The following is a 72,089-nucleotide window of genomic DNA, read 5'->3' on the forward strand; positions in this document are numbered from 1 at the left end:
TTAATTTCTGAGTCAAAATCTGCTCTTAACTCTCTACCAAAAGATAAAGCGCCTAGTCCGGATGGCTTTTCTGTTGAATTCTACTCTTCTTTTTCACACCTTCTACTCCCACATTTTACTCTATACAAATATTTTCTCTCACAAAATGAAGCCCGGGGCACCTTTTTGGAGGCAATGATTTGCTTAATCCCCCAAAAAGATGAAGATCCTTCCTCGTGTGCCAATTATATACCCATTTCCCTTTTTAATTTAGATTACAAACTCTTTGCTAAGATCTTTTATATTAGGATTACTCCTCTTATTCCTGATATGGTTAGGTTTGAACAAACTGGATTTATTAGAGGAAGGCACATGACTGATAACTTTATACTATTTCTGGATATTTTACACGTGGCCGCCACTAGTAACACACCTACAGCTGCTGTAATTTTGGACGCCGAAAAGGCATTTGACCGAGTCAATTGAAAATGTATGATGTGGGCTCTCAAATGGCATGGGTTTAGTTCAACTTTCCTTAAATGCATTGCCATATTATACTCTTCTCCAATGACTTCTGTTTTGCTAAATGGTATCCAATCTTCATATATTCCTCTTTTACGGGGTACATGACAGGGATTTCCTTTATCTCCTTTGCTCTTTGTTTTATCTTTAGAACCTTTTTTACATACATTACGGAATTCCTCTGCTTATTCGAGATTAAATTCACCACGTACGCTGATGCTGTGGTCCTTTATGTTTCTGATCCAGAATCATCAGTACCAATCTTTGCTAGTGTCTTATCCTATTCGAAACTATCTGGATATAAATTGAATTTTTCCAAATCCGAGGTACTTACCCTTAATAAATATTATTTGAAAGATATGTTTAATGACAATGGACTTAAATGTTCTCCACAATTTATTAAATGTTTGGGAATTAAATATTCTATTTCCTTGGCCAAGACTATTCAGATTAATTTAGATGATGTTGAAAATACAATTCGACAAATGACAGAGAAATGGTCACCTTTATATCGGTCTTGGGGGACAGGTTAGCCACAATAAAAATGATTTTTCGCCTGTCATCAATTTTTATTTGTCTATGTTACCTATTAAACTTCCACAAAATGTTTTTAAAGTGCTAAATAAATTGATTTCTGGGTTTTTATGGAATGGGAAAAAATCTTGCATCTCCTTATGCATCTCTTTGTAAACCTAAAGAGTTGGGTGGTGTGAGTTTTCCACATTTTGAGCAATATCATACCGCCTTTGTTCTAAAGCAAGTTTTACCTTGCATCAGAGATGTAGATTCTTCACCTAACAATATTTGACATAAATTGGAGGACTCACTTATGTCACCCTTCCTCTCTCATGCTTTAATATATTTTCCAAACCCTCCTCGGGCATTTTCTGCTCCAACTATTAAGCATACTAGCATGATATCTTCCCGTATTCTTAAGAGTTCTATATCTCCGGTACAAGATATTTTGGAATCTTCTATTTGGCATAATAAACTTATCAAAATCTCGAACAGTATGTTTTTTGGGAAACAATGGGTAATTAAGGGTATAATTCAAGGTAAACAATGTGTGCTATGACTCATCTTTCTTTTCTGGAAGTTCAATCTAAATTTGATCTTTCCTCCACTGATGCTGTTAGATACAAGTCCCTCAAAGATGCTCTCTTAGGGCCCGATTCACAGAACTAACTTAAGAAAAATTCCTAAACTTACTACCATTTTGGTATTCACACTCGGCACTTACTCATTTCGGTATTCACAGAAGTTAGTAGTCCTAACTTTAGGACTTCTAAATGCCTTCTGTGAATACCGAAAGTATTAAAGTTAGGATTTTTCTCAGTTTAGGAATAGTAAAGTTAGGACTCCTAACTTTAGGACTCCTAAATGCCTTCTGTGAATACCGAAAGTATTAAAGTTAGGATTTTTCTCAGTCCTAAAGTTAGGACTCCTAACTTTAGGACTCCTAAATGCCTTCTGTGAATACCGAAAGTCTTAAAGTTAGTATTTTTCTCAGTTTTGGAGTAGTAAATTTAGGACTCCTAACTTTAGGATTCCTAAATGCCTTTTGTGAAAATCGAAAGTCTCAAAGTTAGGATTTTTCTCAGTTTAGGAGTCCCGCTTTGCCAGAGTCGCTTTGTCCTCTTCTTGCAAGGACGAGAAAGAATTTGGTCATTCTGTCAAGTTACTTGTTGAATTCGTTAGTTGGCACCTGGATGTGTCATAGATATAGCTTGGTGCCTTGTAACAGCTGCAAAACGTCTTCTAGGAAGTGTCTGACTATTGAGTTCGAGTTCTGATTATTTATTTCAAGCCCGAGGCATGCAGCTAATGAGTTTTATTCGGCCGATCTGAATCTATGGCACACTTTGAGAAAATAACTTTTGGTCGCCCATGTTTGTTTTATCAACCCCACCTCCAGGCGCCGCTGTGCCTGCGATGTACAATTTCCGAAGCTTGTAAACCGACTTGCGTAGTAAAAACCACGATGTATTAGTACCACATTGAAATGGATACGTGGTAAACGATGTCTCCCATTTTTGGATGTATGACGATACAACGAGGGCCATTTCAACGCGGTGTGTTAGATCGCGGTTTTCACAACGCAAGTCGTTACATCGACTTGCGCTGGAGGGGCGATGGACTTAGGAATAGTGTGAATTACTATTCCAACTCCAGTCTACATACAGTAGGGAAGGTGTTGGAAACAGTAATTTACACTATTCCTTAGTCCACACCGCCCTCCAGTGCAAGTCGGTGTAACGACTTGCATAGTGAAAACCACGATGTAATAGTACCATGTTGAAATGGATGCGTGGTAATGGATGTCTCCCGTTTTTACAGACAGCAGATCTAACAGTCTTGTTACTTCTCGCCCTGTGATTTTGGAAACATACCTGCGGTCAGTTGTAACTTTGCTGCCCTATCCTTCTGTAGTAGCCCTAAAATAGGGTCTTGCAAAGATCTCGAAAGAGTGTAAAATCTTGAGGTCAGGGAAGTGCCTTTTGATTTCATTACATCTATGTGTGGTGCGAAGGTGCCTCTAGGCAGTGGTCTTCAAACTTTTTAATGTCTCAGGGGGAAGAAAAAAATCACCGGTGCCCCCTTCTAAATTTTTCAGAATTATTCTATTAGGTTTGGCAATGTTTAAATATATCTCAACTTATTTAAACATTACAGTTATGTTCTGTTACCATTTTGAACATGCAATCAAATCCATGATTACCAAACATACTATCCTGGTCAGGCAAGCCTTACCAACATATAAAAGTATCCACAGTGTGCTTATTAGAAATGGGGATTTGGGTTTGAAGAATATTTGGAGTACCTTCCCTTTTGATACCTTCTCCCAGCCAGGATATAAATGACAAAAGATGTTATGGATGGCCCATTGTAGAGCCGCTTACTGCCGCTCATGTTTTTTCTGCTGAAAACAAAGCACTTTTATTAGCATAATGCTTCTTTTGGCCAGAGCCTGGCGCCCCTATGGGATCATTTGAGGCCCCCCTAGGTGGTCCCACCCCCAGTTTGAAGACCCCTGCACTAGAGTCGAATACCATTCCAAGTTGTTTGTAAAGCTGGAATGTATCGATATTCTATGATCCGGGTGTACGCCTGCTCTTAGACAAGCACATATTCAATGTAAACAAGAACGTAAATGTAGAAGGTGCTATGATGCAGTAGAGAAACCAGCATATAAAATAAACTGAAAGCTTTACCACACAAAAAAACTAGCTAAAAAAGAATACTACTCAAACAAAATACAGGAGGCCAAACTAGACCCCAAACATTATTTTTTCGGTCGTAAAGTCCTTTACCAATACCAAAGCACTACACAAATAATTACCTCCCTCCCAGAGGCTTTGCGATCAAATATCAATCTTCTTTGTCAGAAAAGATTATGAACATTCAAAAGGACTTTATCACAGATCCGGTCCCTACTAAATATGCCACCTCAAAGCAGGAATGGGATACCACTAAACACTCCATTGGCTCAAGCAGTATTACGTCTCTAACATCCACGGAAACCAGTGAAGGGGAACAGGATCTGGGGGCAGAACGGGGACCACGGAATTTTTTAGGGGATATGAGGCTGGTCCTGCAGCAGAGGCAGTGGGAACAAAGCCGCAATCAACAATATACCCCAAAAGGAAGAGGTAGAGGACGCAAATGGGAACCAAGAAAACAATCAGGAGGGGAAAAAAGGAGAAAGTGGTTCGGAGGAAAGGATTGGAACAAAACGAGAAGTATGCGTCAAAAATTGCCCCAATAATGAAACAGAAAAATATGGATAAAATGGAAGAGAGCCATGAATTGGCAGTTGTCAACTTATCTAAACGCAATATGCTGGAAAATAAAATATCACTATTGAAGCATGGAATTAACTTTTGTCCAAAACAACACATGGAAGTCGCACAAACACGTATTGATATATACAAATACGTGAGGAAAATAAAATTAGCTCAAATCTTTCAAGACAATCCAGATAAGGCAAACTACACTAAAATGAAGTCAAAGAAAGTTGAAATAAAATGTACAGAGCAAACTTTAGCAACAGGTGATTTGACTGTATTGGAGAAATTAGTGAATTTGGATGTTCCATCAGACCAAGAGCCCATTCGGCAGGAAGAAATCTGTCCCCAGAAAGGAGCTGGGCTAAGTGGGAAAAAACATTTTCCCGTTTCTATCCACAACTCACACAAGGGAATAAAATTGACATATTTCAGGAGGCGGTCATACAAGATCTCTACAAAATAAAAAAGACCAATTTTCGAGACAACCTGACAAAGGAGGAAAGAAATTCCCTAAAAAATGTAACAGAAGGCAAAACGATAACCATAAAAATGGCAAATAAAGGTGGCAACATTGTCATTCTTAATACATCTGATTATGAGATTGAAGCACATTCACAATTGAAGAACCGTGAATATTACCGTAGACTGAATAAAAATCCCACCCAAATATACAAAGAACAGTTGGATAAAACAATTGGTGAGTGGCTATCAAAAAACCTGATAGATGATGAAGAAAAAAAGTTCCTAACTACGGATTACCCGATTACAGCCACCATCTATTTTCTGCCAAAACTGCATACAAACCCACTAAAACCACCAGGGCGACCAATAGTGTCGGCAACAGGATCACTGCTGGAACCCATAGCGTGTTATATTGATTTTTTCTTGATGCTATTTGTAATGAACCTCAACTCGTATATTAAGGACACCACCGATCTCCTAAGACATCTTCAGGAGTTAACATGTCAGGACTCCTACATGCTGGTATTAATGGATGTCATCTCTTTGTACACCAATATTGAGAATAACATTGGCCTTCTTGCTTGCAGTTTCTTTCTGAGGGAACGTAACACACAATAAACTCAGCATAATCAGATGCTAGTGGATATGATTGAGACATGTTTAACTCAGAATGTTTTCTTATTTGGTGAAGAAATCTACCTACAAACAAAAGGGTGTGCAATGGGTTTTTCCTTCAGCCCTGCGTATGCATGCATTTTAATGGGGTGGTGGGAACAACAGGTGCCTTGGCACCCCAACAATGACAAGCATGTGAATAAAATCACAAAATGGCTTAATTACATAGATGATCTTCTAATTGTGTGGGATGGTACAGCTGCGGAGTCTCAGGAATACTGTAATATATTAAACACCACGGATGCAAAGATCAAATTTACATATACCATCAGCAAAGAGAGGATAGTATATTTGGATACGGAAATCTATGTGCAGAACAATGTATTGCAGACTCCTTTACATCGTAAGGAAACATCCACAAGTTCAACCCTTCACGCCACGAGTTTTCATAAGACCTCAATCATTGAAAATATTCCATAAGGAGAGTTCCTAAGAATTCGTACAATATGTTCAGAAGACCTGGAGTGGCAAGAACATAGTATGAAAACTGCCTCCAGGTTCAAACTTCGTGGGTACAAAGAACATATTATCAAGAAAGGATGGATAAAAGCAAATCAAAAAATGCGGCAAGATACACTCAAGATAAAACAAAAACCACAAGATGTGGCATCATCAAACAAAGATCCGGTAAGGTTAATCATGGATTATTGCTGTGAATCAAAACAAATTATGCAGGTTCTGCGAAAAAACTGGAAATTGCTACAACTTGACCCCACAGTAGGGAAGATAATGGAAAATCATCCCAATATAACTTATCGGAGAGCGCAGAACCTGAAAGAAAAATTGGTACACAGTCACCATCAAACAATAAAGAAATCAAATGGAATGGTTAAAAACAAAGGGATTCAGAGAATGTCATAACTGCAAGGTGTGCCAGATTGCTAAAAATATGAATCAAGTAGCATACCCAACAACAAGATATGGCAAATCAGGGATCTGATAACTTGCAAGAGTCAATTTTTGGTCTACATGATTGAGTGTCCATGTTCCCTCAAATACATAGGAAGCACCATATGTGAATTGAAAAAGAGAATTTTGGACCATATACGGGCAACTGTCAACAAGGATTGCAGTAATGCGATCACCAAACATATAGAGATGGAACATGAAGGGGACTGGAAACTATTGGCTTTCTGGGAACTTGAAATGGTTCCCCCGAGTGACAGAGGGAAAAACAGAGAGAAAAAATTGAGACAAAGAGAGTCAAGACAAATTCTCAATTTCAGGACATTTACTCCCTTTGGTCTAAACCAGAGTGAAGAACTGTACATTCATTTGTAAAATGGAATTTGCTTGTTTGGACATAAAAGAGTTTTTTAAAGTATCCCTAAGAAAATTATGAATTGGGGCAGAAGAAAGAAAAAATTATGTTCATAAACACTGTCTCATGTTTATACACACATACATACACGTAAAATAAAATAAGGAGTTAAGCCACGATTACCCAAAACCGCTAAATCAACCACAATTTGGTTAAATAGACATTAAAAAACAAAAAAAAATTAACTGTTATATTGGAGTGATACAGCGACTAAACAAAGGTCAAAAGAATAGTTACCGCCGGATTAACAATTATGGACACTAAAGCCCACCGGAGGGCCTTAATCACACCACTATATCACTGTGCACACAGCAAAAAGCAGTTAATATAGGAATCTCCACAAGGAAAACGGATTAAAAAAGGACTAAGTTCAGACTTGGGAATAAAATCAGTACACAGTGATTAGCGGCGGTCAAGACGGTATTGAACAACTGGAAAGACACAGCGAAAGCCACCTTCAAAGCCTGGTTCAACTGGGTCATATTCCTGCGGGGAGCTGACACTATAACAACCAACAGCCTACCGAACTCAGGGAAGAAAAGTGAAATGTGGCTCTCACTGGACAACTACCTGTCCTCACACAAGCCACCCTGAACGTTAGGGGGGCAACCGGGAAGGAAGCCCAGAGCCCAGATAAGGCATCACTAAATAGACTACTTAGATCACCTACTCTGTAACATACTGTGCCTCTTTACCCTCTTTACTCTCTATATCTCTACACCTCTCTCTCCTCACCACCAGGGGAGCGAAAAGACAATCGGACAGTCTGTAAGGGGGAATGGGAATGCCGAAAGAAACGGAAAGAAGAAGCAAGAATGGAAAATGGACAAATAGCTGCGAGTCACTGCTTAACCGCCCCCTCCTCCTGCCCCCCCCCCCCCGGGGCGCCTTTTCCTGGTCTTTTTCTCTTGTTTGTTATCTCCCATGTATATCCTCTGCACCATGTAAATATAATTTTCAATAAAAATTACTGAAATAAAAATAAAAAAATTATTCATAGCGCGTCCTCGCGCTGACAGTATGACATGGCAGGAAATATTCACTGCGGAAAATACAGCTTCTAAGATATTCCCAATACTCAGGTTTGTGAAGAAGGGGAACCAAGAATCCAACTCTGGGCATAGGCGTGGTCCAACAGGAAGCAAAGCCATGCACTCGGGTCTGGGCTCTCAACGCTAATAAGCAGTGAGGATCAGCTGACAGGATGCTATTGCAGTATGGGAAAGTACACAGCCCCTACACTCTTGGTGCATTATGGGTATGGTAGTTCTCCCTCTAGGATAGCCTAATAGTTAACAATCAGCAACCCGTTGGTGCCTGGTGCCTGGAGTCTTAATACTGGCTATTTGCAAAATTGCCACTCGTCTTTCTTCTAGTTGCAGGGGACCATCAAGCTCAGCTCCCTGTAGTGGGTTCATTCTGGCCTCTGATGGATCGGTGGAAGAAAAAGCACATGCACTCTGGCGTGGGAGGGGAGCAGGCGCAGCAATAACCCCGGGTAATACTCATGAAAGGTAGCACTTATGGCAGCTGTGAGGTGATTATTGTGCCATCATTCAGATGGAGCAGCCCAGTCGGGCGCATAAGTGGTCTGCCTTCATGAGCCATGCCAATAAGCTCCCCATCCCTCCACGTGTAATTGAGCCATGCACAGCTTGTAATCCTGTTTGCCTAGCGTTGCTTCAGCCTCGTCCCTCTGCTTGGGCAGTTGCTGGAGTTGCATCGATCTCCCATTGCGAGCGGCTACCCACACCTCTAAGGGATGCAGGTCCCGTTAAATGGACATCAGATCCTCCAACAGGCGACAGCATATCCCCAGGAGGCCGCCAAACAGTGGCCACATGTAAGAATGTTGTGTACCTTCTATTCTAAGGCTGTGGGTCAGACAGTGCCCTGATTAAGCTTGAAGTACTGTGGGATACACTGCGCCAACTCCTAGCATAACTGAGGGTCAGAGAGAGCATCCATTTGCAATCACCAGGTTGGTATAGTCGGACGTTGCATGGCCCAGCATAAGGTGACCAAGAGCGGGCAATGGTCCGAATGGGTGTGCGCCAGGTATTCCAACCAGTTCAGGAGAGGACCCAGTTGTTCCATTCACAGGAAATGATCAATCCTGGTGTGCAAATCTTGCACTGGGGAGTAAAAGGAGTATTTCGGGAGTGTTGGAAGTCCGCGACACCAGATGCTGTGCAATCAGTGGTGTGCCATCCAGGTGCAAAAGTGTTGTATGGTACAAACACAAGTGGCAGCATGCAAGGAGTAGACTGACCTAGGTTAATTTCAGCCACACAATTAAAGTCTCCTCCCCTGAACCTGGATGCAAAGGATTCTTAGAAAGTGCAGTGAATCCAGGAAACCCGGCAAGTTAGTGTTGGGAGCGTAAAGCGCCACAAGTGAGAGGGGGGCCCTGTCAAGTTGCCCTTCTAAGATCATGAAGCACCCTTCTGCATCCACCCTGTGATTGTCTACTATGAATGGGACACCCGGTGTGATCCAAATGAGTACCCCTTGGGCTAAGGCTGACATGAAAGTACAGTACATCTGTCATCGCCACTTCGTTCTGACCTTTTGTAGTTCAGTCGCTGTGAGGATTGTTTCTTGTAGCATGGCAATGTGTGTGTATCAGTGTTTGAGGTATGCATATATGCAATATCTTTTGGCATGGGTAACCATGCAGTGCACGTTCCATGTCAATATGTGGTATTGTGTGGTGTGTAAGTTGTGGACCCATCAAAAGGGCAGGTAGTGGTATGCACTATGAACAGTGTGCCACCCCCTCCTGGACCCCACAAATAGCAACACATCAGTAGCCGAAACATGTAACATTGTTAGAGGTAACCTCACTCTAGCCCACAGAAGAGAGACAAAACCTATTGCAGACTCCATTAACATAACTGTGTATACTGAATGAAATCTGAACTTAACAGCTACAACCCTCCCAGGACAGTGGGTACATAAACCCTGATCCAGAAATCCCCAACTCATGAACAAAAGCAAAAAAGCCAATTTAAACAGCCAAAGAAGTCCTCATTGGTATGCGGTTGGGGCATGATTTGGCAGCTGGGGTTGACCTATGTCTATCGGGCCCATTTCACGAGGTTGAGCATCCGACCCAGTGATTTCACTGAAGGGACCTATGGCACAGGTGGGCCGGCGTAGTCCTGAGGCCCCCTGGGCGGGAAGTCCAGCCATGAGTCAAATAAGATAAATAGCCGATCATGGCATGACTTTAGGATCTGGAGTGCGGCCCGTGGAAGTAGCGCCGGAGGCGATATTAGCGGAGCCAGAGTTCTTGGTCAGTTCATGGTGTAGGGCTGTAAAAGAATGTGCACCTTGGAGGTTGCCAGTTTCCACCTCATCGGCCCAGTTCGCGGCCGCCTGGTCCTGAAATGGTCACGTCCACATTGCCTTGCTTCTTCTGCATTTGGATTTCGGAATCAACAAGTCCCCATCTGTCGTTCTGATTGTTCATGACTGGGCTTGGAGGCCCTTCGTATGAAGCCATGGCCAGACACCTTCTGGAGTGTAGAAGATTGGGGATGTTTGGCCGTCCAGTACCTTGAGTTTTGCTGGGAACAACAATGCGTAGCGAAGTTGCAGCTCACGCAAATGCTGCTTCACCTTCATATAGGAGCCCCGAAGACGTTGGACCTCCGCTTTGAAATTCAGATATGCAGATATCTCCATGTTTTCATACCGTCCGGGACCCTTGGTGCAGAAGAGCTGCAATATGAGTGCATGGGGAGGGGATGTGCGGCCCAGGATGCAGTGTGCTCTTTCCGCGGAGAACAGCTTGGGACCTAATTCTCCAGCACGATGGCCATCAGCTAGTCCTCAAGGAAGAGCTCGGCCCTGGGATGTTCATTCGCTCCTGAAAGCCCAGAAAGGGAATGTTGTTGCACCGCCTGTGCCTCTCTGCGGCAATGCAAGAATTTCCCTCCTCCCTCATACTGTGCAGCTGGATATGAAGATCACTCATGGTAGGGCCCATGGAGGACAGAGACAATTCTGTTTCGTCCAGATGGTCCGCTAACTTATGGTGATCTGCTCTCAGCAAGTTCACATCCAGAGATACGGGTACATTTTGCCTTCAAGCAACGTTTTAGTGTCAAGGATGGCGTGCAACACTTCCTCAGATTGCTCCGAATGTTTAATCATGGTAGATTCTAGGTGCTGCAAGGTGCCCATCATGGTGTCAGCAGGTGTTGGGGGTGGCACTGCGGTGTGGAGCTCCAGGATCTTCAATTTGGCAGTCCAAGTTTTTTCCATCATAGTTCACTGAAAGCGAAAAGAAGGAGGCAGGTCATGCCATGCACACACTGTCTGTGGTAACATGGGTTTCTGAGTCCACCGGGCATGTGCCCTTAGAACTAAGGGAGTTGTGCCTGTGATATGACCCGCAGGGAGGCCCGCTCGAGAAGATAGGTGTCTCTGCGCGTGCAATCTGGTGCGGTGGGCGGCCCAACTGGGACCATGGGCCCTCCCATACAGCAGGTCACCTCCTGTCAGGCATAACAGAGGAGGGCATCGCTGCTGGGCTGAAAAAAGTGGTGGGGAACATACCTTTGAAGTTGTGTGCAGAAGAAAGGTGCACTGCGTTGCAGAGGAAAGTGCGATGTCTGGGACAGTGAGAGCCTGTGATGCAACCAATGTTGTGAGTCCAATTGCACGTTCAGTGCCAGGAAGGATGTCTGATGTGTGGCTCGCTAACTTTAGGCAGGCAGCCAGGAGATGGTGTGATATAATTAGAGGTGATACCCCAAAATGCTGCTAACTCCTTGTGGCAACGTGCATTAATGGCACATGCCGCAAAGACGTGCACTGCGGTGCGTGGCTGGTCACACTCCAAGGGGCCCTGGGATGGCTGGATAGCAGTGCCAATGGGCCAAGGATAAGTTATATCTTGGAAACAACAGCCAGGCATGTGCCTTATAAGCTGGCCGGGAACTCAGCATGAAATATTCACAACCAGGGAGAGCTCGCAGCAGTATGGTGCTCAAGAGATGTAGGCCACTGTCAGCTAATGTGTGGGGGAGCAGCTCACTTCCCCAGAAAGTACCTACACTCCCAGTCACTTGTGGTCCACCACAGGCGGGCTGGGGTGTCAGCAAAAAAGCCCTTAAAGGTGCACGTCGCTGTGGGTAGCACCCAGTGTGCAGGGCCTCCAGTCTCAATCCAGACTGGCACAGCTCATCAGGGTATGAGGGCAGCCCCAGTGCGCCGCAGGCTTGATGCCGCAGCTCCAGCAGTGGATACTTTTGCATTGTTTTGGCCCAGGTGGGTTAAGGGTGCACAACCGCATAGAGAAATACCCTTACTCAGGAGATGAAGGAGATGCATTCACCCTGGCTATTGCAGATTTGGATGCATATTTTGTGCTGACTCTTCATAAGGCAGTCCTCTGATTTAATTTTTATCACCACAAACAAGGGACCAGTGAAAAAATCGAAGACTACGTGGCAGCATTAAGGAAGCTAGCTTTGTCCTGTAAATTTTGGGTGATAGAGGAGGAACTGATTCTGGACCAGTTAGTTATGCATTGGAATAACACTCATTTTCAAGACAAACTTTGGATCAATGGTGACTCTAACCTACGCAAGATAACTGCTATTATCAGCAAAGCCGAACTTACTTGCAGATGGGCCAAAGCCGTGGTGGCTTCAAGCACAGTTGGGAATACTGAAGAGATGGTCAGAATTGTTAAGGGGAAGTCTTAAAAAAGGGGGGAAGAGAACACATGAAAGAGAAAGGGGGTACATACAAATCCAGAAAGACAAATTTTCGGATTTAAAAGGAAAATGTTAGAGATGCGGAAGCAGTTCACATTTGGCACATGATAAGAAGTGTCCTGCTTTAGGGCAGAGCTGTGCCAAATGTAAATTAACCGGTCATTATGCGTATGTTTTATGCAAGGCAATGTTGGTGAAATGCATGGTTGAGGAGTTGGAGCAGGGGGCGGAGAGTTTAGAATCAGAAGGGTAAGGCTCCCAAGTTCTGTGTCTATACGGGGTGTCCAATAGTGCAGAGGACGGACAAAAAAAGAAGCCAGTATGCAAGATTTTAGTGGGTGGCGTGTTAATAACCCTTATGTCTGATTCAGGGTCACCATATACTATCATCAATAAGAATACATGGGTAGATTTGTTTAAGGGCAAGTGTGGTGAGAGGTTAGAAACCCCTGACGTGCATCCTGTAAGCTATACTGGTGAACCCATTGAGTTACTGGGTTTTCGTAAGTTATTATTTGAGTTTAAAGGGAGGCGAGCAGAGTGCAAACTTTATGTGTCTGAGTCTGGACTGTGTGTTTTAGGATGTTGGGATCAAGGAGATTTGGGTTTTCTACTTGATCCCAACAGCCCAGATCTGGTATTAAGTGTGGGGTAAAAGAAGGCAGACGAGAGTGGTGGACTTGTAACCAGGTTTCCAAGAGTGTTTACTGAGGAGTGTAGGAGAACCGAAATTATTCTCTCACATAATAATCTTTAAAAAAGACACTTGCCCATGTATCCACAAGGTGAGAAACATACCTATGAGTGTTAAAGAGGAGGTGACCAGGGAAATCCATAAGTTGGTTGACAATGAGATAATTGAGCATGTTGAGTCCTCAGATTGGGTGGCTCCCCTTGTCGTTGAGCACAAGTCAAACGGCCAGATCCGTTTGTGTGTGGATTTAAGATAACTCAATAAAAACATTTACGTGGACGTATTTGCTCTACCCAGAATCTCAGGATTGTTGTCAGTCATTATGAATATGGAGTGGTTCTCCCCAATAGATTTAACCTCTGTGCATACCACCAGGTGCCCCTGAATAAGAGCAGCAGACACTTTACCACTTTTGTCAACCCAATTGGTATTTTTCAGTTCAAACATGTTCCTTTTGGGTTGGCATTGGCTGCTGCCATGTTCCAGCGTCTCATACACCTCGTATTTAAGGACATGAAGAATGTGGTCTTCTTTCAGGATGATATTCTTGTCATGGGCTTAAATAGAGAGGAGCTTGATAAAGTTTTGTTGGAAGTACTTAGAACAGTGGAGTTGAACGGGTTGACAGCGGAAGAGTCCAAGTGCAAGTTTGCAAGGAAAAGAGTGACATACTTGGGGCATGAGATCAGTTCTCTAGGGATTCGTTCAAAGTCCGAACTAGTTGATGCCATTACAAACGCACCAGTTCCACAAAGTAAAGATGAGGTCAGATCTTTCTTAGGTCTAGCCGAATTTTGTTAAAAATTCACTTACAATTTTTCCAAGAAAATGTTTTGCATTAGGCAGCTGCTAAAAATGGGGTGCAAATTTGTATGGGCCATCGAGTGCCAGCTCAGTTTGGACGGCATCAAAAAGGATATTTGCACAGCGCCAGCACTTCAAGGCTTTGAACCTAAACTCAAGAGTTATATCACTACGGATGCTAGTGGGAGGGGAGTGGGTGCTGTATTATCCCAAGTGCAGGAAGATGGGACAGAATGTGTAGTTGCGTTTGCTTCCAGGGCTCTCACCCCAACGGAGGAAAAGTACTCGGTTATTGAGAGAGAGGCCCTGGGATGTGCATGGGGACTCAAACATTTTAGCCAGTATGTGTGGAGTACTTGCGTCACATTGAGAACAGACCACAAGCCCCTTATTAAGGTCCTTCCACCCCAATGGTCTGAATTATGTGTCTCCTAGGATTTCACGCATGTCTGTGCAACTGTTGGATTTCGTGTACGAAATTAAGTTTGTGCCAGAGGTACATAACAGAATAGCCTACTTCTTAAGCAGATGTCATTTACCAGCTAGTGACGAAGTTAATTACTAGGTGAACGATTGATTGGTAGCATCTATTTTTGGTGAAGAATAACACAGCATATCGCATAGTGAATGGATTGAGAGCATTTCTCAGGATGAAGAATTAGTAGCCGTTGTTGAATATACTTAAGGAGGATGGCCAGAGAAAGTCCAACTAGGTAGAGTTCTGATTCCCTTTTGGGAGGTAAAGAACAAATTGTCTGTATTAGAAGGTTTGTTACTCACAAGTGTCAGGTTGATTTCTCTTAAGACATTTTGCGACAGAGTGACCAACCCATGCCACAAAGGACACCTTGGGATTGTTAAGAGTTAGTGCAGGATCAAACAGTCATACTTGTGGCCTGGTTCTGACAAGGATATTGAAAGGGTAGTCAGAGAATGTGTAAAATTTACCAATTCCGATAAGAGTTTAGTTACTTACAAATCACTGTTACACCCCATTGTAATTCCATCCATGCTGTGGGGAAGAGTAGGTGTCGACATTTTTGATCCGGTAAGAGACATCCATGGACTACAAAAATATGTTCTGGTACTTATAGATCACTTCTCAAAGTGGCCAGAGACCAAAGTAGTTGAGAGGGCTGATTCTGAGAACTTGTTGCAGTTCTTGGGAGAAGTATTTTGTCGTGGAGGTGTGCCAAAGGATTTGATTTCAGACAACAGAGGACAATTTGTCAGTGAGGTTTTCAAGAATTTTTTTAAGGAAGCCGGAATAATACATAGGACCACTTCCCTTTATCATCCAGAAGGAAATACAAAATGTTGAGCGTTTCAACAGGGTGATAAAAGGAATTATTGAATTGGCAACTAGCAATCACCTGGATTGGGAGGACGAGTTGAGGAAGACTGTGGGTGCATATAGAATCACACAGTGTGAATCCACAGGGCATTCTTCTTTTGAACTGATGAGGGGCAGATCTCCACACACTACAGATAATATGGGGTGGCTGAATTGTACCAAGACCGTCTCATGGTCAGCAAGAAGAGTGAGAGATTCTCTTGAATTTAATCAGTTTAAATACAAAAACGAGTATGACCAGTCACATGGGCAAGGAAGATTTGTTTGCGTGTGGGTGATGTTGTCAAAGTAAAAAACGGAAGGTTGACACGTAAAGGAGAAAGTAAATTCTCCACTTCCCTTAAAGTAGTGAAGATTTTGTGCAATTCAGCTCTGCTCTGCGATGGCAAAGTGTGGCATGCAAACTAGATTGCACTGTTCGAAGGTATTGGCATTGCTATTCCAGAAAGAGATGCTCATCCTGACACTGTGGTGGGTGCTCAACAAAAAAAAGAGTATGATTGGGTGGATGATTTTGTTCCTTCATGGGGGCTGAGTGACAACTATGAACATTTACAGGTCCATTCACCACAAGTTCCTGAGATCTGTGCTCAATCTTTGCCTGCATTACAGGGGGTTAGTGTGAACGTGCCAGAAGGGAGGAGTGATAAGTGTGGAGAACAGACTAGTATTGCCAGGTGTGGGGAGATCACGAGGGCTGGAAGGATCTGTGTTAAACCCAAATGTTTAGAAGATTAACTCTTGTGCATGATTAATTGGTTGTTCAATTCTTCTACCACCTCTAATGCTACCTAACAATGTTGTATTTTTGTATACTTTATGTAAAGTAGGAACCCCATGTCCCATGGTAGTTTGTTGGTAAATCTGTATTTGTTTTTTGCTAGTTTATTTGTTTTGTGGGCAAGGGGAAGTGTTATGTTGTATGAACTTGTGCCTGCGGATGAGCTCTTGGGACTCCAGGGCTCGTGGTTCCTGAGTTGTGGAATGCTATGAGGTCACTTGAGGACAGAAAAGAAGCCAGGACGAGGCAAATGCACGTTGTTTCTCCAGCGCTGTGTACTGGGCTCAAGTCGTGACTAAAGTACGTACCAAATACAACTTCACAGGACTTCGCCTACCATAACATGCTCTAGCCGGTATCATGCCTCTAACATTGTAGGATTATGAATGGGTCTAACTTGGAGCTCATTCAAGGAGCGTCCAATATGGTCACCATCTTAGCCACACCCCCATTTCGTCCTTTAAAAGAAAGCCTGAATAATATGAATTAAAAAAACACTACATTGTAATGCAATCTAAGAGATACAAGAAAAGGGAAACACAGGATTTTAGTTGACCTTCTGTATAAAAGAAGAAGAGAACTAAAGAGGGGGGTGGAGAGGATAAGCAACTGTAGATTTTCTTGAAGGTCACCAAGATATGATTTTGAATAAGTTGCGTAGACCTAAAAAAGCCATAATGGTGGCAGAATCATGACTAGAACAGAAGAGGTGGATAGAAGCTGCTTACTCTGCAATGTAATGTAATCTAATCTAATTTGCAATGTAATATAATCTACTACAGTTATTTACTTTATAATCACCACATTTTTACTATAGTGAAATTGTTTTTATTCACCCTTTTTTATCTAGCCTCTTGGGCTGCCTCGTTCTGGCCGTCACATTGTCCCTATTCCTGCCACCGCTTCCTGCCACCGACTTCCCACGGACCGCCTTCCAGTGCCCCTGCCAGGTCCTACTTAATGAAGGCCACATTGCAGCTGGGCACCCACAGGTACTTCATCGCAGATCTCCGAGCCCTGGACACCGGACGCTGCAACAACTGCTGCCTTGCATCTTCTTGTTCTACAGCAGGACCGTTTACCTGCCATTACTGTCTCTTCTCCTGCAACTTAGGACCTCCCGCCCTTACAAAAAACCATACCACGCCCACTCCACCAACCCGGACCACCCCAGAACCATTCCAATGCCTCCTGAACAATGCCAGATCTCTCTGTAAACACGCCACTAAAGTCTGGGACACCATCTCTACTCTCCCCCCAACATGATCTTCCTCACAGAGACCTTGCTTAAACCCTCTCCGCACCCACCATCGCCATCACAAAGCCCAACAACTACAAGATGACACACCAGGACCGCACCAACAAACATGAAGGGGGCATCGCCATCATCCACCACTGAAGACGACACCACACAGATCATGGAATACCACAATCTTCTACTCCACACCAATGACAAAACAACCATGAAAGGCATGTTCGCCAACAGACCACCAAGACCACGCACCAGCCTCTGCAACACCATTACAGCCCCTCTTGCCATCCAGTCCAAGCACTACATCTTCCGCGGAGATCTCAACTACATCTGGATGACCCCACAGACAGTAACTCCACCAACTTCCTGGAACAAATGAACAACATCGCCCTCACCCAGATGGTTACAGACCTCCCACACAAAGCAGTACACACACTGGACGCTATCTTCATGTCCAGCGACCGAGTCAAATACTGCCATGCCACAGAACTCACCAGGACCGACCACTCCATTGTTCACTTCACCATCACAGGACCACCGCGCACAGACACCAACCACCCACACCTCTTTCCACAGCTGGAGCAAAGTGACACAGACCCAGTGCATGACCGCCCTCAAAACTACCCAGCCCGACTCCGCAACCAACATGGAGCAAGCAGTCCAGTACTTCAACATCTGGATCACTAACGCCGCTGACCTAGTCCCCCTCATCAAACCAGTCAGATCCCCCAAGCAAGTCAGCTGGGACACACCAGAACTCAGTACAATGATACGCAGCTGCAAACTACTGGAGAGAAGGTGGCACACCAGCAGAGATGCTACAGCCAGAGCCACCTTCAAGGCAGCCCTCAACGAATACCACCAATGACTCAAAGACCTGAAAAAGGACGCCCTTGCAGACCACATCTAAGCAAGCGCCAACCACAACAAGCAACTCTTCACCATTGTCAGAAAATTCTCTTGCCCAACAGCAACCGAGAACACAATTCCTCCTTCACAGGAACTCTACAACTCTCTAATAAATCACTTCCACAACAAGATATCCACCATTTACAGGACCTTCGAGCCCCAATCCACCAACCTCCACAGCCACCTCTCCCAACCAGCATCTCACAGCATGGGAACAGCTCAAAACATCGAACACAACAGCCATCATGAACTCCATCCACTCAGGAGCACCCACTGACCCATTTCCCCACCGCCTTTTCAACCTAGGAAGTAAGGAGATCAACCACCAACTCATCACCATCCTCAATGCATCCATCACTATAGCCACCTTTCCTGATGCATGGAAACATGCAGAAGCCAGCCTTCTCATCAAGAAACCCTCCGCTGACCCTAGCAAACTCCAAAACTACCGCCCCATCTTGGTGCTCCCTTTCCCTGCCAATATCCTGGATAAGGCCATTAACCGGTAGTTCACCGAACACCTTGAGAAACACAACCTGGTAGTTGCCTCCCAATCCAGTTTCCGCGCCAACCACATCACCAAGGTCACCCTGATCACCGCTACGGACCACATCTACACCCTACTTGACAGAGAAGAATCAGTGGTCCTGATCCTCCTCGATCTTTCCACATCCTTCGACACCATATTCCACCGCACTCATCAAAAGACTGCACCAGATCAGGATCAAGGGAGACACACTTAAATGGATTGCATCATTCCTCATGGGACAAACGCAGAGAATGCACCTTCTTTCCTTCACCTCGGAGCCAAAGAGCGCAATCTGCGATGTCCCTAAAGGTTCATCCTTCAGCCCCACCCTCTTCAACGTCTAGCCGACATAGTCAAAACCCACAATATCAGCATCTTATCCTACGCCGACAATATCCAGCTCATCCACTTCCTCTCAGCAGTCCCCACCACCACTAAGACCAACTTCCACACTGCATGAAGAATTTTGCAGACCCAACTATCTAAAGCTCAACACTGACAAGACTGAAGTGATGATCTTTGGCAATGAGTCCCCCTGGAATGACACCAGGTAGCCTACTGAACTTGGACCCACTCCCACACTGAAAGACCATGCCTACAACCTCGACATCATCCTGGACAGCAAACTCACCATAAAACGAAAGATCATCGTAGTCTCCTCCACCTGCTTCCACACCCTATGCATGCTCCGAAGAATCTTCAAGTGGCTCCCCAGCAGCACGAGAAAAATAGTCATGCAAGCTTTAAGCACCAGCCGGCAGGAATACGGCAATGCACTTTATGCAGGACCATTGGCGGCTGGCGGAGAACAGGGGTGGTGACAAAAAATATCACATTTTGCCGGCCGCCATCTCGGCTCCACTTCGGTCCCTTCCCAAGCTGCCTTCTCCTCAGCTTCAGTGGAAGCAGGAAGAACACAGGCTCCCTCCCCTATGTCAATCATAACGGTGCAATGCAGTGTTGTGATTTGTCTGAGCGCCGTGGTTCGGCGTTCAGATGGGGAATGGGAACCTGGACATGTTTCTCATCACTTTCGCAGCCCGAGTGTGACTTCTCTATGCAGAGCTGCACTTTCAGCTTGCGCCCTATTAAGCTTTGTTCGTTCCCAAGCTGCAAACAGTGGATGTCCAGAAGATTTCCATCTGTGGGTAATAAGGCGCTTAGACACTATGAAACCTAAGTCTAAGAAACAAGAAGTCACCTTGGGCCTCATTTATGAGGCTGTGCGTAATTTTTACGCCGCTGGTGCATCACTTTTTGTGACTCACCAGTGGCGTAAAAAATGCGCCTTGTTGCTCCATATTTACAAAGTGACGCATCTAGGTAGATGCGTCACTTTGTAAACCCCTGCGCCACATTATACCTGCGCAGGTATAATGTATGCAAGGGGGGCGTTTTGACGCAACAAAAGGTCATGGAAGTGACGCAGTGGAATCTATAAGATTTCACTGCGCCATTTCTTGGCCGCTAATGCGTCAAAATCTTACGCCTGCTTCATGGCAGGCGTAAGACTGACGCAGGCACTAACAACATGGGACTTGCCCATGTGAAAGTACACATTGCTGGAGTTGCGTCACTTTTGTGACACACTCCAGCAATGCGTCACTTTTGCCCCTACAGATACGTCAGAAATACTGACGTATCTGTAACTCCTTGCGACAGGATGCGTCATATTATAAACATGACGCATCAATCATGACGCAAGGAGTGCGCAATGAAAAGTGATGCATCGCTGTTTTCACGCAGCGATGCGTCACTTTTCATAAATGAGGCCCCAGCTCCCTTTCCTGAGATTTTATGTTAATAGTTACTTTTCTTGTACTTTAATATGATGCACCCTCTAATATTTTTTTCCATCCATTGTGCAGTATCCTGAATCTCTGCTTCCCCGGGGGCCTCATTTATGAGGCTATGCGTCACTTTTACGCCGCTGGTGCGTCACTTTTTGTGACGCACCAGTGGCGTAAAAAATGCGCCTTGTTGTGCAATATTTACAAAGTGACGCATCTAGGTAGATGCGTCACTTTGTAAACCCCTGCGCCACATTATACCTGCGCCAGGTATAATGTATGCAAGGGGGGCGTATTGACGCAAGAAAGGGTCATAGAAGTGACGCAGTGAAATCTATGTGATTTCACTGCGCCACTTCTAGGACACAAATGCGTCAATTTCTTACGCCTGCCTCAAAGCAGGCGTAAGACTGACGCAGGCCCTTTCACATGGGGCTTGCCCCATGTGAAAGGATACATTGCTGGAGTTGCGTCACTTTTGTGACACACTCCAGCAAAGCGGCACTTTTGCGCCATACAGATACGTCAGAAATACTGACGCATCTGTAACTCCTTGCGCAATGATGCTGTAAATATGACGCATCATTGGTGTTGCAAGAAGGGCGCAATGAAAAGTGACGCATCGCTGTTTTCACGCAGCGATGCGTCGCTTTTCATAAATAAGGCCCCTTGTGTTTCTTGTGTCTACGATACAACCTCAGGAAGCATATTTCCCATTTGTGCAGATTTGAGCGCTCAGTGCAAGCAAATAGACGCAATGTGATGCTAGTTCAGTAGGTATGTAAACAGGCGCAGGCCCATAGGATATGAAACAAATCAGCGTCCATGTGGACGCATCACAGGCAAGCTGAATCCTCTCTGTGATAATATCGATTGACATTGGTAGGTGTGAGATAAGCCCTGTGGACTATATAGAGCTAAATAAGCTCAAAATGGGCATTGCGCGGCACATGCTTTGGGCCCTCTAGCAAAGTAGCCCATTCCTTTTCAGTGCAGGGGCATGTTAAGTCCGCTTTCCAGGGTTTCTGTAGAGTGAGGAGCTGTGGAATAGTGTGGGAGCAGAGTAAATCAGAAAACCAACGTATAAGGTGTCTGCCCCTACCCATCAAGTGTAAATAATGGATTGTGAGATGGATGGGTAGTTCATTGGTCAGATCTCCCCAGTGATTCCCTATTGTGGCAATCAAGGAATTGGGAAATAAAAATGGACCCAGCGGTAAGCCATCCTCCTCCATCAACATCTTGAATGCCACCAAGGTACCCTCCCTGTACAGATGCCCCAGTGTGTGTAGACCTGCAGCGTTCCATTTTTATCAGTTCAGTTGATGATGTGGGCCTAACAGTCCTAGGCGTACCCAGTAGTGCCAACCCTGGGGCATAGGGAATCATTTGCTTAGTGATGCAGAGGCATCTACGATAGCAACGATATGTGATCTCTAGCAGAAGTGAGTCGGGCACTTGCGCTCACATGCAAGAGTGAAATAGATACAGAATGGCTGGCAAGCTCGAACCAGGTGAAGATGAGGCTGTTTCTGACAAGTGCAAACCCTCCAGCCACTTGGCGATCCATTGGATTTGGGCAGCAAGGTAGTACTGCACAAAATGCGGAGCTGCCAGACCCCCTTTGTCTGTGGGTAAGCAGAGTTTTGCTAATGCCACCTGGCATTGCGACTTGTTTCAAATGAATCCTTGAATCTGCTGATCAAGAGTATGACAGAACGCAACAGGGATGTGAATAGGAAGGGTGGTTAAGAAATATAGATGGCGGGGCAAAACCACAGTTTTTTACAATACCACCCTCCCCGTCAGTGGCAGTGTGTTCTAGAAAGCCATCTGAGCGCATAGTGATGGTACTCCAAGAGTGACATTACCATCAAAAAGGTTAGATGTGGAATGGTATACCCGCACCCCAAATGCAGCTAATATGTGTGTCGCTGCCATTCCAATTGCACCCCGTTGAGTGCAAAGCATGGATTGGGGACATCAGGGAAAAAGGGGAATAGGCATGATTTTGTTTGTTTTACCTGCAGACCAGAAATGGGTGCAAAGCAGGTCAGAGTAGAAGCAATTGTGTTGTAAATGTTGTGCATGTCCCTGATGTAAAGCAGCATACCGTCTGCATATAAAGATATCACATGCGTCCCATCGCCTAGTGGGATGCCCCATTGCACCTCTCAGGTTCGCATGGTCAATCCTAGTGGTTCAATCGCTAGGGAAAATAGCAGAGGCAATAGCGGGCAGCCCTGTCGGGTCCCCCTGTGTGTGGAAATGGTGTGCGATAGAAGGGACCCCGTCTTTACCCAGATTAGGGGGTCAGTATATAATAACTTTACTAAGTGTAAAAAGCAATGACCAATGCCATATCAGGACAGCACAGCTAAGAGGTTATCCCATTCCGAAGAGTTAAAGGCCTTTTCAAGGTCTAAGACTAGACATTCAGCATGAGGCCAGGCGTGGTGGGCATAAATCATAACTGTAAAGAAACAGAATAAATTTAGGGAGGTATTACGGGCACGGACAAACTCGTTTTGATCAGGGTGGACCAAACATGGGATCAGAGGTGCCAGTCGCTAAGACCTTATAATCAGTATTGCGCAGAGCTAGTGATCTATAGGCGCCCACAAGCATTGGGTCTTTGTTTGGTTTAGGCAAGGGATGCAGATAGACTGCTGATGCTGATGGACAGGGCCTCTTCGTACATCGTCAATAAGTATGGGGCTAATTGAGATGTATACACCTTGTAGAACCATCACGTCTTGGAAACCTACCAGTGGCCAACGCCTTGATTGCTTTATTCATTTTGATCAGAGTAATTGGGCAATCTAGGCCCATTTGTTGTTCCATGGTAATGTGGTGCAGTGTCAGGTTGGCAAAGAAGGAGTTGTAGTTCTCCGGGATAATGTCCGTAAATTTTTGATACACCTGCATATAGTGTCGTGTTCATTCATCATGGATAGCATGCTGTGTGTAAAGGATGGAACTTACATCAAAGTGTAGTGCTGTTATGGGCCGTTGCGGCTGATAAGCCATGTCAGTGGCTGTCCAGCTCTATCGGCTGTGCTATGTGTACGAACTGAATGTGCAGCGTAATTAAGGCAACTCAATCGTTCTAGTAGTGCAACATGTTCACACCATGCTTCCGCCAGCTCCCGTGTGGCACTGGGATCATCAGCCACCTGAGTTTCCAGGTCCAGTAGTGTATGCTCTAACCTAGAAATGTCTCACTAAATTAGCTGTCTCAAGTTGCTCTGTATACCCAGACTGTGTTCCCGCAGTGTCACTTTGAAGGCATTACATTCTATCAATTTAGTGGAAGCTGGATTTTATTATCAAAGTACTCTGTGATCATTGACCCCAGGGAGGCTTAAATGGACGATCTTCTAACAATGTAGGAAGCAAGCGCGAGGTAGGAATGGTAGGTGGGACAACTGCCAGGTGTAGTTGTGAAAGTTGGGGGTTGTGATCAGAGTGAGTATGCCCCATGTACTCCACTTGTGTAATAGAAAGGACCAACGATGGTGCATCAACTAATCTATCAATATGGACATGCAATCTGTGTGGTATAGCAAATCCAGTGCTAATGTGAGACAGAGTCTGTTAGTTGAATGCAGGGCATGTCCTCTGGGCTCTGGGGGTCTGCTGCTGTGGGGCACGCTGGTCTCCTTGCTGTAGTCATGTAGTGGTTGGGACAGGCCGGTAAGGTTGGGGCCAAGTCAGTTGGTATCCTCTGTTTCTTCCTGGGTCAACACGGCTCTTCTATCCTTCTGCTTTCTTCCTCAAATCTGAGGAGACAAGGTTCAGGGTCACCCCTAAATACTAAATTTAAAGGCGTTAGAGGGGTTTGTAGGTTGGGTCTAATGGGTCCCTTCCTTGGGGTGGGTACACACCTTATCGTGCTACCCGAGGGAGGGGGCATGAGCCTCTTCCTAATTGCCTGAGTCCCATCATCTTCAAGATGGTGGGGACTGAGATGTGTGCTTCATCTGATGGGTGGGGTTGGCAATGGTGGGCCACCTCTATTCCTAACTTCGATTTCCCACAGATTCTCATACACCACCAAAAAATCATCCTGACTCATAAGAGGGTCACGGGCGCCCTATTAAAAGAACATCGTGCCTCTTCCCTTAAACCTATCGGGGTGATATTAGATATCTATAGGGCAAAAGCTGTGAGTGCGGCACTGTATGGGGCTGAGTTGTGGGGTACCCAGAAATTTGACACTCTATCCCATCTTGAGAACAAATTTCACAAAGACCTAATGAGGCTCCCTCATAGCTCCCCTACTCTTCCTCTTCTATTTGATACAGGCACACGATCTATAGCCGAGCAGGCCAAGCTACGTCCCCTTCTTTTATGGGCCCGTATATGGAATGTCCCTGAACTCTCAAGTTACGCGGACGCATTACGCGAACTTCTCTCAACCCCGGGTTGGTGTAAGATCAGTTGGCTCTCGGAAGTAAAGCGCCTTCTCTGCGAACTGGGTCTGGATGACGCTTGGGCCAATAGATCATCACCACCCAAACAATTGTTAAAGAAAATATTCTGGTCGTGGGTGGAAAATGAGAGAGCGAATCACTCCAACTTATGTAGATCTGCTGTGGAGTTTTTGGTTACTAAAGGTTGCCCTTCCAGAGAACCCTACCTTGACATGATCTCCAACCCAACAGACAGGGCGCTGTATTTTAAATTCAGGGTCGGTGTTCTGCCCCTTGGCACATGGACAGCAAATTGGAAACCACCTTGGCAAACTATAGCAACTTGCCCTTTTTGTACGAATAGGGATGAATCCATTTCCCATCTAATGTTTGAGTGCCCAGCATATGCTGCTCCTCGCCGCAGATGGTTAAAACCACTCTGTTTGAGGCTGGGCACCCGGTCACATTTGGAGGCCTTACAGTTGCTAAGATCAGACCCTCACCCGTTGCTTGCATGTGGCCTGGCTAAATTCTTGGGGTGGGCTTGGAGGATAAGATCTGCGAGGAAAATGATCCTCCAGTAAGGGTACCAATCCACATCCCATTGGCCCCGTTGTTTATTGCTGTGTCCCTCTTCCTCCCCCAAGGATGATTAATTATGTGTCTCTATAAATGTTTTTAGATGGATGATTCTCATCGTTGTTGTATATTTTACATTGTTTTTTTAGCGACCTGTCTGTCTTGATGGCTAAACTGTATAACTGTTTTTATTACTGTATCTGTTTTTACTGTAACGCTTTTATGAAATGAAATATTTCGAAATAAAGCTATACAACAACAACATCATACCCAAGTGGGAGTCAGAACCGGTGGGAGCCATTTCCTGGGGGCAGCAAAAGGCAGGGATAGCGTCCAAAGGCGGGAGGCCTTTGAAGCTTCCCCTTTTTTGGGCGCAATCCATCCTGAGAGAGGAGGCATAACAGCTCTGCCCAAGATGGCCTTTGTTTCTGAACCCACAGAGCGGAGGCCCTCTACCCAGGGGCCAGAAACTGTCTGGTGGTGGCAATGGTGGGCAGTCATTCAGGAACAACACCAGGGCTGGTGGATCTTCAGGGGGCATCTCTAAGATACCCTCTGTGGAATTCGTAGTGACCAACTGCCAGACCATGTATTCTTTACGGCTTTACAATATTTACAATGTCTATGAATGAACTTAGACACTGTAGGGATACAGGGCGCATGGCTCTGTAGCCTCACCTTGAGACTAGTGCACCCTGCTAGAGGGTTGACTTACCTAGGCCTTAGGCAGTGGATTGCAGGCATGGCACGCGTAGGTGCGTGTCATGTTGACTCTTCACTTTTCTCTGCACCAAATGCAGCCTACTTGAGGCAGAGCGTGTGGGTTACGGTGCAGGGCCTCTAAGGGTGGCACAATAGGTGTTGCATCAGATGTCAGGGAAAAATAGGGGGTAACCATGCAAAGAAAGGGCACTTTCCTACAAGAATGAAAAAAATATGAACCGGTAATAGAAAATAGTAAATACCAATAGAGCAGAGGTGCAACATGCTTCCACCCAAACAAAGAGAGAACCAAAACACGGCAAGAGTTAACCAGTAAAGGAACTGATGGGGGGAAAGCTAGGCAGCCAATGAGTGTGCACCCCGTACAATAGAGGAGGAAGTTGCAGGAGCCCATATATGCATCAAAACATGGTCCGTCTCTTCACTGAGGCCCCCAATAGGCATAAGGAAGGCTGCCAAACAATCTGGCCTTGTGACAAACAGATAACGTCATTCCCTCACATTCCTGTAAAAGAAAATACAGATGGGTTACATAACATGATTAGTGGAGGGAGTGCCAGTGCATGCCCCATACAGAAAGGGGAAACATCAGGCAGTAGCAGCCAGGAATTCTAGGTATCATATAATGTCTTCAGATGTTTACTGTGTAATGTCAGGGAGGGCCACTGAGTCCGCTCTGTAGTGGAGGACCCATTGTCGCTGTCAGAGTTATCATCCGACTCCAAGCCCCGTCCCTGTTTGCATATCAATGCAGCATTCTACAACACCTGATACCTTTCCCGTATAACTTGTTTCAACTGAGAAGAGTGACATGATGAGGGATGTCTGCTATAAAGCCTCACAGCAGCCCCAACCGAATCACCGCACCAGCCTGTGAAGGACAGTCAACTGTGGAGTGCCCTGCTGCTTCCAACCAGTCCTATATATCTTCAGGAGAACTGAAAAAGTGCATCTCCCCCCCGCCACCACCCTTAAGTGCATCGGTAAGAGGACGGCATATCGAATGTCAAGCTCATGAAGCCGGTGTTTAACTGTGAGAAAGGAGTTCCGTAATTTCTGAACCATTTCATTGTAGTCTGGGAAAAACATGATCTTTGTGTTGTTCACTGTGATGTTCTGCAGTTTTCGTGCCTTGCGAGGGACAGTGTCTCTATCTTTGTAGTGTAGTAAGTGAAACAAAAACAGTCTGGGGTTGGAGCCCTATAGCGAACAGCTTGTTGCAACACGCTAGGCACGCTCCACCAAGAAAAACGGTGAAAAAGTATCTTGAGGTAACAGCTGCTGCAACCATTTCTTCACATAGGCAACAGCATTGGATTTTTCTGCTCCCTCTGGTAAACCCACCACTTGTATGTTATTGCGGCGTGATCGGCCTTCTGCAGCCTCCACACGGCGTTCCGGGACTTCAACTCGTTCCGCCATCAGAGGCATCGAAGAGTCAATTTCACAAGTCCTCGGCTAAAGCTCTGAAATGCTGAGCTCAGCTATGTGTACTTTGTCTGTAAGTTTGCGGTGATCCGCATGAAGGAGTGTCAGATTCGTCACTACTGTGTCGATTTTGCTTTCCAGGGAGGTCCGAGTGGTCCCCCGAGCGGTACCAATACTCTCCACCGCTGCCAGAACTAGGTCACGTTTGTCACTAATAGAGAGCGGGGAAGTAGCTCCATATAGGAACCAGCACCACTCACCAGCCAGTCATTATCTGTGGGGGGCTTCAAAGGAGTATGACCCATTGTGCCGATCTTCAACTGTCCAGCTTAGAGAAATACGGTTGCATCCCTCGGGCCTGCTTGCCAGGTACCATCAGCACTATAAAAATATGAGCATAATGTTATGAATGGGCCACTCTTGTGGTTGAGTACCTGGTGATGACCGTCAACTAGCAACATCTTAAACTGACTTTAGCATGTTATTTTATTCTAGCCTCTATGTAGAACGAACTCATATATGCCTGCCTAGTGAGAACAACTATGAAGTAGAACAGAACCTATCGATGTGAGCTCTTACTATTGACTTTGACATGGCTTCATGTCAATCTTGCTCTCTGACTTTAGCTTGCTTCACGGCAGTGCTTGCTATTGACTTTGACATGACCTCATGTCACCTTGCTTTCTAATTTTGCTTTGTTTTAAGCTTCTTCATGTGCATGATAGCGCTTGCATAACTGACTCCATTTTCTCGACTGTCGCCATTTTCTGTGCTTCACAGATAGGGGATGACATGTTTTGCTCCTCACTTGTTTTTCGCACCTCACTGACCAGAGTGAAGTGGATATTATCTGTGGAATGTACAAACTCTGCCTCGAAGCCAAAACACAGTTGCTTGCCCAGCCACTGTCTTGACCTTGACACGGACTGGTACGAGCCAGCTCGGTTTTCTCCAATGAGAAAGGGGCAAGGCTTTCTAGAAGCTTCGTTTCACATTAGAAATGGTATTAAAGCGAGGGGCCTCAACGGGCCAGGGGGCAGTTCACCACAGAATAGACGTATTGCTGTGGACGGCGACGGAACTTGTGTCCTGACTGAACTCCTACCAGGGCTGCAGAACCGGACTCCCCTCTGTTTGGGCTGACAGGATGTTGCTGAATCAGTCGGTGAGGTGTTCCTAACCAAACCTTTTCTATTTCTTTCTATTCTTTGCTATTCTTTACCTATTCTTTTCCATTCATTGCTACGTATATATATATATATATATATATATATATACATATATATATATATATATATATATATATATATATATATATATATTCCAACGTAAAAGGGTAGCCCCTAAGGAGAGAGCCAAACAGGCAGGTAAGTGCTTCAATCCTTTATTTAGAGATGACTCGCACCCAGGCAGAGGCAGCGCGAGTGTCAGCATCCTCAATAAAACCAGACGCGTTTCGGGAACAGCGTTCCCTTTCTCAATGGTTGTGTTGCTTGCTTCCTAAGACAGTCTTTTCACCATGCACGATTTTTAAATGCAAGAACCTTCCCCAGTGGGCGTGACCAGTTACTCAGTATTTCTGGGTCTTGTAGTGCAGGGAACATCAATCTCATGTGAGTCCATCGTATTAAAACATAGTAAAAGCAATTTCTACCCATGTGGGTTGATGCACACTATGCCGCTCTGACTGTTCTGCTTTGCAGCCATCTCCAGTTGAAATATTGCCTCCCAATCACGCTGACACCAAACACGGCGCCAGCTCAGGCCCGCACATCCACGGTGGGCTCCTCTCTGCGTCTGGGCTCAGCCGCAAACATTCCAACGTAAAAGGGTAGCCCCTAAAGAGAGAGCCAAACAGGCAGGTAAGTGCTTCAATCCTTTATTTGGAGATGACTCGCACCCAGGCAGAGGCAGTGCGAGTGTCAGCATCCTCAATAAAACCAGACGCGTTTCGGGAACAGCGTTCCCTTTCTCAATGGTTGTGTTGCTTGCTTCCTAAGACAGTCTTTTCACCATGCACGATTTTTAAATGCAAGAACCTGCCCCAGTGGGCGTGACCAGTTACTCGGTATTTCTGGGTCTTGTAGTGCAGGGAACATCAATCTCATGTGAGTCCATCTTAATAAAACATAGTAAAAGCAATTTCTACCCATGTGGGTTGATGCGCACTACGCCGCTCTGACTGTTCTGCTTTGCAGCCATCTCCAGTTGAAATATTGCCTCCCAATCATGCTGACACCAAACACGGCACCAGCTCAGCCCCGCACATCCGCGGTGGGCTCCTCTCTGCGGCTGGGCTCAGCCGCTAACATTCCAACGTAAAAGGGTAGCCCCTAAAGAGAGAGCCAAACAGGCAGGTAAGTGCTTCAATCCTTTATTTGGAGATGACTCGCACCCAGGCAGAGGCAGCGCGAGTGTCAGCATCCTCAATAAAACCAGACGCGTTTTGAACAGCGTTCCCTTTCTCAATGGTTGTGTTGCTTGCTTCCTAAGACAGTCTTTTCACCATGCACGATTTTTAAATGCAAGAACCTGCCCCAGAGGGCGTGACCAGTTACTCAGTATTTCTGGGTCTTGTAGTGCAGGGAACATCAATCTCATGTGAGTCCATCTTATTAAAACATAGTAAAAGCAATTTCAACCCATGTGGGTTGATGCGCACTACGCCGCTCTGACTGTTCTGCTTCGCAGCCATCTCCAGTTGAAATATTGCCTCCCAATCACGCCGACACCAAACAAGGCGCCAGCTCAGGCCCGCACATCCACGGTGGGCTCCTCTCTGTGGCTGGGCTCAGCCGCTAACATTCCAACGTAAAAGGGTAGCCCCTAAAGAGAGAGCCAAACAGGCAGGTAAGTGCTTCAATCCTTTATTTGGAGAGGACTCGCACCCAGACAGAGGCAGCGCGAGTGTCAGCATCCTGGATAAAACCAGACGTGTTTCGGGAAAAGCGTTCCCTTTCTCAATGGTTGTGTTGCTTGCTTCCTAAGACAGTCTTTTCACCATGCACGATTTTTAAATGCAAGAATAGCATTCTATTTTGACCGTTTATTTCAATTATCCATTTGTTACTTGGGAGTCTGCCATGACTAATGCATTCGGCCTGCCTTTTTGAAGCAGTGTATTAATACATATATATGTGTTATATTCCATACGTTTGGATTGGTGTTTTTACCTTGCCTTGGGGAAGTGCTGGGTTTTGCCTTGGCCTAAGGGAGTGTTGAAGTTAGGATCGTCCTTTTTGTGAAAAGCAGATTCAATACACATGTACAGCCCCAAAACTTCGAGGAGCATAGAAACGGCTACTGCACATGCTGAACAGGGCGGAGGCAACGTAGGACGTGGTGGCACAGGTTGTGTTGTGGCTGTCGCTGAGGGAGCTCCAAACAGACACCAACTGCTAGACACAACAGTAGATAGAGCGGCTATGAGGGAGAGGGCTCCAAAGAGAATAGCAGCAGGGGCAGTAACACAAGATCACAGTATCTGTCCCTGTGGCAGGTTTGGGAACGTCACAAAAGTAACCCTGGGCGTAGTAGCGCTATGCGTAGCTGCGCGAAGTGCACTGCGCACTACTCAAGCTACGCGGATGCTTGTCCGCACTGTGCAATCAGTGCAAACCGCATCTTGCACAGTACAAGAGGTTGTTTTCTGCCACTCGAGTAGACTTGTACTTGGCGGCAGCTTCCTCAACGCGGACTGGTAAATTCTCATCGCGGGCGGTTGCGAGCACACGCGACCACTCGCAATGAGAAACCTGATCTCCCCGCGTTGAGAATCTCGCCGGGAGGTTTATTTTCCACGCCCGCGATCGGCAACTTGATGTTGCTGATCGCGAACGAGGAAAAAGTCTCGCCGGGATGTTATTTTGCTCGCTCGCGGTCGCCAACTTGATGTTGAGGACCGCGAGCAAGCCAAAAAAGCATGCTACGGTACGCGTTTTTGCACTGTGCTACGTGCAATCCTCCCAGGAGAAAGAGCGGCAGCCAGAAAATACTGCACTACAGGTTCAAACATACAGTCAGGAGGGGCTGCAGGTGCATACAAATGTGCATCCATTATATAGATATCGGTGCTCCTCTGTAGGAGTGCCCCACAAATTTCTGTTTCAGGGCCCCACGGTCCACTCCCGGCATCAGCAGGTCTTGCACGGGCCCAGGCACTTAAGCGTGCATCAAGACAGACGCGGCTGTCCCTCACCATGCAGCAAACAAAGCAGTTCACATAAAATGGTCGCATCTCTCAGCAAGTGGTAGCTTGCCCTGTGCCAGCCCAGTAATCAGTAGGCTGCATGATGAAGCTGGGTGGGGACAGTGTGGCAATACTGAGCACCTGATACGAGCACAATGAGCCACCCTCTGTGAATGGCCTCTTCTGTCTGGCCTCTGCTCCACCGCGGCGAGGGCTGGGGGTCCCCGCCTCCCCATGCAGTAGTGGGCCTGGCAGCCTGTCTCCCTCCTCCATAGACACCACTCACCACTAGACCTTACCATGTCACGAGGTTGCTTCTCGTCCTCACAGCTCCTTCGCTCACCGCACCCCTGGCTCACCTTAAGCAGTCATCAGCAGCGGTCCACAGTGTCAATCGCATCCTCTCCTTATCGGCACCTGGGGATGCCTCCCCGGTGTCCGCACCTAATGGGCGGCAAGGCCAATCTCAGGCCTCAGCAATTTGCAGCAGTAGCATCTCGCCCCGTCTCCCACAGCGGCAGCTTTGACTATAGGAGCATCAGGCTATATTTGAAACGCGGGGAGACAGGTTAGGAGCTGTGTTGGCGGGCTCCCGGGAGGATGATTACTGGATAAGTGGAGTGAGTAGCATAGCTCTCTTAGATTGTGATCTCCATGCTGGCTGCTCAAGCCACGCCCCAAGGAGAAGCCACCTGATGCCCTGCAAAGATGGACTAAGGACTTTGACTCCATCTGACCTCCAGGACTCTTATTACCCCCTTAGGACCAGTTGTGGGAAAAGACCAGGGCTGCTTCCAGGTGCCCTTCAGGAGGTCAGGAAACTCTGGGGCCTGGAGAGTGCTTTGCTGGCTGGAGGCGGAGGGTCTCCACAAGATGTCCCCACCAGCAGGGGAATGGCACCAGGAGCCCATCAGAGGAGTAGCTGGTGCAGGCTGCATAAAAATCTCCATTTTCCTTCAAAATGCACCCCTTTAGAAACCAGGTGGCATGATGAAGGAAATTATCCCAACGGGGCCAGGGATATGCTGTTTGAAGGATTTGCATTTTAAAGTCGCATAGAACGAAAAACAAGTGTTTGGCATTCTGCAATCTGCTTTCTGTGATGCCCCAATCCTCTTTTTATTTTGGGGAGGGCGTATCTGTGTTGGACCCCCTCGTCATGCTTACTTTGTGCCCACCAGGGCTCCCATCTGCGCATAGACAGCTGGGAGGACTGTTGGGGCCTTGGGGCTCCACCCATTGTTCCAAATGAAAATCCCCATGGCTTGAGGCTGCCGCTTAGGGCAATAGAGCATAATGGCCCGCTATTCCAAAATCAGAAAACTGGCCTGTTGCACTCCATAAAGGTCCACAAGTGGCTGCATTTGCATAGCCCTAACACTGGGCATGGGCACCAGCAAAGTTAAATGAGCAGTGTTTGGGGAGGCCACGGAAGGGCAGCAGCTCCCCATAATATTAGCATAAAGCACGCTAAGTCTCCAAGGAAAATGTACAGATGGCCCTAGGTGAAGTTTGCCTATGTTTGAAAATACTTTCTGAGCTGGAACTTTTGTCCTTGGGCTCTTGAGTGTGGGCCCCCTTGTGGTTGGTTCTATAGCTACATCTGGTGGGCTGTAGAATGTGATGAACGTCTCAGACACACAAGATGTTTTGAATTTGAATGTTTTATTGAAAATATGCTGATTGAACAACAAACTTTTGCTGTTATAATGAATGACTATCAGTATTGGTTCCATTGAACTAAATGGTGGTGTCATATTGAAACATGATGTGGCTGATTTTAATAATCTGGTGACTACCTGACAAAGTCAGTAGATCTGCCTTACAAAATGACAATTGACTATGCGGTTCAGGACCTACTGGGGTGTGATATGTTATGAGGGTATCACCAAAAGTATTTTCATCTACCTAAATATATATATATTTGTAATTTATTGCATAGTATTCAGTAGTGTATGTGTGTGTAATAAAAGTACTTTTACTTTTTAAAAGAAAAAGCATCGAATGTACAAAGAAATTGGGTTATTGGTTGAGTGGGGTGGAAGCCCCGCTCAAGCAACAACACAATCCTTGTCAGGGTGAACCACAAAAATCACTAAATTAACCTGTGCTTAACCATCTGGTAGCTTGGCTTAAAGCAGTCAGTCATGACTTAGAGGCAAAGTTTGAAGTATTTATGCAGCACCCAAACAACACAAAACAAGAAAAATCCCAAACCAATATAGAAAAATAGAGTACATTATTAATAAATGGAAAGATTACATAACAGGAAAAATCCAATCAGTAGAACTGGAGATATTCAGTTTCAAAACTTTGGGTAAAAGCAAGGCCTAGAATCATAAAGTGCCACTTATGTTCATCTGGTTTGCCTGGACCGGGACCAAGTTACAAATTCAGGCCAGACACGATGGAGCATTTCTATCTCCAGTTAGATTCGGGGGGTGGAACAGAGATTTCCCAAACATCACTACCATTAAAATAGCAAAGTGAATTAAAATAGTATTACATTTAAAAGAGTTCTGTGCGCCATATAAAAGACATCCACCCCTTTGTTTATGTTTGGCCTGTATTGTGTGAGAGGGAAGAGGAGGGGTGTATACAAGCTCTACAAAGTTCCATAGAGATGTGTGTCTGTGCTATGAGAGTTGCTGATCAGAGTGGAAACCCGAACACAGACCAGTGTCTGTGTTCGGGGTTCCACTCTGATCTGATAGTCTGACTGGAGGCCACTAGACCCACCTATACATACCAGAATCCATTTATTAATGGGGTATTAAACCCCCAAATGCACATCTTGGTGCTACGCTCCTGAGCATGGGTCGGACACAGGGACCAGGTTAGTCCAGTTGGTCTACCGTTCATCGGAACTTTGGTGGTGCTCAGCCTTGTGTGTGCTGTGGTGGAGCTTCGTTCTCCTCAGCTATACGCCTACTTCCCCTCACAGATCTGATGCACTGATCCGGCGCACCAGCCTCTCCTGATTCGTTCCAAGTACGGAACCTGTCCGGTGCGTCAGCCTCTCCAGAGCCGTCCTGAGCGACGTAATCCTGTCAGCGAACAGCACTTCTGAGGTCGGAGTTTGAAGTTCAGTTCCTGGGGCCGGCACGTCTCCTCACAAATTCGTGTCAGTGCTCCAGTGCCCTAGACAGGGCCGGTCCTAGGCCTTCTGAGGCCCCGGGCGAAAGGGAAGATGCGAGGCCCCCCTAATTGCATATTGCGTCACAAGAAGTGACATCACAGAAAGCGACATCGTAGTACTATTGATCTTATTTGGCATCACGGAAGCTAACTAATGTGGATATCAGTAACATTGACAAAAAGTGGCATCGTCATTTACATTGCCATTAGCTTAATATCTGTAGTCACTCTGCAGTCCCTAGCACTCCATAGCACTCCCTAGTCACTCTGCACTCCCTAGTCACTCTGCACTCCCTAGCCCTCCCTTGCACTCTGCACTCCCTTGCACTCTGCACTCCCTAGCACTCCCTAGTCCCTCTGCACTCCCTAGCACTCCCTAGCCACTCTGCACTCCCTAGTCACTCTGCAGTCACTCTGCCCTCCCTAGCACTCCCTAGTCACTCTGCACTCCCTAGCACTCCCTAGTCACTCTGCACTCCCTAGTACTCCCTAGTCACTCTGCACTCCCTAGACACTCTGCACTCCCTAGCACTCCCTAGCTCCCCCTAGCACTCTGCAGTCACTGTGCACTCCCTAGCACTCCCTAGTCACTCTGTACTCCCTAGTTATCCTGTGAGTTTCAGCCCTTCCAATGAACAATGGGCCAGGAAAGGCAGGGCGAGGGTAAAAAAACAGAGCTTGCTATGACAAACACTTGGCAGAGGTGAATGTGTTCCAGAGGCATGCTCGGTACCTTTCTCCAATCTACACAAAGTATCTTACAGTCTCCTACTTCCACAAAACCAGTCCTTACCACTCCTTTTTTAGTTATATAGCATAGCCATGCTAGCTTTACCTTTAAGAGGTCAACATCAATAGTTATGGCACTTGTCACTATTGGGGCTTTTTTTTGCTCAATCTTGTGATGTATTGTAAGAACTGCCTGATTTGCAATAAGCAGCTATTCCTGATCCACATTTTAGGGCGATTCCTCTCTGGTTGTGAAAGACTTATTGTGAGATTACAAGGAGCATAGAAGGACTTGCAGCCCACCCATTTATTTCCATTGGCCAGCTTTACTGTCACTCTTGTTTACCTGCTTCCGTTTGAATGGCTTGCCTTGCCCATCTTATGTCTATCACTCCCCTGGAACATATGCAATTTACTTTTACCCTTCCACTTCTACTTTTAAGGAATTTCTTTCTTCTTTTTTCTCAAGCCCTCCAAAAGACTGCATGTGTTTTCAAGCTGTCTCCCTAGTGTGCTTCTCTTCCCCTGTCATGCTCGATGTTGCTCTTTCAATCCCAATTGCTTCTCTCCCTCATCCTTTTGTGATGCACTCACAATTGTGCTCTTCTCCTCCCTTGTTGCTTTTCAGCCGTGTGCTTCTCTCCCCATCTCGCTGTTCCTCTCTCTCTCTCTCGCATGTTTGCTTTCCTCCTTCCATTACCCATGCCCTCCCTGTTCCAACTCGGATTGCAAAATAAAAGTATTAAAAAAATGTTCCTGAGTCATTTTGTAGGTGTGCAAAAGCATGGTGCACCTACATTCAAAATGACGGAGCCGTCATAGGAATTTTATTATTAATATTCTTTAGCTATGCTGCACTGTAGAGCCGGGTTAAAAGCCATTGGCAATAACAAATAAGTCACAAAATGCAAGACCTGTTGGCTTTGCCATTAAATCGGTAATACCGAGCACAAATCTGGAGTGGATGGGATACTTAACGCATTGACTAGGGAAACTTGAGGGCTTTGCGGAAAACCGTGGGACAGCGAGCAGATGCGAGCAGGAGTGTGTATGAACTTTGGGAGGGGGGAGTGGCAACTATTCAGAGACCATCTCCACATTCTGAAGTGAAGCCCTCACAAATAAAGTAACATTTTTTTTCAAATTCATGGGGTAGAAAGAGGTTTAAGTCTCGCCCTATGAAACGTAAGCGCTTTGCCCGACCCGTATGGACTCCTTAAACCAGACATTTCTCTATAAATTAAAGCTTTTTGCTTGCCAGAATTTGTTGGCACACATACAAAAACAAAACACACGTTTCAGAATGCAAACGTTGATATCTACAACATAAACGTTTTTATGGTGGGGCTACTGGGTAAACAGGGTGCCACCTTCTTGACTTGTTAAATATGTCAGGCATTTATTCCACATGCGCGGAAACAAACTGCAAGATGAGACCTTTCTTCCTGTTGTACAAAAGGAAATTACAGCCATGCCTGCTGTCAAGGATAACAAATGACTTAACGCCAGTTGATCTGGCTGCTCCCTCCTCCCTTCACCCACCTCCTCTTACCTGTGTCCGGCTGGTGCTGCCAAGAAACAAAGGGGCCTCCGTTGCCTGGAAACAAAATGCAGAAACAGAGCCTAGAATGGCCGGTACTTATCCGAGGCGCTGCCCCACCCCTGACATTGTGAGCCAACATAATTGCTGGCCCAGCTGTTATGCCGCCCCCAATCCGTTTGCACCTTCCCCCACCTGCAATGTGATGTGATCAGGTGAGGCAGGGGGCCCTGTAGTGAGCTGTGAATGTGTGCCTTTCACGGGGGCGCGATCAGGCGAGGCAGGGGGCCCTGTAGTGAGCTGTGAATGTGTGCCTTTCACGGGGGCGCGATCAGGCGAGGCAGGGGGCCCTGTAGTGAGCTGTGAATGTGTGTCTTTCACGGGGGCGCGATCAGGTGAGGCAGGGGGCCCTGTAGCTGTGAACGTGTGACCTTTCACGGGGGCGCGAGGCCCCCTGAGCGCGAGGCCCTGGGCGGCTGCCCACACTGCCCATGCCTAGCGCCGGCCCTGGCCCTAGAGTGCAAGTTTATTTACAACCACCACTCTTCATTCTTCATGCACAGCCGGTCCTGTCAAGTCCCACGACTTTCTTCAACTTGTGAGCTGCCAAGTAAGAATTAATTTGACTGTTAGCTTCCGCTTTATTAGTGTGTCTTCTTCATCTTCCGCTGACACACTCACCCTTGTCTCCATTCGTCCCTATCTTCTATTACGCTGTGTGTCAACCTCCCTGCAGTGATACGCACACCCTCCTCTTCAGTCACAGTGCCACTTTGACCATCTTCTATTACGCTGTGTGTCAACCTCCCTGCGGTGATACACACACCATCCTCTTCAGTCACAGTGCCACTTTCGACCTTATTTTTATACTATATTGACTGTATCACCCTTCCTTTGCTTCTCCATCTGCTGTTACGCTGTGTGGCAACCTCCCTGCGGTGATATACACACCTTCTCTCATGTACTGGCAGTAATTGCATGTGTCACCAAAGCTTTTTGCATTTTATCTTTCTACAGCCTACACCGTAGTCTCTCACCCCTCCACAACCTTATATCATGGGCACTAGCGGCTCTAAGAGGGCTCACTCAGTTATGTGATTTGGGTGACCTAAACGATTTACCCATAAGGGATCAACTTGTCAGGTGCACGAACAGTAACAAAGTTCAAGAGAAACTACTTGCAAAAAAACCCACACTGAGAGAAGTAATTTCTTTAGCGCAGTCCATTGAACATACAGCCAAATGTATAAAAGAAATGAAATGTAAGGAAGAAGTAGTGGCTTCGTTCCAAGCAGATGTTTCAAACAGTGAAGTGCTCAAAGTGAGAAATAAAGATGTCACAAAAGAAGTACCTGCCATAAAATCCACAAAAGAAGGACAGGGTCTTAAATGTTTTAGATGTGGCTACAGCAAACATTTGGCCAGCCGTCCTTTCTGTTCAGCGCGGGGTGTCACATGTAAAAAATGTAACAGAAGAGGTCACCTCACCTAGAGTTTGCAGAGATGGGATCAATAACTCCGTAAAAACTGTCTGCGTGGATAATGAGCCACTGGCAACATTTATTTTTCAATTAAAAGACTGTGATGAGTCTGTCAAATCCAATTATCCCAAATGTACGGTACATATTGACAATAAGCCTATAGAAAAGTATGCAGACTCCTGTTCTCCATTCACTTTAATTAATCTTACGGACTTTGAGAATATCCTGAACTGCACTGAATTAGTATTGAGTCCACCTGATATCTCACCTGAAGGGTACACCAGAGATCCCATTCCCTTGGTTGGCATGGTTAGGAAAGTTGAGAGACTTCCAACATAAAATCAAGGTCAAACAGGGGGCCAAACCTGTTGTTCACAAAACTCATCCAGTACCTCTTCTTTTCAGAGAGACTCTCAAGGTGGAATTAGATAAATTGTGTGAGATGGGGGTCACCCAACCCATTGATTTATCAGAGTGGTTGGCGCCTTTAGTTATAGCATCCAGAGCTAATGGGCAAGGTATCCGCCTCTGTGTGGATCTTCGCAGTCGTAATGAAAATATATGGGTCGAAAGGTTTCCTCTTCCCAACATAAATGAGATGTTGAGCACCATGGGTAGGGCGAAGTTCTTTTCAGCCATTGACCTTTCGATGGCTTATCATCAAGTGGAGTTGCACCCAGAGTCTAGACCAACAACAGAATTTACCCCTCCTTTTGGAGCTTGCATGTTCATCAGAATGCCGTTCGGCTGGCCTCTGCGGCTGCTATTTTTTTTAAAGTTAATGCAACAAATCCTTAAGGGCATCACGAATACCCTATGTTTCCAGGATGACATACTAATGTATGGTTTAACCGTGGAAGAACAGGATAGCATTCTCAACTCAGTGTGCCAAAGACTCACGGAAGCAGGGTTAACTGTGAAACTGGACAAGTGTAAGATCAAGGTAAGCTCAGTAGATTATCTGGGGCACACTATTTCCCAAGAGGGTTTCAGACCCAAGTACATTTTGATACAAGCAGTCAAAGATGCTCCATACCCAACCAACAAAGAAGAACTGAAATCCTTTTTAGGCTTGGTTGAGTACATGGCCAAGTTCGTAAAGAATTTTGCAGACCTGTGTGACAGCTTACGCGACCTCCTAAAGAAAAGCAAATAATTTACATGGGAGGAGAAACACAACAAAATGATTGACACAGTGAAAGAACAAAACCTGGATTTCCCAGCTTTGGGGTCATTCAACCCCCCAAAATACCAATGCTAATCACTGACACATCCAATAAAGGGTTAAGAGCGACGCTGTCTCAAAGAGGAACTATAATAGCGTTTGCTTCCTGGTCCCTTAGTCCCTCAGAACGCAACTACTCGGTCATCGAGAGGGAAGCGTTAGCATGCTTCTGGGTGGTCAATCATTTCAAGTTTTTCCTGTGGGGAAAAAAAAATCATTATACACACAGATCACAAGCCATTAACATTCAAGTTCTCGTCCAAAAACATCCAAAACAAATCCCCACGCATAACCAAATGGGTGCTGGGATCGGAGAACTATTGTTTTAGGGTAGAGTACTTACCGGGCCCTGGAAACGAAGTCGCAGACTACTTGTCGAGGTCCCCCCTCAACATCAGTCAGTGTGAGGACCAATTAGATGTTCCCATATTAACCATGTGATCCAGCGCCCCTATAGAAAATCTGTCTCAACAATGCTACCCAACACCATGATACTCACCAATAATCATAAATCACTCACAAGGCCCATAAACCAACGAGACAAATTTTGGGCAACTGAATCATGTGACCTAATTAATCAGATCTATTCACAAACTATTTACATATTTATATATATAACTGCAGTTTATCATTTCTTACCATGGTTTTTAAAACATATATCATTTAATTAAGTCACTAAGGCAAATGGATCAGCTAATGGTAACTAGACCATGAATAAACAAGACCAGCTTGTCATTTCAAAATCTAATTTTATTAACTTTATTCTTCAAGAAAAAGCATTTTCTTTAATAGATCATTATTTTATTAGCAAAATAAGCAGCATTTAATGAGGAATGAACAATTAGTCTGACATTTCAAAAGCACATTCAGAAAACATGAATATTAATTAATAACAGTTTCCATTCCCTATAGCTATTGCCCTGGCTATTCTCACTCCACCTAGAAAGGAAAAATCAATTATATCTGCTGTCCTTACGTGAGCAAGAAGTCGGACAGCATGTCACGTCATTCGGGACCCGGAAAGTGAGGAGCACCCTCCTGCCTATGGGACCAAGTTTTATACCTTTTCTGTCTAGCTAATCTCACTAAATTGTACAATTTTCTTTGCCATCCAGAACTCTCATTGGCTGACTGATGTCAGCTCATGTCAGGTCATCACGTTTGCATACCAAAATCGAGCCTTTTCTTTGACTCCATTGTCCGATTTAATACATGACTTTTGGCTTCCTCAGAAATGCAACATTCTACGAGTAACAGTCCGTTACTTCCTTAGCTTGGCAGATTTGCCGCATCCTGTCCTTGAATCCGACACTCTCAGAGCACATCTTGCACAGCTTATTTTATTTATTTCACTGATGAACGTCAATGTGGTAAAACTTTCCACTTCTTTGTGCTCGGCTCTTCACGACAGGATTCCAAACAACCACTTTCACAGGCATCAGGCCTTAGGCCTCTCTCTTGAAAACTAATATTCAAACAAACACAAAACATTAATTAATTAGAGAATTGAGACCCATTCTGTTACCCACCCCTTTGCTATTTATTAACCCATTAATTTATGTTACCTAGCTGAAGCACACAAAGCAGCTTTTATATTTACTTTCTTCTTTTAGGCTGCAGAATCCTCCACGAGCTTTTGCCACAGAAAAGACGTAAAGACATAACATAAGCACACAAATAAGCACATTCCATTTAGTTTAACAGCTGCATTTAATACTGACAAAGACAATAGACAAGGTTAGTTTATTATTTTCCACACACTTGCAAATGTAACATAGAGCACATAAATTAGTCCCTCGTGTTTGTGTATATGCATTTTAAAACTAAGTTGGTTAATAATTCATCACACACTAGTTAATACTGTTATGGTTTTATGGAAGTTTAACTTTGCGAGTTAGAACAAAATATTATTCTGAACCTCGCTCCATCAACTCCCTCATCTGGTGATTTCAAAATCACCAAACTACACCCAAAATTTTTGCAAAAATTTAAAAACCCTTGAACATGTTTTGGACATTCACAATATTAGTATTACTAAACTCTTGACTCAGCTGTTTGTCCACAACTTTCATATTGGGTTCTACGAAACTCTTCTAATTCTATTTCTTTTTCCTGCTCTTTCCTAAGTTTATAGATTCCTTTCTTCTCCCTAAGATACTTCTTTCTTTTGTGTAACATGCAACTAATTTTTAGCAAAAGTATCACAAAACTATAACTAATAAAGGAGTCAGTATTTTGCCTAAAATTGAACTACCAATCTTTTGAAACCAGGTTTTGATTGCTGCAAATCTTTTACTCAAACGTTCTGTAAAATCTTCATCTTCTAATGGTACAATTTCTGAATGTAATTCTGTAATGTTTTTAATATACATCTCAATGTTTTGACTCTTATCTGGAATATATGTGCAGCAATGCTGGACATGTAAAATCCCACAAACTCCTCCTTCTTTAGCTAATAGAATGTCAAGAGCAAGACGATTCTGCATAACCATCGATCTCATGGCAATAAGTTCAGTATCGACTAATTGGAATCCACTAGCAGTATCAGTAGACAATCTGTCAACAATTGTAGACATTTTTCTGATTTTAACTGCATTCAGGGTTATACCCACCAAAGGTATTACTGCACCAAAAATATCTCCCAGAATTTCTGAAAAACTTTCCCTTCTGAATCTACTCAGATGATTCAGATGATTGCTAATTTCAAATGAACCCTTTACATTTCTGTCTACATGAAAACTCTTTGGGAAAACTAAACCAACATAGCAAGTCCCATACCAGTGGTCTGGGAGATTGTAGTAAGCTTTGTTTCCACAGACAAAATAAATTCCAGGGAAAATTGGATCATTACCACCTTTAAATCCCCAACCACCTAAGATCTGATAAGTATCTTCGCATTGACTCGCACCCACAAAATAATTGTCAAAAAGCGTGTTGTCTCTTCTAGCTTTCCACTAACAGGTTTATCAATGTGAATAGCAACATTCTCTGTTCTACCATTAAGCTTTTCATCCTCAATTTGCCAAAACTTAGATTTGGTTTGTTTCAGAATTTCATTTCTTTTATAAATTGCTCTTCTCTCTTCAACTAAGTTTAAGAAAGATTTCTCTTCCGTTCTCAATTTACATGTTAAATTATTTCTAAAAGCATGCTCATAAGTAAGTTCATTAGTTACAATGAAAAATTCCCTCATCTGTTTAGCATGTTTATGTTTATTCAAGCTTTTATCAACCTTTAAGTTTGCAAAAATGTCATCATAGTTAGAATAATAGTACTCTAAATGACCTGTTTGATAAAACAGACTAGCTATTACGCTGCAGGTGATGCCATAAGTAAGGGGAAGCATATTATAAGTGACCCCTTCCGAAACAGAAGCAGATAGTTTCACACAAATATAACAATCCTTCACATCCATAACTTTAACATATTCAGATAAAAGTCTTGAAAAAGTATTACTAGAAAAATCACCAACAGATCTATCTTGGTGGATCTCTGGTTTGTGCTCAATAACTCTGTTAGACTTGCTCACAACATTATGGTTATCTTGTTTAGGCACAGCTTTGCTAGTCATATTAGTCTTATACTCTTCCTTGTCAATTCCAAAAGGAAAAATGACAGCTAAAAATAACCAGACCAAAATCAATAAAGTCACACAAATAGAAGACATTTTACAGCATCTTTTAAGTATCGAACATCTCGAATTGCTATTAGTATAAGGCATCTTTACTCTGAAACAAGAGCCTCTCAGAAAAAACAAAAATTTAAAAATTACTAAATATACGCCCCCTGTTTTTATATATATATATTTTTAAAGAAAACCCTACTTTCTAACAGCTTTTCTTCGACCTTATGTCTTACATCAAATGTGTTTTTCCAGCTAACACAATTTCTTCGACCTTGTGTCACCTAACACAATTTCTTCAGCCTTATGCCAAATACAGATTTCAATTACTTAATTGAACAAAATTAAACATTGTCACTAGTATCATCTAAATCTATCTGACTACTACTATTCACCTCTACTACTGGTGGAATTATTATGTAAGTCCACTCAGGGGACTTGTACTTTTAGTTAGGCTTTACTACTCTTTTTGCTCTACTGCTAATTACTTCTATTTTCTTTCCTGCTTGATTTTTCTTGTCTAAGTCTCCTTTTTGACTAGAAACTTCATTAACCTGCTCTTTTGATCTGTTCACTAATTTGAATTTTAGGCACTCATTCTCATTCGGCCAATAATCTCCTTTTCTTGATAATTTCTTCTTTGGTTCAGTTTTGTTACTCTCTGCTCTCCAAGCTCTTTTCCTTGAACTTCTAAGTTGGGATTCATCGTCACTTTCATCTGTCTCACTTTCTGAAATTTGAATTCTAGATTCAGGTACTTCTTTACTCGGCAGTTTCACTCTGTTAGGGACATCATCCTTATACCTGGTACTCGGAATTTCGTATTCTTTTTCTCCTTCAATTATTTCCAACTTCCCAGATTCAGAACTTGCGTTCCTGCCTTCAGAGCTTCCAATCTGCTTTTCAATACTCTCCTGATCTTGAATCACCACTTGATCAGACTCTTCTTCTGCTTCGTTTTCTAGCAGATCTTCATCATCTTCAGAGTCTTGTATCACAATCTCTTCAGTATCTTCATTCAATGCCTCATTCGCAATTGAATTTTCCAGATGTCGACCTTCTTGTCGATCTTCAGGATCTGGATTTCTTTCAGGTTCTTCTTCAGTGTCTGAATCAGCTGTAGTATCACCTTCGTCAGGATTTTCAGGTGGAGGTACACGAATGGTGTGACTAGCATGAATCCATCTCTTCAAACCTTTGCACTTTACTGCATTTGTTGTAACAAGAATCACCTGTCTTGCCTTTTGCCACCTTGGTACTAGGCAGTTTCTTCTCCGGTGAACTTTTGTTCTCACCCAGTCTCCTGGTAACATATCATGAGCTTGTTCCTTGTCTTTGATAATCACATCTGTTCCCACCTGATGGAACACAGAAGTCACCACGTCAGCAAGGTTCTTGCAGTACTCCAAAATGACTCTATCATTAATGCTTATGAGTTTACCAACTGGTACAAATGCTTGCCTCATGACTCTGCCCATGAGAATCTAATGAGGGCTTAGACCTGTCTTTTTATCAGGAGTACTTTTCAAAGACATCAAAACAAGTGGAAGTGCATCAGTCCACTTCATTCCTGTAGCTAGACACATTTTAGCTACTCTATTTTTGATTGTGCCATTCACTTGTTCAACAACACCTGATGCTTCTGGTCTGTAGGCACAATGCAGCTTTTGTTTTATGTTCAGTGCTTCACAAATCATTTGTAATAGTCTGTTTTCAAAATGTGTGCCACGATCAGTCTCGACCGTCACTGGAAATCCGTACCTAGGTATGATCTCCCTTAAAAGCAATTTAGCAACAGTAACTGAATCATTGTGACGTGTTGGGAACGCTTCCACCCATCTTGAAAACAGACAAACTATCACCAGAACGTATCTCAACTTGTTATGGGGTGGCATGTCAATGAAATCCATCTGCAATCTGGTAAAAGGACCACCCTCCCGTCCTATGTTTCCCATACTCACAACTGTTTTTCTGTTTGGGTTGATCTGCTGGCAGATCAAGCATCTCTGACAAAAAGATTCTGCAATTAGTCTGAACTTTGGATTGTACCATGTCTGCCTAAACAACCTGATCATTGAATCCCTTCCAATATGACCTGGACCATGATACATTCTAGCCATGTCAGCAATCATGCTATCTGGCATAACTGGTCTGTCATCTTTGTAAACCCAAATCTCATCTTCTTCTCGCTGTCTGCAACCTGCTTTTAACCATGTGTCTTTTTCCTCATCATTTGCCTCATCTTGTAAATCTTTTACTCCTTGCCATGTCTCAACTACAGATGTTAGCATAAGTGAGTTCAAAACATGTTCATTGTCTTTTTCCCGATTGATTGACATATTATTCTTTGCACAGAACCTAGCGATTTCATCAGCATAGGCATTGCCCTTTGTCATATAATCCTCTCCCTTTTTGTGCGCTGTACATTTCACGACAGCGATTTTCTCTGGTAGCTGAATTCCATCGATCAGCCTCTTTATCAATTTTGCGTTCCTGATAGGAATTCCCGCAGAAGTTAAATAACCTCTTTGAGACCAGAGCTGGACATAGTCATGGACTACGCCATATCCATACTGACTATCAGTCACTATAGTAATCTTTAACTCTTTTGCTCTTTCACATGCACGAATCAAAGCAATCAATTCTGCTACTTGAGCTGAACGAATTCCTTTGAGACAAGAGGCTTCAACTACATCTGCAACTGTGCAGACAGAATATGCTGCACTCAGAACACCTTCCTCTGTCCTTAAACATGAACGATCAACAAAATAATCAAAATCTGATTCAGCTAATGGGACATCTTTAATGTCCTGCCTAGGTTTGGTGCAATATTCTAAAACATCCATGATCAATGTCATTCTCATTCCTGATTTCAGTTACAGTACCATCAGGCAGTAATGTGGAAGGATTTAAATTCACACACCTCGCAATCGAAACGTTATCTGATCCCAGAATAACTTTTTCATATTTTGTCAAGCTGTTACTTGTCAAATGCTGTGTTTTGCTTCTAGTGAGGAGAATTTCAACTGAATGGGGTACATATACTTTCACAGGAAATCCCATTATTATTCCTTCACTTTGTTCAAGGCTTACACTAGTTGCAGCTACTGCCTTTAAGCAGCCTGGCAATGCTTTTGCAACAGGATCAAGAACTGCTGAGAAATAAGCACTTGGCTTTCTCAGTTTTCCATGTCTTCGAATCAGAACTGATAATGCACATCCTTCCCTTTCACTACAATACAGCTCAAATTCCTTCTCATAATCTGGCATTCCTAAAGCCAGTGCTTCACATAAACTTTTCTTTAACAGTTCAAAAGCTTCTAACTCAGTTTCTGTTCGGGTAATTGGGTCTTTTATGTCTGCTTTTGTCAGTCTCTGCAAAGGCTTTGCAATTACTGAAAATCCACTAATCCATTGGCGACAATAACCTACCATTCCTAGAAACATTCTGACCTGTCTCTGTGTTTTTGGAGGTTGCATTCCCTGAATCATTTTAATTCTCTCAATTGTCACTTGCCTGATTCCTTTTGCAATTCTATGACCAAGATATTTCACTTCTTGTTTGCAAAACTGCAATTTTGCTGGAGACACTTTATGTCCCTCATCTGCCAAATGATTCAACAGAGTTATGGTATCTGTCACACAGTTATCTCGTGTTTTGCAGCCACAAGCAGGTCATCTATGTATTGCACTAATGTTGACTTTCCAGGTAAATCTAGATTTTCCAAGGATTTCTTTAGCAACTGATTAAAAATAGATGGAATCTCTGTATACCCTTGAGGGATACGACACCATGCTACTATACGCTCCTGGAACCTGAACGCAAAAATTTGTTGGCTTTCTGGATGCAATGGAACAGTAAAGAATGCATTACAAAGATCTATAACTGTATACCATTCTGCATCATGCGGAATCTGATATAGAATTACCGCTGGGTTTGGTACAACTGGGCAACATGGAACAACTATCTGATTAACCTTTCTCAGGTCTTGAACAATCCTGAAAGTTCCATTTGGCTTTTTAATTCCCATAATCGGTGAATTGCATGGACTGCTCTCAATTTCTTTTAGAACACCCTGTTTTATGAATTTGTCAATAACAGGTATAACACCTTCAATAGTTTCTGCCTTCATCTTATATGGAGGAATATTTGGAAAATCTACTCCTTGCTTTACTGTAATTTTAACTGGGTCAACATTTTTCATCAAACCCATTTCACTTCCTGAGAGATCCCAAATTTTAGCATTGACTGTCTGTTTCAAATCTTCAGGTAGATCATTTTTATCAAATACAGGAAATAATTTATTTTCCTCTGCCTCAACCATTAACATTGTTAATCTGTACAGCCCATCTTCTTCTTTTGTTTGAAGCTTTATACCATCCGGTGAGCAATATATTTTGCAATTCATCTTCAAAGGATGTCTCTCCCTAACAAGTTTACAGGACTGCTGTTACAGACTACAAATCTATGCTTGTCTTTAAATTTACCAATCTCAACTTTAACTGGTACTGTTAGATCTGTTTTAATTTGTTGATTAGCTACACCTACTACTTGAATCTTTTTACCCGAGAGAGGAAGGTTTTCTATTTCCACTGATCTAACAGTAGAACGGGTAGCACCAGTGTCCACTAGAAAAGTGATTTCTACATCATTCACTTTACCATTTACAAATGGACCAGCCTGATCTACCTCAAGAGTGGCTCCAAGCACACACTCTTCCTCCTCTCTCAGGCACCGTCATAAGTAATCGACTGAATCACTTCCTCCATTTTCATTCAACAAATACTGTTGAGAAACATTTGACACATTCACTCTTGACGATCTGTTTACCTGTTCACCTCAGCAGAATCCTGTTTCTGTATTGTACCTCTGCACATTTACACAATTTGGAAGTGGCGGTTGTGGAATCTGACTCTGCTGATTCACTACCTGTCGCTGTAGCTGTTGCTGCAGATTTATCTCATTCTGCATCCGTGGATTTAATGATGCATTTTTAAAATTTCTGGGCGGATTTTTACATTCGCGCTTCCCGTGTCCAATTCCGCCGCAATTAAAACATGGGAGTTTCTGCTTTAACTCTTCAATATTTCCCATCAATCTTGGCTTATTACCTTTAAATTTCCCTTGATTCTGATTGACATTTTTGTTTTCTAGGGTTGCTATTTGCTGTTCAGCTACCTTCACCTGTGCCCACATAGCTTTCTCCTTTAGCTTTTTCTGTTTAGCATCTATTTCATCACTACAATATTTAGCTTTTCTCAAAATGTCATCACCTGAGAGTGATTGCCAACCAACTATTCCATTTCTAATCATTTCACCAATTTCAGGTCTTAAGCCATAAACAAACCTGTAAATAAAGTGGCTCATATCCTTCTCACTTAATTTTTCATAACCACTGTATTGTTTAAATACCAGCAGTAATCTTTCATAAAATTAGTGTACTGATTCTTTTGGCTCTTGATTTGTTCTGTCTATTTTAACCCAATCTACTTCTTTTGGGGGAATCTTGTTTTTCAACCATACCATTACCTTATCATACAAATCCATAACATCTGTTGAAGGAGCACCTGTTATTCTATCTCGGGCAGGTTCTTCTTTGGGCTAACTTATAGAAATTTTACATTCTGTCCAAAGATCCGATGGGACAACAATGTCAAAGAATCCATCTAGACCAATCCACTGAACTTTCAAAACCTTAATAAATCTATCCACCTGTCGATGCCATTCGTACAGGTTTTTCTCTCAGCCGAGGGAAATCATTTGTGAACAATAAGATGTCCTGTCTTGACCAAGGAACATGCACATATCCACCACCAGCTATTTCCCTCATTGGAAACACATTTGCTACTTTCTCCTCTTTCTCGTCTGTCTTCCACTCTTTTCTTTGTCCATTTCACTCTCCACTTACCTAATTCACCTAATCTTTTTAGAAATACAATTAATTCTTTTATGTGAATAATTATTCCAGTGGTATTCATGTTCTCAATGTCTTTTTCAGAGAAATCCACTCTATAATGTTTCTGCAAATTTTTCTGCCTGTTTAAATCTATTTCTAATTCAACAGCCATTTCTTCTAGTTGATCATATTTGGTTTTTGTTTTCCATTGTATACTTTTGCAAATGAACAATAATTCGTCATCCTGATATAGCTTTAAACTGTCAGGTCCAATTGTGCCAATAATTAATTCCTCCAAATCTGCTTTCAGTTTTGCAACATCAAGTATTTTAAATTCTGAGCTTTGTGGAGAATGCGTTAAATCTATTTTATTAATGCTCTTTTCCGGAGTTCCAGAATCAGATTCTGCACCAGATGGAGTTTTATTCGAGAAGCTTTGATTGAAAGTTAAGTCAGGCATCATTGTTTTTTCTCGGTGAATTTCTGTTAAATCTGAATAACATTTTTGAGCTACTTTCTGAATTTCTGCATTTAATGGAATAGTTAAAGCTGAGTGTCTAACTTCTCTTTGATCAAATACTGGTTGAACGGGTCCAATCGTTACTGGTACCGTTACTGCTTCCATGCTTTTAGTTAACTGCTGTATTAATTCATCTTTTGTTCGAAAATATTCTGAAGTATTTGGCAATTCCTCACATCTTTCTGTTCTCATTACATTTCTTGGGGCTTCATTTCTGCGAACTGGGGTTTCAGCATAATTTCTGTTTTCTCCTGATATACTAGAATTAGATCTTGTTTCTACTCTTTCAGGAGTTTTTGCATTATTCGGGTATAATCTGGGTGATGCCTCATCAATAATTTCTCTAGGAGGAGTACTTGGAGTAGTTCCTGGAGGAACCATCGGGGAAGACCATGTACAAGCTGGTTGATAAGGAGTCTGTTTCTGTTTTGTAATATAAATTTCTTCTAACACTGGATCTTCCAATTCACTTTCTTCAGCATTATTATTTTTCTTTTGGGCATTGTTTTGACTAGTTGCTTCACCAAATCTTGCTGGATACAGACCATCACATGCACTACGTCTCCAACGTCGCATTCTATCCTCATGAGTTTCCCTATTTATGTCCAATCTGGTACCTCTTGTTATACCTTTTTTCTCTCGTTCCAATTCAAACATCTCATCCTCTCATTCAGCAAAAGCCTCAAATTGTGTAGGTCTAGGCTTTGGTTCAAGAGTCATCATTTTGTCTCTTAAGTTTTTCATAACTTTAATGTTAAACGATCCATCTTCCGGCCATGCTAAAACACCATCATTCTTGGTATAATCCATCCAATTCTCAATCCAAAGGCAAGTATGATAACTATATTCACCTTGCATATAAGCTGCAGGTGTTTTGTACTTATGAAGTAACCTTCCACCTCGCGTTTCAATTTTCTTGTCAGGTTTTAATTTATTTTTCAATTTCTGAAACCATGAAAGCTTCTTTTTCTGTTTAATGTAATAATAATCCATGTTTTAAACTATTTCCCTTGCTTCAGTAAAGATCGTAACAAGGAAGTTGGTATTCCGCTGCACCAGCCAATCCGTGCGCGACACTCACTAACATCAATCAGGTTAAGCTACGTCACCACCTTGCTCAAACAATAGAATTGCTGCTTTCAGAATAAACCAATCAGCTGTCAGCTCATCTTGATCACGTGAACGCTTGCTGTGACGTATGTTAGCCAATCACAGCGCAGACCCTATGACGTACACTGCCGCTGCAGCTTCTCGTCTCTCGCTCCTTGAGCTCACCCCTCCTTTACAAAATATTTTCACAGCGCCATTTTTAATAAGACTTTTCAATGGAATTCAGTTAGTAACTCCAGAAAAAAAGTGATAGCTTTTACAGTCATTCAAGTATTCTTTTGCGTGAAATAGACGACGCTATTCTCACAGAATATTTAAATTCGTTGATAAAGTAAGGCTACTCTACCCTTCTAGCAGGTAATAACAAACTCGTTTCTCTCTGAATGTACATATAGTAACAATTCAAAGTTAGACTCGATCGTATATTACAAAATCATTTACGCACTTTCAAACAGAAGAAACCCTAACCATGCATGCATGAATCTTGGTAGGACTTTAACCAAGCATAGAAATCCTCTCTCGGCAGTAAGATAGACGACGCTTCCTTACTCAAGCTTGGATAAATTCTACTACTCTTTCCACAGTGAGTTTTAAAACAGGCTTCAAGTCCCTATACTTGAAAGCTGCAATTTCGTAGACAATCCTCACTATAAATGTTACCTTACACACCTAGAATCCCTAAACTTGTGCTGTACGACCACAACACTAGTGTTATATGACAATACCACTATTTTGAAACAGAACAAATGCACTGTGCAACTTCACCTGTTACACTACTCTTGCCGGCACAACTAGGAATGTTCACACTGCTGGAAAAAACCTTTCGATTACATATAACAACTGAACAAACTCAACATATGTTAAACATCGATCCTATGTAATTACCATGTAGCATGACAGTTACCATAGCAACCGTAACTCTGCTACCAAAGGAATTGATCCAGCGCCCCTATAGAAAATCTGGGCCCGATTCACAGAACTAACTTAAGACAAAATCCTAAATTTACTACCATTTACGTATTCACAGAAGGCACTTACTCATTTTGGTATTCACAGAAGACACTTACTCATTTCGATATTCACAGAAGTTAGGACTCCTAACTTTAGGACTCCTAAATGCATTCTGTGAATACCGTAAGTCTTAAAATTAGGATTTTTCTCAATTTAGTAGTAGTAAAGTTAGGACTCCTAACTTTAGGACTCCTAAATGCTTTCTGTGATACCGAAAGTCTTAAAATTAGGATTTTTCTCAGTTTAGGAGTCCTAAAGTTAGGAGTCCTAACTTTACTACTATTAAATTGAGAAAAATCCTAATTTTAAGACTTACGGTATTCACAGAATGCATTTAGGAGTCCTAAAGTTAGGAGTCCTAACTTTACTACTACTAAATTGAGACAAATCCTAATTTTAAGACTTTCGGTATTCACAGAAGGCATTTAGGAGTCCTAAAGTTAGGAGTCCTAACTTTACTACTATTAAATTGAGAAAAATCCTAATTTTAAGATTTATGGTATTCACAGAATGCATTTTGGAGTCCTAACTTCTGTGAATACCGAAATGAGTAAGTGTCTTCTGTGAATGCCAAAATGAGTAGGTGCCTTCTGTGAATACGAAAATGGTAGTAAGTTTAGGATTTTGTCTTAAGTTATTTCTGTGAATCGGGCAACATTCTACGAGTAACAGTCCGTTACTTCCTTAGCTTGGCAGATTTGCCGCATCCTGTCCTTGAATCCGTAACTCTCAGAGCATATCTTGCACAGCTTATTTTATTTATTTCACTGATGAACGTCAATGTGGTAAAACTTTCCACTTCTTTGTGCTCGGCTCTTCACGACAGGATTCCAAACACTCACTTTCACAGGCGTCAGGCCTTAGGCCTCTCTCTTGAAAACTAATATTCAAACAAACACAAAACATTAATTAATTAGAGAATTGAGACCCATTCTGTTACCCACCCCCTTTGCTATTCATTACCCCATTAATTTATGTTACCTAGCTGAAGCACACAAAGCAGCTTTTATATTTACTTTCTTCTTTTAGGCCGCAGAATCCTCCACGAGCTTTTGGCACAGAAAAGACGTAAAGACATAACATAAGCACACAAATAAGCACATGCCATTTAGTTTAACAGCCGCATTTAATACTGACAAAGACAATAGACAAGGTTATTTTATTATTTTCCACACACTTGCAAATGTAACATAGAGCACATAAATTAGTCCCTCGTGTTTGTGTATATGCATTTTAAAACTAAGTTGGTTAATAATTCATCACACACTAGTTAATACTGTTATGGTTTTATGGAAGTTTAACTTTGCGAGTTAGAACAAAATATTATTCTGAACCTCGCTCCATCACATGCATCTTCCATCCCTAACTAAGGGGCTCATTAGGATGGCGGACAGACCTGCATCCGTCCGCCACCCTAGAGGAGGAGGGACCGTCCGCAGGGGCAGCGGCGGTCCCTCCAGTGCAATTAGGATGTTACCGCCAGCCTGGCGGTCACATCCTCAATATTCCACATTGCGGCGGGTGCTGCTTGAAGCAGCACCCGCCGCAAGGTTAAATATGCATGCTTAGCATTTGCATGCACAAATCGGCAGGCACCGCGCGGTGCCTGCCGCTTTGTGCACGCAAATGCAGGGGGGTACCATAGGTACCCCCCAACCCCTACTCACCCTGGGGGCCCGCAACGGGCCCCCAAATAATTCACCGTATGCCTTTCCACGGCGGAGAATCCGCCGCGGAAAGGCATCTGTTTTTCGCCATCCTAATATGGCTGGCGGTGTCTGATAGACACCGCCCGCCATGTTAGAGCTTTTCTGCCGCGGTCGGAAGGCGACCGCGGCGGAAAAGCAGCGGACCGATTTTGAGACCCACCGCCATCCTAATTTGGCGGTGGGTCTTTTGTGCCTCCCCAGCGGTTTTCCCGCATCCTCCGGGCCGGCGGTGGCTTCCGCCAGCCCGGAGGATGCGGTAAAACCGCGATCCTAATCGGCCCCTAAATTAGAATGGGAAGAGAGTGTGATGAAAGACAGTGACATGAGTGTTCTCAAAGATTTGATCATCAGTAGCTGGCATGAGAATCGTTCTGAAGTCCCTGATGTCATCAAAGACTTTTGGTAAGTACGATACGGACTGACCCTCATGGCAGATAGAATATATCGCAATGGGAAGATAGTTCCACCCAGGGATATCAGGAATAAAGAAATTGACCAAGCCCATGAAGGGCCTCACAAAGAACAAGGTCAGGAGTTGCTTTTGGTTTCCAAAGATGGACTCGATGCTAGAACTTAAAATCAAAGAATGCACCAGCTGTGCCAAAAGTGACAAAAGTAAAATCTTACGGAAGGTTTCCCTATCCCACGTTGAAGTTCCAGAGATACCATGGACCAAACTTGCTGTAGACATAATCGGACCCATGGATGTTTTGGGGCCCCAAAAGAGGTTCATGTTTGACCTCAAAGACTACACTTCTAACTGGGTTAATTTCAAATTTACACCTTCCACGACAACAAGCAACCTAGTCTCCTTCTTAAAAAACTTTTTTGTTTACGAAGGCATACCAGCGACCTTGGTGATGGACAACGGGGTGCAGTTTACTTCCGAAGCGATTAAAGAATTTCTAGAAGAGTTAAACATAAAACATGAGAAAACTGCACTCTATTATCCTAAAGCTAATGGACTGGTGGAGAGGGCAAATCGCATGGTAAAAGACCACATCCAACTGGCCATCACTAAAGGTCTCAAAATTGATGACTCACTAAGAGAATGTATTTGGGCATACCATACCCCACCCAACCTTATCACAGGAGTTTCTCCCTTAGTGACCTTAAGAGGGAGGGAACCCAGCACTAAGATGAATCCCGACTGGTTGGATGGTGGAAGGAGGGTAGAGCCTGATCAAGAGAAAAACCAATTGAAAATTCAACAACACCAACGGAAATATAAGAATTGGTATGACCAGAAACACGGAGTCAAAGACCATGGCTACAAGATTGATACTCCAGTAATAGTAAGGAAACCCACTCATGTACAAACGGGACTGTAAGTACCAACCTCCTCAACTAGTGGCAAAGGCTAGCAAGAACGTGGTCCGCTTGGAAAATGGACAGACCTGGAGTGGTGATAGACTCGTTGATATAGCTTACATTTCTGTCTCCCCTGGGTAAGGAGATGTGTTGTAATCCATTCAGTCATAGTTCACTATATCTCTCTTCTATGGTTCCTTCCTCTTTCTCTTCCCCCCTTCCCTCTGCTCCTTCTTGGAACAATCCACTAGAGCTTGAGTTAGAATGTTGGTGATTGTCAGTTGAGGAGAGCAGATGATCAGACAATAAAGAAGCGTTCCACTTACCTGCAGTCACATCTTCTTTTATTATGAAATTATTACATATAGCTCCTCCCAGTCATCCTGCCAAGATGCCCTATCCTGTCAACACCTAAGCACCCATTGTGTTACTGTCCGAAAGGAAAACCCAAACCCCAACATCAGAGCTATTCATAGTTTGTGACCTGGAATACTGTCAGAAGGCAGCAATGTTTAGGACAAAGAAAATGCCAAATCTCTAAAAGTGGAATTTTCAGAATTGTGACTTAAAATCCGACTTCATCATTAAATGAAAGTTTATTTGAGTGTAAACATCATGTTTTTATCTGCTCCCATTCCAAAGTTATCACTTATTAAATGTAATAAGGTAATCCACTGTTACACAATGGCAACAATAGGCTTTACAACAGAGAAAAATAACTTGATGGGGTTTTCACTGCCTGCACATTTAAAACTTAAACCTACATGTCCTACGTTTTAAGGGTTGTCCAATTTCACTATGTTTGAAGGAGAGAGCACAAGCACTTTAGCACTGGTTAGCGGTGATACAGTATCCTAATGTCAACCAAAATAAACTGAGCAAAACAGGAGGTGGAAAAGCAAAGAGGTTGGAGGAATACCACACAAAGGATGTCAGGTCTAACAATGGATAATACTTTATTGATGTTATTGGGTGCCAGTGTATTGGGATTGCTAGCCCAAACCACCTCCCTTGAGTAGGCCTTGAACTGCTCTCTATCACTAGCCTGAGAGAGTAAAGTGCTACAATGAGGTACTTGGTTTCTTGTAAAGAGACAATTTTGGGCCTATTACTTTTGAAGGACTGACATCCTTTGCAACCAATATCTCATTTTTTTACATAGTACATTCTGTGACCAGAGAATAAAGGTCTCATGGTGGGGGCATTGATAATGTGTGTCTTAACACCTTTGCTGCGGCGACAATTCCACCGCAGCGCTAGGGGGGAGGGGGGCCGCGCGGCGCTCCCATGCTCATGACGGAACCGCTCTGTCACGAGCCTCGGGCGCGCTGTGCTTGTGACGGAGCGGTTCTGTCACGGCCCCGCCCGCTTAATAGAACGCGCCGCGCAGGCGCGGCGGCCGGGCCGTGACAGAACCGCTCCGTCACCAGCACAGCGCGACAGAGGCTGGTGACGGAGCGGTTCCGTCACCAGCATGGAAGGTGTTAATAAAAAGAACACTTTTTCTTGATCATTGATCCACATGTACTGCACCCCTTTTGTGTAGGAGTTTACTCAACTGTTCCAAGACTGGGGTAAAACCTTTAGCAAACTTTGAGTAGTACTCACAAAAGCCACAAAAAGAATAACAATTGTTCTTTGTTGCAAGGTGAGGGGGTGTATCCTGAATGGCCTTCACTAATGATCTTCTTAACAAATTACGCCTTGTTCTGATACTGAGTGCCCAAGGAACTCAATATGAACCTGGTAGGGATAACACTTATCATCTGACAAGACCAGACCACTACTCTTCAACTTGCAGCAAAGGTTGCTGAGAATTTCAAAATATCCTCTTAAATACTTAGTAAACACTAAGGGCCTTAATACGATGTCAGTTTTGGAAAGCAAACTGCCGGACTCCTTGTCAGATTCGGTTCCTACCAACTCGCGGTCTGCGGTTCCGCCCGACCGATTATGTTGCTTCCTAACACTGTTCGGAAGGACTCTCATTGACTTCAACACAGGCTCCTATGGGGAAAATGAGTGTCTGTGGAAAACTTTGCATCCTGTCAAGGGCCCCTATGGTGCCTGGCACACTGTGCATGGTTTTACAGGGGTGTCTTCTGGGTACCCCCTCGATCCCAAACCGGAGGACTCAGGATGAAGGAGGGCCTGCTAGGGCCCCCCAAAGTTAGTTTATGACAGCCATTTTGTGTCGGACATACCGAGCCGGAAAGGCTGTTGGAATCGACATCGCAATCTGTCGGTCGGAAACATTGTCCATTGAGCTGTACGAATCGTGTCCGACAGACTCGGATTCTACAAATGCAGGTCGGAACCGATTCAGAATGACTGAATGATTCATCTTCCGACTTCGAGCATCGTAATCAGTTGGTTGGAATTGTGTCCGACGAGTCATGCTAATGGGTTCCGACACGGTCTAGGGTAATCCAACTGTCAGTCAGAGGCTTTCCGAACGACATCATAATGGGGCCCTAAGATGTTGTCTTGGAAATAGCTGATGTTATCTTTCAATCTTTAAACAGGTGATGCATGGTACACTGTAAAATGAATGCCACTGAGAGGCTGAACATAATCCTTGTGTATTGGAACAGCCCAAAGGGTGTAATAAAGGTAGGTATGGGTCTTGAATTTTCATCCAATTCAATTTGATGATACATGTGCCACAGATCAAGAGTGGAAAACATGGAGGAACAGTCTGAAGCAGAGATTATCTCATTCACCTTGGGCAGTGGATGCTTATCAATGGCAATGTTTGAGTATAGTGCCCTCAAGTCTATGCATAAGCACAGACCTCTAGTACTTTTCTTGCCAATACAATCAGTACTGAGTCCAAAGATTCAATTTCCTCTAAAATACTTTCTTAGATAAGCCCTACAAGTAAATTTTGCTAATCCTGTCACACACACATTAGCAAATTATTCAGTCTTTGCTGCACACGAATGGCCTCTTGATTGAGTTTTAGATGGTGAGTAGAACCTTCAGTCTTTTCTAAGCTTCCGGCAAAACATTTGGGAAGGCATTAAGAATCATAGAACTATAATCCTGACTATAATCCTGGTCACTTACTACTAACTCTGGATCTGCTGTGCTATGATTCATTTCAATCCATTCCAGTCTTTGGTCCTTCCAGATACACAAACACCCCCCCCTGGTGCCACATATAATTTGATCCTTGCGGTCCTTCCCTTGAACATGGCGTCAGCTGGGAAATAGCCATGTAAGTCTATGCTGCATTTATCAAGAGCAACTACTCTTATGTCTGGGAAAGATAGCACACCAACTTGGGATTCAAGTCAGGAATCAAACTTTTTGGAGTGATGATCATGTATGGAGAACCAGAATCTACAATAACACTGAGGCCACACCCCAAAACATGTAGTACACATGTTGGAGGACAAACTACACTATCCTCTAGTTTGTTATTGAGTTCACAAATCACAAGGACTATATTACTTTGTCTATGGTCATGCTCCTTTAGTTGTTTCCTGACAGTTTGCTTGCTCTCATTGCAAAGGTTTCCACAATGACTCAGACACTCACAAGTATTGCACTTTCTCCCTGTGGCTGGGCAGTGCTTTGAAGAAGAAATATATGAAGCAGGGCACAATGATAACGAGACCACTTGGGCTGGGAGTTTCTCATTCTCATTGGTTCACATTTGCCCTGTTTGCCACTGACACTTCACACCTCATTTCCTTTGTGTTCACCTTTGTCCTCATTCACTTCTCTCAGTCAGAAATACGTTTATTTAGACCGTAGGTCCTTAAACAGGCATAAAAACATGGCACAATAAATATTTTAAAATCATTACATTACAAATCGTCAACAACACCATTGTGATAGTCTGATTTCCACCTACTTCCTTTCAATTTACACAGTACTTCATATATAGAAAATAACCATAATATTCTGAAATCGATAAGATTCTATTCTAAGATATATTTCTTAAAGCTGATATTTCAGATAAAAAATATTTCAGATGAATAACCATCTTAACTTCTGGCCTATCTTTCAACCATCCATTTCTTTTTCCAAGAAAGACCTTATTAACGCCTTCATAATATTTGCAATGGCTATTGCTATATCAAGGTTTGGCATATCAAATAGAAGTTCAATTGCTTGGGGACGCGAGGTGACACCATATTTTAAAAAGATGGGGCGTAAAAACAATTTCCGCAATGGTAGAAATTTTTGACAGTCCATTATATATGTAAATTATCACATTTTGTGCCCAAACTATATGAGCATTTACCATCTGGTCGTAGCATTCCAGATTTTATTCTCCCATTCGATATACAATGATTAATGCCTATTTTCCATCTTGGAACTTCAGCTCTAAGGCATTGGTTGGGTAGTGTGTCCAGATAGGGGTACCAGATTTCTTTCTCCCAACTGCTCATCATAAATTTCACAGATTCTTTCTTTCTCAGGTACCCAATATCTTCCAGCCTAGATGCTTCCTCCCTAGTGTTCTAAGTTCACCCTTTGTTTCTTCTATTAGAAGAATCTGCTGATCAATTCTCACTTTTAGATTTTCACAGACAGAGAGCAGTTTCTTTCTAACCTCTTTGGCCCATTTTAGGTCACTATGCTGCATCTCATTCTTACACCATTGTGGTACTTTCATGTCTTCTCCTGTACCCAATCTTTTCCAGAATCTTAAGAGGGCCCCTTGCACCTGTACATTCTATGATGTCATACCCAGCTCCAATCTGATTTCCTGTTATCATAAAGGAGCCTGGTAATGACATTAGGGGTTTTATACATTTCCCTTCCTCGATGTCCCAGCTAGTTTTACCACTTAACCATAGAACGTCTACTCCGTATTATAATTGCGGGGGTATCATTGCTTCATACGCTTTCAACAATGGTCTGTGGGACATATCCCCATAGATGCAGTTAAATGTTCAATCTCAACCCATACACCGATGTTAGAGCTTTAGCTTTCTGGGCTTCCAAATGTGTGTCCCATTTTAGAGACTTATCAAACCAGACACCGAGATATTTATACCCTTTCACTTTTTCCAATTTGGTTGGGCCCAGATATCAATTAAACCTCAGGTCACTGTTTCCAAAACACAGAATTTTGGTTTTATCTATATTTACAGTTAGTTGCCTAGCTGCACAATATTCACTAAAAGAATTTAACTTCCTCTGTAGGCCCATCTCTGTCTGGTTGAGAATTACTAAATCATCAGCATACAATTGGCAGGAAAGATTTTTCCAATTAATTTTTGGGCTAGCACTTCTATCCACTGCCAAGATAGTTGGCAAATCAGCCAAGAATATGGCAAAGAGTAGGGGGGCAATACACAACCCTGCCGTAGACCATTGTTGATTGTTATTTTCGGTGTCAGGGCCCCAGCCGTATCCTTAATGACTTTCGCCCAGTTCTGGCTATGTAACTCCTGGATAACTACTAGGAGTCCCTCTGGGACACCGTGTTTCCTTAGGGTCTCCCAGAGGCATCTCTTGTCCACCAGGTCAAATGCCCATGTGGAAGTCGACAAAGCAGCAGCACAACTTTACTCTCTGTTCCATAGACTTCTGCGCCAACATGGCGAAACAGTGGTCAACCGTAGAGGGTCCCTCCTTAAAACCTCCTTGTTCCACCGGCACGATCGCCCTCTGTTCGATCCAATCCTTCAGACTGCCCAAGATTATTTTGGCGAAGACTTTTTCCCCGATGTCCAGCAGGTTGATCAATCTGTAATTCTTCGGGGCTTTCCTATCTCCCTTCTTATGAATAGATCTAATTACTTCCCCCCTCCACTTATTGGGGATTTGGCCAGAATCCAATATGGTCAGGAACATATAGGATAGGAAATCCGCCCACCAATTTATCTGAGTTTTTATTATAATGGCCGGGAGGTTGTCAGGTCCCGCTGCACAGGTTCAAGTTAAGTTTCTTATAGGGCCTTTTACCTTTTCTACTGTAAAGAGAGTTGTTAAGTCTTCCACAGCCCCTCCCCAGAGTTGAGTATTACTTCCAACAGACACTGCACTTGTCCCATACAGTTCGCCTAGGTACTCTTCCCATACTGATTTTTCCAGTATACAGGTCATAGCCCCCGGGATCTGTCCAGATGCTTCTGTATAAGTTTCCAGAACTTATGTATGTTTTTTGCTTTGATTGTTTCCAGCAAATTAGCCCAACAATTCTCTTTAAAAACCCTCTTCTGATTCCTAACTAACATTTTATATTCTTTCCTCAATTTGATCAGTTTTAACTGTCGTCCATGCTCATACTTTTTATTCTTAAACTTCTTTCTTCTCTCCTTATTAATTTTTTCCTAATCGTACATTCCCAATTAAACCAACTTAATTGTCTTACTTGCGTTGTTTGCTTATCATTTGTGTAAACATTTTTACTTTTTAATTCTACCCTAAGGCATTGTATGACTTCTTCTATTGTTTCCTCAAACCAAGCCACTTTCGGAACCCTTACGTTTTCCAAATTTAGTTTCTGTTGAAAACTGAGCAGTTTTTCGATGTATTCATCTGTCAATCTTGTTGTCAGGCATTTGGGGTACTCTAATTGTTGGGGAAGTACTATTTCACAGTGGCTTATCGACCCCCTAGCTAGTTCAATGACAGGGCGTTATGATCGCTGCCTTCACTCTGGGTTACCTGGAGCCCTTTTATAAGAGTGAAATTCCAAGAATGAATGAACACATTGTCAATGGGGTAGAGTTGGGTACCTTACCTGAAGGTCTGTTTGGCCGGGCAGTCGGTTTCCCTCCTACTATTTAGGCAGAACAACCCCTCCAACCTCAAGTATTTCCAGAGCTTGACATCTTTTCTGGAAGTGGTGCCATTTGGGTAGATAGCTGGCACTATATTATATGAGCTCAAAAGTTCTTCAAACCTTTTTGGGTTCAATTTATTATTAAAATCTCCCATTACAATGATCATGTCATTCTCAAATTTTTTACACAATGTGTCCAAAACTTCTTTGAAATGCCCCATTTATTTCCACCTCATACTCCTCATAGGAGCCCCATTGCATGTAAATATTCACAATTACCAGGTGTTCACACTTCCTTTCTATAACCAGTAGGGATACCTTACAGACCAACAACCATTTGCATGTGACCTTTACTGACATCACCTTTTTCGCAATCCTAGTTGGGGTGAGTTTCATGATCCCCCCCGGCTGGACGACTGAACCTTTTTTCCTCGCTGGCCTATGCAGTTGGGCAAAGCCTTCAATTACAGGGAGGCCAAAGAGTGAAGTCCAGCTGTTTGGCAGAATTATGTTCATCCTCTAAAAATAGCTGTTGAGAATCATGACTTTTGTAAACCCTGGGATAATTGGACCCCTGAAGATAGTATGCTAAGTTCGCCCCAGTGGAATCAGAAGGATTTTGATCATCTCAGTGATATTGATTAGGGAATGGGGGTGTCGCATAGCTTGAAATTTATATCATGGAATGTAAATGGGCTAGGAGGTGAGACAAAAGTTGGAAGTATAAAACAACTAGCCTAGGGTGCAGAGACAATGTGCTTACAGGAAACATGGCTATGCAACAATACCCCCGATAATTGGAGACGCTCACTAGAGGTGTAGGTCCAAGTGGAAAGTAACGCATTGCATATAGAGGATATTGCCGGTCTGTGCAAATACCCTAATCCCCAATACTGGGATAAAATAAGAGCAGCAATGCAACGCATTGAGCAGGTAGTAGAGGACAGCACCCCACAGAGTGGGGAGGAGACCAGAGGCGACACTGACCCCTGACCTGTCCATGCTCCAGACACGGGAGGTGGGAGGGAGAGCCCGCCAGATAGATGACACACGGGGGCACCGGCCCATGCACAATTGACACCTTCTAACTTATAACCTGGGGGGTGGCGGTGCGGGGACGGGATAATCCACACAGCACAAGAACTGAAGCTGGATCGAAACTGGGCGTATTGGAGGTGCATGTTTTGTTTGTTAAAACAAGTTTATATATTTGTTAGCATTGCGTTGTTCCAGTCCAAGAAGCGGGGACTAAATAGACTCAATGTGGATCTAGTACAAGTGCTGCCCAACAGGTTTGAAGCAATGTAATGACATTGTAAACATGTAAAGCAGTGTGCTACACCAGATGCTGAACCCAGTTGTAACAGGCACCCACCATTGAATTATATTGCCATCCTATTGGAACTGCTGAGTCTTTACGATGTATGACACAAAATACAAATTAAGAAACGACACACGCTTTATAAAAAACACCATGAAAAAAACTGAAGATGTCATCACTTGCATGACATGGCAAGGACATGCACTGGGTAGTAGGCGCCACCCAGGGGAAGGCCTCCACTTTTGACGTGATGCAGGAGGCGTCACCAGTTTGCTTGACTCACCCATGTAGAGTCCTGCTGGACATGTCACTGTATTCAGTCACTCCCAGAGGGATGGTCTTCCACTCACCCTACACATATCGTGCACAGGTGTCATGAGTGACTTGGCGCCTCCCAATAAAAGATGTCAGGTGCATGTGGCATGTGGTCCTGGGCTAGTTGTATGTTTCATACATATGTGTCTGTGTCATCCTTGTCACTGCATGCGGGCCTAGGGCCCAGAGGCCTACAATGGTGAGGAGCGGATCTGACCCCGCGTTTATGCTGACAGCAGCTCTGCAGTTCCTCGTAGGGGAAGCATTGCCTGAGTCTGAGGCACCCCTGCGCCTGCATTTAGCAGGACAATGACCAAAGCACCGGGGACATGGCATTCCAGGACAGGGCAGAGTAAAAACCTCCCTGCAAGTGAGTATGCCAGCATCAACTGGTAATGCCCCTGCAGGCGCCTGGATGCTCATTCCCCTGCAGCCACCCACTTTACTAACCAGCTCGGACGAGAGAGATCCATAAAAGGGAGTGAAGTGTTGCAGCCAACACAGTGCTTGAGGTGCCGGCACGCTGCCGACCAGTACCATGACAAGCGGCCCCTCTACTGCACCTGCAACACCTGTGTGGGGAAAAAGACTGTGCCTGCAGTGAAGAGAAGGGAGATAGCAGCCCCAGCAGTTCATCTGGAAAAAAAGCAGGGCAGCTGCCCAGCGTGAGGCTTGCTGGCTGCCTGCTGAGGCCCCACCCACAGGTGAGACGAGCATGGATTGGCTTTGCTGCATCAAGTGTTAATGTCACCCCTTGCAGCCATGCACTCAGAGCCCACAAAGAAAGGCTCGTCATGCAGTCTTGGGAAGTCTGCAGTGGCACGTATTTGAAGTGACTCGTGGTGGCAGCTCGACCGGAGCTGACTTTGTAGAGAGACAAGCCGCCATGCTGCACATGCATCACGTGGCCACCCGCACCTGCATGTCCAACCTGCATGGTCTGCAGTTTCAGGGAAGACTGCCGCAACCTGTGAGGAGAGGTGGCTGCAGCTCCACCTAGCGGGTGCTCGCTGCACCCCACCCGGCCAGGACGAAGAGCCCCAAGAAGCCCAAAGCTGCCCAGTCCAGAAAACTCCAAGAGTCCAGTGAAAGTAAAGGCTGTGAAGCCACAAGCAGCCAAGAAAAGTCGTACCAAGGTAGTGAAACCAAAGGCAGCTAAGCCCAAAGCAGCAAAGTCAGATAGGCAGTGCCCAAGAAGAAGTAAGGGTTTCCACCAAGGAACTTGCCTAAACACATCTGCCGCCACCGCAATTGAGAAGATAGCGCCATACTCCCTGGTAGTGAATCACCACCACCTCCAGAAGGAAGAGCAAACATGCAGGGCACCAGCAAAGGGCACCAGCTCACCAGGGCGCACTCTATCAAAGAAAAAACGGACATAGAGTGCAAATTCAGGGGGCACAGAGACAATGTAAGAGTACATCAGAGAGCTGCACCTGAGAATCTAACAGCAAGGGCAGGACCATGGAAACAGAGAGCCTTCAAAGAGCCCAGGACTAAATGGCCAAAATTGGCCGCCATTAATAATGCCACATGGAGTGACCAATCCTACCAAGCATGCACAAACCTAGGCAGGACCGCGCGCTGCGAAGTACAAGCACTGTGCCATTGAGTGAAGGTGGAAGGAAGAGGACCCTCTATCTCTGAAGCAGAGCACCAAGAAGTTCCCTGACAAAGGGACAGGCAGAGTGTGGGTGGTTGCCACGTCCACAACAGCAGAAGATGTGCCATCCTTTGAACAGGACATGACTGGCGAGAGGTCCAAGGTGGAAGAAGTTACACAGTCCTATGAATTGGATGCGACCAGGGAGAGGTCCATGTGAAGTGAACATGCGACACAGGGCAGGACGCCACATCCCAGTGAGAGAACAGGAGAAGGAGAAGAGAAGAGTGCGTGAGACCAGACCTGGTCAGAAGAAGAGGCGAGCATGGCTTGATGTCGCCGTCGTACGGCTTATACTTTTCCAAGTAAAGCTGTGCATTTGTTGCACAACATAACCATCAGAACTGTGCGAGACTGATCCCATGGTCACCGTCCTGAGATGTTGCCAAAAGTCCAGCTAGCTCACAGTGTACCATCTGTACCACTAACCTTACAAGGTAAAAAATGGATGTGTAACCCTAAAACATGACAACCCTGATTCAAGGAAATCATGGTAACAGATCTACAACGCTTTCGCTTAGTTACTTAGGCATACTCAAAGTGATACACAAGAAACACACATTAAAGTGTTTCAATATTTATTGAAGCTTTGTGATTTTTGATAAAAATACCTGTGCTGTAATAATCAATAGAAGGAAACAGAATAATGTGATTAGCATGACTAGAACGGTGAAAAAGATAAACAGGTCAACCATTTTGCTGATTACAGAGAATATATGCTTGCATACAAGTACTGTGATGTATTGGACTCTTACCTAGCGCATCCTAACCTATCATGTCTAGGTTGAGCACAGCTGCGAAATCCCTGTAGGATGATCTAATTCCCAGTTACCCGTAGGTAGGTGTCATCAAGCTGCCCATCCTGCTGGAGAGCTGGGGAGCAACAGCATCCATATTACCATACCAAAGCCACAGTTAGGTGGCATTCAAATAAAATATTGAGTTTAAAATATCTCCTTACCTAAATATTGAGTCTAAAATATTGTGACTTGGAAATATCGTCAGCCAGAATATCAATGTCAAGAATATGAATTTTAAGGTAAGTAATATCGATTTTTAAAATAATGAAGTCATTAATTTTGTTAGTAAAAATATAGTTGTTTAAAATATTGTTTTTTTAATTATTGTTACGTATTTTAGTATATAGTTTAAATGTATATGATGGAATTATTTTGTTTAATTATTGTTTTTTAAAAATATGTGTTATGGGGTATAGGGTGGGAAGTAATTTAATAAATAAATGAATGATTATTTTGAATTTAATATTTATTATTTAATTGATATTTAATTATGTTAAATGTGCTCTAATGGTTTTTAATGTGCAGTTTGTGGGGTTTATAGGGGTCAAGGACGAGAAGTAATTTATTTTTTATTAATTAATTCATAATGAGTTGTCAATCAATATTAGTTCATCAATTGATCATTAATTATGTTAACTATGTCATTCCTTTTTTTAGGTGCGGGTTGTGGGGTTATAGGGGTAAAGGGTGGAAAGTAATTTATTTGTAAAGAATTATTAATTAGTCATTAATTAATATTAATTAATTGATAATTATGTTAATTGTGTAATACATTTTTTAGGTGTGGTTTGTGAGGTATATAGGGGTAAAGGGTGGGGAGTAAATTATTTTTAATTAATTAATAAATAGTTAAATCCTATTTATTATTTAATTGATCATTATTTTAATCATGGAATATTGGGAGTACCCAAAGGGACCTCAAACTTAATGACTCATGAAGAAACCGGGCTCCCATTTATCGGTGACACCTTAGCTATGCGGCCTCTGCTCTTTTGGCTTAAGTGCTGGTTAAATAAAGATCTTACCCTTAATCACCAGTTGCTCAAAGATGCTTTGTCCTTGGATAATATGCTCAACATCCCCTGGCTAAAATATCTGAAAACCTGTTTTAACGAATTGGGGCGACTGGATCTTAAGTCCTGAAACAATTACCTTTGGGGATGTGGTTTATGTTAAAAAAACCATTTTCTCTATGGCAAAAATTAAACAGAGATGGGGTAGACCTGGCAAAACCCAGTGTACGTAAATTTATGCTGCTTAAAACTGTTCAATTGTTGGAACCATATCTTACGTGGCCCCTCTCTCCCCATGAGCGGTTTCTATTAACTAGATTCAGGTTTGATTACTATCATCTCCTACTTGCTGTTCCGAAGGGAAGCCATAGAGGTCAGGTGCTGTCTCCCTGTGGCTGCGATGACTCATCTCCACAGGATTTGACGCACTTTATGTTCTTTTGTCACCACTATGATGTTCCTAAGAGGTTCTTTATAAAGCCCCTTTTAAAAAAGATGATTTTTACTCAGGTTCGCCCAGCACTCTGCTTCCTGCAAATGCTAAAACCAGAAAGCACTTTATTTGTGGTTGGTTTCTTAAAATCAGCACTGAGACTGAGAAAACGCTTCCTGAATTAATGGTTCTCCATATTGTTGTGGTCATTGTTTTAACTAAAAATTTTATCACAGTGTTTGTATATACTGTGTAGGTGCCAGTTTTAATACTTGTATGTACCAATACCCGAATGAATTATTTATAATTGTCGACGGTTAATGTACATGTTTTACAAATTGCCCCTTTTTATTGTTGTAATGTCGCTTATATGGTTTTTAACTTTTAAAACCGAATAAAGTATTTTGAATTTGAATTTGAATAGATTTTGTTTTTAAGTTTCATTTTACGTGCGGGTTGTGGGGTTTATAGGGATAACGGGTGGGAAGTTAATTAATTCTAATGAATTCATATTTAGTTTTTTAATAATTGATATTTGTTTAATTGATAATTATTTTAATTGTGCAATTCTTTTTTTGTTTTGATTTTAGATGTGGGTTGTGGGTGTTGTAGTGGTGTGGGGTGGGAAGTAAATTAACTTTAAGTAATTATGATTATTTTTTAATTAATATTAATTATTCATTTATAAATTAATTATGTTTATTGTGCAAATACTTTTGTGTGAAATGTTATGAGTGTGTTGTGTGTTTTGTGGTGGTATATTATGTAAAGTACATTATCATAATTCATTAATAATTAATAATTAATTAATGATAATTAGTTGATTAATATTTATATCAATAGTGTATATAATGTGGGTTTTTTTAGGTTAAGTTTTGGGTGCAGGTTGTGAGGTTTTGTGGGGCTAAGGGTGGAAGTAACTAAATTAAATGTATGTAATAATTATTTTTTGTTAATAAATCTTTTTTTTTTGTCCTCATTCGCCATCAGGTAAATTCAGAGCTTGTTCGATTTACTCCTGTGGCCCCCTTCTCAAATGGCACCAACTGGAGATCTCTGTATCTAGATGGATATGCTTTACATAGAGCCTCTCTACAGATTGGTTCTGTATCTCTTGGGACGCCTCACAGAAACCAGAGAGATTAAGTAAGTTAGTGTAAAAGCTTAATCATTGGGCTGATTTGAACTGCTTTCATTTTATTGATCCAAGCTGTCCAACCATTTTTCGCATGGGCTCCAGAAGTCTATTCTATTGTTTTTATCTTTATTTAAACTAACTCTATCCAGATTCATTGTGAGCTTAATAGAGATCACCTAATCCAAGAGAGTTGAAGAAATATCCTTAACCCATTTTTTTGAAGATTTCCCTTCGTGCAAGTAAGATCAGGTATAAACATAATCTGTTTTACCCTCTTAACATAGACTCATAGTGTGGAAACAATCCAAAGAAAACTAAATGTATGCTTACCTCAGTGCTTATGCCAAAAATACCTTCCATGCCTCCGCCCAATAATGACACAGGTTTGGACAAGTTAAAAACATATGGACATCGTCCGCATTGATCTGGAAACACTTTGAACACTTTGGCTCTGGACCATTCGTAAATTTTGAGAGCTTAAGAGAAGTCCAATACACCCTTTGAATACAAAGGATGTGATTTCTTTTTAAATTTGCAGGTTGCACTGTCGTGTGTAGAATGTCATGAGATACTTGAATTAAATCTTCGAGGTTGCAGCCAGGCAAGTTCTCTCCCCACAGTCCATTGTTAATTTGAGTTCACCCTCTTCCAGGTCAAGGAGTAGCCAGTACAGAGTCACCACCTCTTTTTTCTTTGCAATTTTCTTTGATAGTGTCATTTCCAGTTCATTGGTCATGCCCACATCTATACCAACAGTTTGATGCCAGCTTTTTATTTGCAAATATTTGAATTTAGATAGCCCTTTGTCGACCAATGAGTTCATCTCATCCCAAGATAGCAAAGCTCCTTCCGGAGCTAGCTGACACCATCACAGAATTCCTGCTTTGACTAAGGGGTTGATAAAACATCTCTAGTCCATCCTGGTGGTCCTTGTGCATTCCACATGGGAGCAAGAGCGCTGAAATAGCTAATATTTACAGTTTTCTTGATCTTGGCCCAAGTGCTTACTAATCTGTTTAATACTTTTAGGCGAACTTTAAAAAAAAAAAACTCGGATCTCCAAATTTATGAGAAACCCAGGCCTCCATTCTCCACATCCAGGAGCATCTCCTTAAACATTACACCGATATTGAAGCCGTCAGGTAAGTCCATGAGCATGTTGCCTGCCTCAGTGAGAATACCCTTGCATATAAAACTAAATCCGGGAGGCATAGCTCTCCTTTATTTTTTTTCTGCATAGCTTCTTCCACGATATTCGAGTTGCTTTCAAGGTCCAAGTAAAGGTATTTAGTTTTGATTGAATAGTTTTCAAGGTTTTCTCATCAAATGCTAGCGGAATATTTTGTAATAGGAAGATTATTTTTTGGGAGCAGCATCATTTATATTAAGTTAACTCTACCAACCAGGGTCAGAGGTAGATAGGCCCAACCTGTTATGGAATTGTGTATTTCTTTCCCAACTTTATGGAGATTTGTTTCTGTGATCTTATCAATATCTTGCGTGATCAGTGTTTCTAGATATCTTATTGGTTTTTTTTGTTGGATGGACACAGTCTCCCAAATTACAGGCCATGCATTCAGTTTTAGCTACATTTATTTCAAATCCGGAAACCTGCCCAAACTTCTGTGCTTCTTTATATATTAATGGGATTGTAGTGTTTAAATTAGTCATGAATATCATGAGGTCATCAGCATATAATGCCACCTTCTTCTCCCATTCTCTGAATTTAAAAGAGGGTATGTTTGGATGTGTTCTAAACTTTTCAGCCAACGGCTTGATAAATAAATTAAAAAGGCATTGGAGATAGCGGGTAGCCCTGGCGAGTGCCTCTCTGGATTTTAACTGGGTCATATAGATTGCCGTTTACTAAAATTCTGGCTGTAGGGGTCTTATAAATCAAAGAAATTGACCTGCAGAAAGTTTTACCTTAATTGCTTTCTTTTAATATGTATTTTAAGTAGGCCCAGTTTACTCTGTCAATAGCCTTCGTGGCATCTATGGTTATTATGGCCAGGGGGATTTTGTGTAAAGTCGCTACTTCCATTGTTCCAATCAAGTTATAGGTAAGGTCTCTTATTCCCCTCCCTCTAACATACCCCTTCTGATCTCCATGTAGTAGATTTCCTGCCACTCCATTCAATCTCTCTGCCAATATTTTTGTAAAGATCTTGTAATCTATATTGAGCAGAGAGATAGGCCAGTATGAGTCACATGAACGTGATGGTTTAGAGGGTTTAAGGACTAACGCTACCGTTGCTTCATTCCAAGAATGTGGTATGTCTACCCCTTCTTCAAAGATGTGTGAAAATAGTAACGACATGACAGGAATAAGAACTTCTTTTAAAACCTTATATAATTCCGCAGGTAGTCCTTCTGGGCCTGTGGCTTTCCCAGATTTACCCGATATTATAGCCTTTCCGATCTCAACACTCGAAATCGGCATATCCATATTTCGAGATTTCTCATCAGTAATTCTATTTAAAGGCATCTGGCCCAGCCAATTTCTTATTTCTATTTCGTGGACAGCTAAATCTTAATGGTAGACTTTCTAAAAATGTGACTGAAAGGCCTTTTCAATATCATTTGGGGTCTTAAGTACATCTTTCAGAACATCTGAGTTTAACTCATTAATGGTGCTTCTAGCCAGGTCTTGTTTAGTCTTCCATGCCAAAAGCTTCCCGCAGCTCTCCCCATACTCAAAGTGAGCTAATTTACTGGCTTGCCATTTCTTTTTCAGCCTTGACTCTAGGACAGCCGCCAGGTCTGATTTGAGTGACTCTAGCTTTGCTGAGATGTTTACATTCAGCGAATTGCTCTGCTGTGTAATAAGGTCATGCTCTATTTCCTGTATTTCTCTTTCTATTTCCTCAAATTCTGCTTTATACTTTTTGTATCTAGCGGATTGTATAGAGGTTATTAGACCCCTTAAAAAAGCTTTATACGCATCCCAGACCACTTGTATTGGGGCAGTGTCTAAGTTTGTTTGAAAGAAGACCTCTGATTCCAAAATTAACTTCTCAGTTGTACTTTCCTCCAAAAGAATGGTGCGCTCTAGTGTCCATCTCCTGGGGGTCGGTCTGATTGGAACCTTGAGTATTAATGCTACTGCTGAATGGTCAGACAGGTGCTCCCCCACATGTTTGACATCCTGGACCCACGGTTTTAAAACCGCATTCAGCAGAAAGTAGTCTAGTGTAGACTTATGTCCGTATTTTTGTTATGAAAGGTATAACCTCTCCTATTACCCATTTTTGTCCTCCAAACATCATACCACGCTAATTGTTTCATCGCATTCTTAATTAATGTTCTCATTTTAAAGTTTTGGACAGATCTCCTTGTTTGTGATTTATCTAATACCTGGTCTAGAACTACATTAAAATCCCCAGGAAATAATAACAGGTCTGTATAGTTTAGCAATTCCGATAGTAAGTTCTTA

This window comes from Lissotriton helveticus, chromosome 3_1, assembly GCF_964261635.1.
Source record: "Lissotriton helveticus chromosome 3_1, aLisHel1.1, whole genome shotgun sequence".
Lineage (NCBI taxonomy): Eukaryota > Metazoa > Chordata > Amphibia > Caudata > Salamandridae > Lissotriton > Lissotriton helveticus.